Source organism: Eptesicus fuscus, chromosome 4 (genome assembly GCF_027574615.1).
Source record: "Eptesicus fuscus isolate TK198812 chromosome 4, DD_ASM_mEF_20220401, whole genome shotgun sequence".
Taxonomy (NCBI): Eukaryota; Metazoa; Chordata; class Mammalia; order Chiroptera; family Vespertilionidae; genus Eptesicus; species Eptesicus fuscus.
The window spans coordinates 67,893,726-67,965,814 of NC_072476.1; the positions used below are offsets into that span (position 1 = coordinate 67,893,726).

At 39.5% G+C, this 72,089-nt stretch overlaps 1 long non-coding RNA gene across 1 annotated transcript; it reads left to right on the forward strand.

Moving 5' to 3' along the window:
• The first annotated feature begins 13,974 nt into the window (after positions 1-13,974).
• Positions 13,975-40,084, forward strand: LOC114230172 (uncharacterized). The gene is made up of 3 exons (XR_008555683.1): positions 13,975-14,101; positions 17,066-17,167; positions 39,908-40,084. It is a non-coding gene; the product is annotated as an uncharacterized LOC114230172 (long non-coding RNA).
• Positions 40,085-72,089: the final 32,005 nt, after the last annotated feature.

A 72,089-nucleotide genomic window follows, 5' to 3' on the forward strand; every position in this document is an offset into this window, starting at 1 on the left:
AAAAATCCGCATTATTAACTGGTACACCTAGTAAATCACTGAGGCATTTTTACTTCTATTCTGTTAAAATCAGGGTCTGAGTTCTTCCCATTCCCATGAGAAGAAGCAGCCTTTCCCTGGAGAGTAACCACTTCCCACCCCCTCATAACCAGCATGCCAATTTCTGCTTCTAAGAGTTTGACTTTTAAATTCCACATATAAGTGAGATCATGAGTATTTGTCTTTCTGTGTCTGGTTTATTTCACCTAGCATAATGTCTTCCATGTTGTTGCAAATGACAGGATTTCTTTCTATTTTAAGGATGAATAATATTCATATATTCACCTTTTCATATACCTGTTGGCCATTTGTATATCTACTTTTGAGAAATGTCTATTAGGTCCTTTGTCCATTTTTTAATGGGGTTATTTGTTTTCTTGATCTTAAGGTTTGAGTCCCTTTTATATTTTGAACATTAACCCCTTATCAAATAGATGGTTTAAAAATATTTCCTCGCATTTCATAGGCTGCCTCTTCACCCCGTTGATTGTTTCCTTCGTTGGGCAGAAGCTTTTTAGTTTGAAGCAATCCTATTTGTCCATATTTCCCTTTGCTGCCCATGCTTTCATACACATTTAGTGCACAGAAAAACTGTCTCAGTGTACAATTTAAGGATTACAATTTTAGAATAAAATTAAGATCCACTCTTGGTGCGAAAATTTGACCACAATACTGAAGGGACAGTTTATATGTGAGGTTCCAAGTCCCATTAAGTATTTCTACTAAAAAAAAACAAAACAAAACACAGCATGTAGGAAGTGCTTAATGATCTTTTTCTTAGCTGAATTAAAACAAAGCCCTGGAATCAACTTGATCTCTGCCTGTTACTGCTGTTCAAGCACCCTCCAAGAATGGATTTGGTTCAAGTTGAACTTCCTCTTTTTCTTATAACACAGGTAGAGCAGACATCCACAATTTAATTAGCCACTTTTTATGGAAATTGATGTAAAGAAAACCATTCATCATAGCCACCTACTTGCAGCCTAACTTTTCTTTCCCTTTCATAGAAACCTCCCAAGAACCTTTTCCCCAGTGCCTAACACTCCTGAAGTACATTCATTGACAACCAGAAACAGAATTGGAGGGCAGACCTTAAAGGTCACATAGCTCAGCCACCCCCACTAACACTCTCACTTCCAAGCTTCTTCTGTGCTATGTCACCTCTCTTAGCTCCCAATGGAATGAGACATTTAAATTACAACAGCCCATTCAGAAACACATAGCAGCTGCCCATTTTGAGTTGGCTTCAGTATTTGTGTTTGAGAGAGGGTCCTGGCTGTCTGATTCACTCCAGGAAATTATTATAGATGATGCAGTTGGGTCATGTGACACAGTTAAAAAAATAAACAACCCTCTTGTTGACACATGACCTACAGCTAAGACAGAGGCTTTATAGTTCATGTGATGAAATATTTGGCTCTGAAGAAATGTCACTAGCTTTGTTTTTCTTAGCATGGAAAGCCAATCACATTTTCATATGAGGCTGAATCTCAACTGTGTCAACCTTGTGGTATCTCATAGACTGGACCCCTCAAAAGTTGTTTTCTGCTCAGCAAGAATAAGCTACAAAAGCTTTTTGAAATGAGAGACTTTAGGAGCCATTCTCTATCCTCTCTGTTCTCTCCCTGGTTGCTGGCTTGCTGACCTGGGGCTCTTTACCTGGTGGTCTGATGAGTCATGGCTTGGAGGGGGTGGGGAGAGGAGCGGGGGAGGAGAGAAAACAGCAAGGATATTTGGGTGGTTAGATATAGAGACAATTAGAAAAAAAAAAAGATATAGAGGCAATTAAAACCCTGCTGGGTGGGCTCTTTTCCTGTAAGGCCTGGAAGCTGATTTGGAAGATGATAGTGGGTTCTCTGTGAAGCTTACAAATATTCTAGGAAATAGAGGAGAAAGGGAAAGTGAAGACAGACTCATCAGGACAGTTCATAGATTGTTTTTTTGTTGTTTTTTTTTTAACAAAATTAATTGTTTATTTTTGGTAATACTTTTCACCTCCTTTGAATTCAACTCTTTTTTTTCTTTATTGATTAAGGTATTACATATATGTCCTTATCCCTGTCTCATGCGCTCACCCCCCTAGTGCCTGTGTCCATTGGTTAGACATATGCATGCATACCAGTCCTTTGGTTGATCTCTCCCCCTTCCCCTCACTCTCCCCTGCCTTCTTTCTGAGGTTTGAAGATCTGATCGATGCTTCTCTGTCTCTGGATCTGTTTTTGTTCATCAGTTTATGTTGTTCATTGTATTCCACAAATGAGTGAGATCCTGTGATATTTATCTTTCTCTGACTGACTTATTTCGCTTAGCATAATGCTCTCCAGGTCCATCCATGCTGTTGCAAATGGTAGGAGTTCCTTTTTACAGCAGCTCTTAAAGTCTTTGACAGATTTCCAAGAAGGTTACTTTTAAAAAATTTCAATTATGAAATTGAGTTTGAGGAACAATCTGGACACAAGCAAGCTTGATTCTAGTGGGAAGTGTGTCTGGTGGTGGGCACTAATACAACTCAGTCTCTTGTCTCTTAAGTCAATTGCACCTGTGACCTCATTCTTTGCTGATAACTGTTAGCAGTCATCAACCGTTAGCCAGGCCAAAGACTTCGCAGTCCTCTCCGACTCACCTTCCTCATCTACACATGGTGAGTTACTTCTCAAATAATTTTTGTCTCCTCCTTTTGCTACTGTCAACACACAAGCTGAGAGCTTCTTCTTCTCTCAATGGAGTCATGAAAACTCTCTATATTGCTGCCATTTTATCCTGTTCTCCCACAATGATCTTTCAAAATTCAAGTCTAAACACATATCTGCTTCAAAGCCTTCAATGGCTCGCTTCATCAGGATTAAGTTCAGATGTTTTACAAGCCAATAACCTATATTTGGAAGGCACATAAGCTTCAGAGTGTGGGTTCTGGAGTGGGAGTGGGAGTCTGGGTGGTTCTTTTACCAGTTGTATGATTTTAAGGAATCACTTAAGCTCTCTGAACTTCAGTCACTCCATTTGCAAAATAGCGATCACAACAGTATCTACTTCATGGAATTGTGTGTGAGGACTAAACTAGATAATACAAAAAATACTTGACATGGTGCCTGATAGCTACTGCTCAATGCTGGAAAGTTTTATCATTGTTGTTGTTCTTGTTTTTACTTTTATACCTCTAGCATTTGCCGTTTTCTCCCAAACCTCCATATTTTTGGCCATATGCACCTGTTTTCTGTCCCTGGACAATAGCTTGTGTTTTCTCCCAATTTTTCAGGCCCTGTTCAGGAGGATGAGGCAGAGTTGATAGAGAAATGCTTAAAGGAGTTATGGATCATTGGAAGGTGCTAGACTTTGAGTTGAACTAGGACAGTGATGGGCAACCTTTTGAGCTTGGTGTGTCAAACTTCGCCAAAAAACTGAGCATAACTCGGGTAGTGTGTCACTTTGAGGAAAAAACTAACTCCAAGACTCTAGTCGCAAATGTTTCATCCTCAGGAGCAGCAAATGTTTCATCCTCGGCATGCAGCCGCGTGTCATCAGAAATGGCTACACGTGTCAGTGCTGACATGCGTGTCATAGGTTCGCCATCACTGAACTAGGATGATGTAATCTAGGAATCCTGCACAAATATGCTGAAGTAAAATCATTGCTAGGGTCAAAGTGTAAGATGGATAGGCTCCTTTATCAAGAACTGGAAGGAGGCCAAGTTATAATAGAAGACAGGTCATACAAAACTGGTGAAAACTGGACTTTCAAGAAGAAAAGGTTAACAAAACTGAGCATGCAATAGAAAATTCTGCTCTTAGAACACATCTCGTTCTGCCAGAAGGGAACAGATACTTAAAAGTACTATACCAGGTTGGGCAACTCTCTTCTTTGCCTAGATTGCCCTTCTTTGTTGATTCCTTTCCATCTTTCAATAGCTACTTCAATTGTCCCCTTCTCTATTGGCATTTCCCATGTTACCTAACTCCTCCTGTGAGCTCTCTAACTGTTGCTTCTTTTAGAGCACATACCATGGTACACTGTAATCATCTTTGGATTAAGTAGGGACTTCCTCGGTCATTGTTAGATACATGGTAGGAGTCAAGTGGATATCTGTTCAGTGACAGCATGTGGAGCAAATATTTTCCTAAAATATGTTTTTGACCTGGCTGAATTTTAATTTCTGCTCTTTGGCTTTCTCTTAGGTACAAGGTACTTCAAAAGGAAGGAAAACATATAGGACCTTTGCTTGATAATCTAAACAAACAAACAAACAAACAGAAAGCATGTAAGGATACTAACACTTGAATCCAAGTATGGTGGAAAAAAGAAATCTGGCTAGAATAAATTGATCACATATAGGTGACATGCTACAAATAGGGAAGAAACGTATTAGGATGCCCCATATGAAGCAAATCCGGGTTCTTGGAAAAAATATAGGAAATGGAGAGCTAGTGATCCTGCTGTTCTGAATGCAAAATACTTCATTAATTTTGCTGGCAAATCCTTCCCACCTCCCCGCCTCCAATCTGGCTCTCTGGGTCTTCTGCTTGTCAATTGGGTGAACTTGAGGCATTTAGACTCTGAGTCTCAAATTTCTCATAAGTAAAGCAGAGTGGGGAAGGGGTGGGAATGCCACCTGTTCTGCCCACTTTATAGGTTTGTTTTGATTTTCAAAAAAGAGAGAGTATGTGATATCCTAGTTTTGGCATTTTCATGAGTAATTGAAGTTAGAGAAGAAATGCTGATATTACGGTTGTTTGTCATGTATTAACTAATGTTAACACGTTGATTAAACTCGAACTCATCATCATTGTGGTAGTCACTTTGTGTTTTCAAATTAAAAATTAAAAGTTACCTAAAATATTGAGTGAATGCTTATCAGAATTCTGAAGCTATTTTACTGCAGTAGTTCAACTCAGAAATGCAATTAATTGCACAGGGCTTTGTGGTTTGTGAGAATTTATACCACACACCAAGTATCAGAATTACAGAACATTTTAAAGTAAAATAAGTGGCTGAATTAAATGCATTTGTTTATGCTCTCACCTTTTGGTGCTTGATATTGTAAAACTGTAGTTTAATTAAGAACATGATATTAATATACTTTAAGTGACTTTATAGGAATTTTACTGCTATTATTACTATAACTGTAAATAGTAACAAACTAGGTTACAGAGCAATCCTTTAGGGCTAGCTTTCTTTACAACAGGTAGAGAAGAATAACTGGTAATTCAATGGACATAATTTGAAAATAATGTAATAATGGTAATTATTGCATATAACTGGATTTAAACAACTTTTGGTTGTGTTTGCTTAATTTAATATTAGTGATTGAGAAATATTTCCTGGTTATGTAATCAATATACAAATAACACTTATTAAGTTATTAAAGGTACTTAAGGTATTGAAATATCTTAAACTATTTTCTTATATTTTACTTATACTTTCATTAACCTGGTAGATAAAGTTTGTAAAATAAAGGTAAATTTTCCCTTTTAATAAATCATATTAATGAGGACTCCAATTAAAGTCATTTGTGGGGAAAGGTGTAACTAGCTAGTTCTATAAATAAATAAATATCTTGCATATTTTGAAATAGGATATGATGCCATCAAAAATCACAAGAACTGTCTGGAAATGTGAGGAATTTTAAACAAGCAATTACTTGTTTTACAAAGTTCACTCAGATGTGCATCAACCTTTCTTCATCCCTTTATGAATAACCACAGGCCACTATGCAATTTTCTGTGTATCTTTTCTAGCTAATATTAAATTGTAAATGCAGAAGGAAATAAAATTATGTTGTCAGCTTTAGGTACTTAATATTATAAACCTGGAGTTCTAATTGGAAATAGGGTATTAATATGCTCCTTAGAAATTGATCATATTCTTATTTTATGAAACAAGAAATAATAATAAAATTGCTAGCTATTTTAATCAGGAACCATTTGAATACTCATAAAATAAAGATTTTTAGATGTCAAAGCAATGAAGCCATATGAAATGAAATGGACCAGCTGACTATTTAAAGGAGTTTCCATGTTTCAAGTTCATAAATAACAAAGCGTAGAAGCGAGGATTAATTTTCTCTCAGATAGCATTTTATCTTGTTTTAATGTGATTAACTGTCTCCCCCCCAACCCCCTTCCCACACAACACACCCTCTGCCCTGGGTCTGATGTTAATCTCTGCTCCAATGACTTGGATCTTATCAAGCTTGAGAGCTACTTTGGAAATGAGAGTGCTCTCCAGAAGAACCCGAAAGGCCAGTATTCGTTTTTATAAGCTGCTCTGGGCTAATAAGAGAGCAGCTGAGTTTACACAGATTATCACTTATGACTGTCTCATCAACTTGACATTGTACAGGAAGAGAACGAAAAGATCCAGGAGGCTCAGACAAGGTCAGACAGGTAGAAACTGGGAGACCATTTAAGTGATTTGCCTTGAGATGCTTTAGGTTTTGTTTTATCTTCTGATGTCTCTAAGATTTCCCCTTTTTAGCCAAAAGGTTTACATTGTATAAAGAGTCATTGTTTTAAAAAATTCAATACATTATTCATTCAAAACACATGTATTGAGTGTCTGTTATAGGCCAATTATTGTGCTGAGTGGCTGGGGCTGGGGCTGGGGATGTAGCGGTGGATGAGGACAATGAAGTACTTATCCATCCAAAACCCACAGTGGAGGCAAGGTTGGCATTAGCTAGACAGTACAGAAGAGTAGTAATGGGCCTAAAAGTGTCTTACTTTTTAAAATATGCTCACTCACTGCAGCCTTCTGCTATGGTACTTAGAGGCTATGTTCATGTCCTCCTGTCACTTTATGTTTGAATACAATTAATATACACCCATTCCTTCATTTGTTATTCTTTCAACAAGTATCATTTGAATGACTTTATCATCTCTCTAACAACTGAGTGATAGAAAGATGAATTAGTCCTACTGTCAAGGGTCTTATGATCTGGTGTGGGGATAATATATGTATATACATCATGATGATGACGCCACTTCATAAGAGTTATGAAAGTTCAGATAAAGGATAGAACATTTCCCTTTGACAGGGTCAGGAAAGGCTCCATGGGTAAAGAGGCTGTAAACGGGGCCTTATAATTAGAGATCGTGTTAACATATGGCAAAAGGAAGAAGATGTTCCCAGGTAAAGGACAGAAGAACAAAGGCATAAAATTGGGAACTCAGAGAGAGTCAATGAAGCAAGAGTAAGCATTCGGTTTGGCTGACTTCTCATTTCAGTTTTGTTGAGTGGGTTGCGGGGGTGGGGTGAAGAGGTATAAAGAGAAAAGTAGAAGTTGTTGCCAAGGACCACCACAGAATACTCAACTATTTGGAAGCTTCTTTATGAGATACACTTTGAAATTTAGGGTGTTCTACAACCACCCACCCATGGTGCTGGTCCTCTCAGTTTTTATTCTCTTACAGTATCTAGTTATTCAGGAATGCACAACATTAAACATAATAGATGCCGGGGCCCAATAATCAACAATAGTTGGAAACACGTAACTTGAAAAGACATGTCCTCATTTTGAAATTGAATCCCAGACACAACCTCTGGAATTTCAGATTTGATTACGAACATTGAACCTGCATGAAGTTCACCCAAGTTCACTTCTAGGGAGCCTGAAGGGAGTTAGGTGTAAATCAGAACCAGCCGAGGGGGCAGCCTGCATACATACATTCATAGGTATGGAAAGACGTGCCCCAGTTCTCTGTAGCTTCAGATGGAAACCATATGAAATGCCGGAAACCTGGCCAGTTTAGTGCCTTGCACCAGGTCTCTCTCAGTGGTTTTATTTCCATTTGATCCTGGGCTTACAGCTGGGTGCCTATCCTACCCACAGAAAATAAGAAACTTGAAGAAATAAGTGGGCCCAAATGATTGGACTGTCCTCACTGCCCAAACCTATGTTCTGCAAAATTTATGACAGACGTGATTACCTCACATTTCCATTGAATTAGAGCATGAATGTGCAAGCTTGACTCACTGGGGCTTCCATTATTGGATTTTTTCAGTTGGCATCAAGTTCTGTTTCTAGAATTACGTAAAAAAAGAATGAGGCAGAGAAAATATTGCTTTATCTTACTTCAACAGCATCATTGCAGGTTATCAATGTTAGCATTTTGATTCACTGTCAAAGTGCATACATTTAATCACAACTTAGAAATGTTTTGCAAGTGCTATTTAACTTACAAAAGAACAAATGCCATGATTCCTTAAGCTTTTAGGGCACTTTTCCTGATTAAACAATCTTAAAATAAAAGTCAGCATGTCCTCTAGTGGGCCTTTTCTCCTTATAAAAGCCAAAATTGAAAACTTTAGAGACAAAGAAATGCTAAAGAGTTTTCTGTTCTCATGTGCTTGAATAACTGTGCGATGTTTTGGTGCTTTGTTTAGGAACATTAGACAGAAAATCATGTGTAGTGTGACTTAGTGTGTATCTATTACATCAATTGAAAACATATATGAGCTTCATGTCTTCACTTCCCTTCATAGAACCATAAAAAGTTACTTAGGTCCTAAAATGGTGCTAAAAATAATTTTAAAAACACTTCCTATGTCACATGAATAAAATGTCCAAATGAGAGCAATATGTTTCAATGTAGTAAAATAAGTTTGAAAGGCAGGCATCTAAACGAATCTATTTTTAAAGGTCTGCATCTCGTACTGAGTGCTAATGTGCATTTTATTGCTCATTTGCAAGGCCCAGTACAAAGAAGTACAACATCCCCCGCCTACCTGGCTGCAACAATCCAGTTCATTTCAGACATTTTGGCTCCAACAGGAAAGAGGAGAAAGTTTCCTCGCATGTGTTCTAATATACATTATTTTAATATCTAAGATGTCTCTCACCATAAAAAACAAGTTGATGTTCGGTTGTGTGTGTGTGTGTGTGTGTGTGTGTGTGTGTGTGTGTGTGTGGAGGGGGGTGGGGGGTGGTGGTTCCCAAGTGACTTGCCTTCTTAGTTTAAACTATTAGGTTAAAAAGAAAAGAAAAAAAGAAAAAGAAGGGAGAAAAAAGCCGACCTTTCCTTGAAAGAAAGGTGAAATCATTGATTTTTTCCTGCAATGTTCCACAGGAAAGCGCACCACCGAGTGATAGATATATGCACCCCGGGGCTAGCAGCTGGAGGGCAAAAAGCACTTTTTACCCGTGATTGACAAATAATACATAATGAGAAGAGAGGGGCAATTCAAGTTTTAAATTTCACTCTCATTGGCTTTTCAGGGCAGCTGGGCACTGCTGTTCTCACTTGGTAACTTTTGAGGCGCTGCCAGGAAAGGGGACCTGAGTGACAATTTTTCCATTCCTCCTACCAACCCCCCAAGCTTTAGTAAATCTGTGTGGCCTGCTCTTTCAAAGAGGATCCAGCTGCTAACAATTCTACCATTTTTCCTTAGAATGGAAATCCTGGGGGTCTGGAAATGTATTGCATGGTTATAATGGCCACAGTAGAGTAAGGCCGAGATTTCAAATTCCTAAAAGTGGCATTTGTAGGTGGCATTTGATGCTAGCTGATGAGTAAGCATCGGAGAGAGGGGAATAGAAAAAGAGCAAGAAGAGAGGTCAAATCAGAACTGTCATAAGTGAGATTTATGAAGTAGAGTTGTAGATAGTCCAGATTTTTACATTTTTACAAAATTAAGACATGTTTGTTATAAATAGTTTAGGAAATATGAGAGAAAAATCACCAGTGAAGTGAAAAACTAAAGATAACTGATGTTAACAGTTTTGGTCTCTTTTAGATTTCTCTCTTCATTTCTGTACGGTAGTTCCCCCCTCACTCCTCCTCTACAGTTTTTGCTTTCTGCAGTTTCAATTATCACAGTCAACCGAGACCGGGAAAGATTAAATGGAAAATTCCAGAAACTAAACAATTCATAAGTTTTAAATCGCACGCCATTCTGTGTAGGGTGATGAAATCTCAAGCCTTCCTGCTCTGCCTCGTCCAGGCCTAGGACGGAACCATCTCTTTGTCCAGTGTCCACACCGTGTGCAAATTCCCCGCCTTTAGTCACTGAATAACCATCTCGATTATTAGATCAGCTATCATGGTGTTTGTGACAGCCTCTTAACTGGCCTCAGCTTCTGCCTTGGTCTCCTTCACCTCCAAAATAATGGCTGGGCTGAGCCTTAATAAATATAAGTGAGCCCATTCACTCTTCTGCACTGAGGTCTCTAATGACTTCCATCTAAATTTAGAGTAAAATCCAGAGTTTAGTTACCCGGGGTCTCTAAATGGGAATGCTGTTTGCATTTTGGGCAAAGCCTTTTTTCATTGAACAAAATGCCCTGCAGGCTGCATGATTTTTGACATCTCTGCTCCCTCTAAGTGACAGCAGAGTTCCAGAGTCACAACCAAAAAACACCTCTTTCCCAGATTTCCATATGCACTCTGAGGGATACCTCCCTGCTCTCCACATCCAAGAACCATTTTGTCTTCGCTGTCAACATTCCTAACTCATTTCTGCCTATTTCCCCTCGGCTTATTCTGTCACAGCCTTGCTGCTCACTGGGGAGACTAAGAGTTTGCATTTGCTGTTATCTCTACCTGGGACCTTCTTCCCCCAAGTCACCTTAGTTCTTGTAGGTCTTTACACAAATGTCATCTTCTCAGTGAGCCAGACACTTCATATCCCTTCGCTCTGCTTTAGCATTTATCACCATTAAACATACTATCGCTTTCGTATTAATCTTGGTCATTGTGGTCTACGGTTTTACCAGAATGTAAACTACCTGAGGGCAGAGGCTTGGTGTATTTTGTTCATATCAATGCTCAATATCTAGAGCATTTCTAGCATGTAGTAGGCATGTTATAAGTAAGGATCATTAGAGATTTTAAAAATAGAATTATTTTTATATATTGTAGCTCAAGAGAATTTACTAAGTTAATGGTTCTTAATCTTTTTTATGTCAGAAAACTTTCTGAAAATCCAATGGAAACTGAATTCTCTCCCAAGGAAAGTGCGTATCTGTGACTACAAAGCGTATCAGGACATATATTGTATGTAGATATAGGTACAAAGAGATAAAAATATGGATGTAAGTATTGAAATAGAGAAAATATAGATATTGAGATACAGTAGGCCCCCTTGTCTACAGGGTATACGTGAAACTGTGGATAGCATGGAACTCAATATATGCTATGTTTTTGTTTTTTCCTGATACATACATACATTCAGACTTTTCCACTCAAAAGAAGCACTTTTATGGCTTCTTTTTGGCACGGCTTTTCTCCTGTGCATGTGAGGAATCCATCAAGTTCTTCACAGTATTCTTGAAAACATGGTGAGAAAACTAACAGTAGAGTTGGGTGGATCAGTGACAGATAAATGACCCTCTCAAAAAATATTGAGGGACCAGCTTTAATCTGAAAACCAGGAGGGAGGATATGAAGCAAGATCCTTTCTTATTCTGTTTGTTTTTTAGTCCCCTGGAGGAAAGATTAACTACATACACATCAAATTTACATGGACAAAAATCAAGAAGGGAGAGTTCTAGAATAAAATCCCCAAATACCTTGGCAGGTTGAAATAATGAGCCAATATAAACACTGAGATTTAACAGGGATAAATATGAAGCCCACTGTGGAAGCTCACGCTGGTGAAGATGAGCTGTAGCAGAACTTGGGGGTTCCAGTTGACTGCAATCACAATGGGAGTCAACAGAGATTTGTAGCTGCCAAAACAACTAATTAAAGTTACAGTAATGAAGTGAGTCAGTATAGCTCTGTTATACCTGTTGGACCAAACAATACCTGTAATACTATGTTTAGTTTGGGGTGCCAAGAATTTTGATGGGATATAATGTACCAGGCAATGACTTACCCAGGGGATGAGGATTCTACTAACCAGAAATCATAGGTATTTCAACTGAAGAAAATGGAAGACTTTGAGGTAACATGATCATAGTCTTTAAATATTAAAAAGGCTGTGACATGTGAGTTTTGTTACTACAGAGGGAAAATGAAGGACCAATGCAGTAAAGTTACAGTAAATCATCTTTTCCCTACACACAAGAAAGAATACTTCTTTGCAATTTAAATTGTGCAAGTTGAAATGGACTTGCCCTCACAGGAGAGCTGGAGATTTTAGAAATCAACTTGATAGGGATATCACAGAAATAAAGCAAGTGTTGGATTGCCCTTCTTTAGCTCCCTTGTAGCTATGGAATTCTGTCACCTGCATTGTATTCTGCTCCCCCACCCCTACCCCGCGCTTGTGAGGTACTAGGACACTAGTGGGTAACTTCACTGGCAATGTCTCAAGGTTTCAATGACAGCTTTCTCTCTGTGTAGAGAATTCCCCAGTATTTTCATTAAAATGCCTGAATGTGACACCGACTTAAATTCTGCTTGAGGTTTTCCTGCATTGAAGAGGGTGGGTATTTTTTAAAAAATGATTGAGCGAATTGCTTTCATCAGGCCATTGAAATAGGTGTGAAGCGCTGGTAAGAGGTCACAAGTCTTAGGGACTTTTTGATGAAGAAACAAGGATCTACATTTCTAGTAGGAATTATAAATGTAGACATTCAGCACAAACAGGTATCATATAATCAGCCTGGTGTAAGGCAGCTGTGAGTGGTGGGCTATGGCATACCAGACAGGCTGTACCTTACTGAAAACAGGCAGGTATTACCAACTCTAGTTCATTTCCCCATTTTCAAGAAAGGCTAGAAATTCAAATTTTTTACATGAGATCTTCTGATTTTAAATGCTGGCCAAAAAAAAAAATCAAATTAAAAAACAAAATCCCCAAATAAACAAACCCTGTGCTGTCTAACAAAATGCAACTGTCTTTCAGAGAGTGTTATAATGATGGTTTGTGATATCTGTTGTAAAATGAGTTTCTGGATTCTCTCCAAACTTCACTTCATCTTACAAAGCATCTCTGGTGTCCCAGAAAATCAATTCTTAAACTAAATTCAACAAATATTTTTGAGCCTCTAATAAGCAAAAAGTAGTTTGCTAGGTATTTGAAAAATATGAACATGAAAAACAATGATCTTTGTTCTCCAAGTTTGCAGTTTTATAGTCAAGTTAATACAAACACCAATACAACTATAATTAAAACTAACATGGAGTTTTATGAGTGGTACAAATAAAGTACTGGGAAAGGAAATATTAAAACACTGGGGGAGTCAGGGCAAGGTGCATTTGTGGAAGATTTTTATAAGTGATAGGTGAAGTTTGGAGACTTTCTATGGGGGGAGAAAGAACCTGAGAAAAGGTACAGTGAGAGTAAAGTGAGAGGTATTTGAGGAACCTGTGTTTAAATAATTTACCTGAAACAGAAGAGAGGTGTTGGGGATTTACATGAGAAAACTTCCTTGGAAGGTTAGAAATCAATGGTAGGCCAAAGAGTTTTGACTTAACTCAATAAGCTGCTTGAGAGAGGCAGCTGTGTAACCCTGAGCAAATCTTTAAAATTCATTACATGCCATTTCCATTACTTGTCATATGAGGCATAACCTACTTGGAAATGTGGTGTGAAACATAAATTATATCAGTAAATCAATTCTTGTGAACCTTGTAAGTTAGTTATTGTTAGTGATGGGCAAGCACTGAAGGATTTGGACCGGGGGAAGGATGTCATGGGAACTATGCTTTTGGGGAAATTAATCTGGCACTTGTGCTTTGAATGCATGCATGGTAAAAAGACAAGCAAAAAAGACCACTAGAAAGTTAATTCACTTGCAATATACGTATTTTTGAATGTGCAATAATACATGTATATTCTTCTAAATTGAAAAAGTAAAAGAGGTTTCATAAGGAGAAGTCCCCTCTCTTTGAATGTCCCCCAACCAGCCAGCTGTCTGTCCCTGACACAATCACAATAACCAGTTTTTATGATTTTAATTTCTCCCAGATATTATCTGCATATTTGTAAACATACATGTATGCACTATTTCAGTTTTGGAGCTACTTCTATTTCAGTTAGGAGGAGAGCTTCGGCTCAGACCCCATGTGAGCCTGAATTCCATTTCGAACTGACAAGGGCCAGGCGATGCCAGACTGCAGAACCTGTGGAATGCGGAGGAGCAGCCTGGGAGGTCACCTGGGGCCTGTGGGATTTCCAGGTCAGCAGAACCCGTCTTGCTTTCTCCCTGGGGTAGTCTGACCCAGGATTTGAAAAGTATTAACCTTTTAGCTATTAAGAACACTTCCAAGCTTTTGAGTTTAATCTAAATGTCTGAAAGTTGTTGGGTGGTCCTGGTGATTCATTTCAAGTCCCTTGGCGTTTGAAGATGCGGCTGAGGATGAGAAAGAGGAGATGAAAGAGTTTGAAGAGTTATTTTATACTGAGAAATTCTTTTGTAAAACTCTTCCATGCCTTTATTAATCGCGATAACTCAACTCCACTGGATTTACCCAAACGTTTTTTCCTCTTCCACCTTGTCCAAACTTTGGATCAGTGTGGGCAGTTTCTTTCAAGGGCCCTAAAGTACCATGGATACTCCAGTGACTGTGCCTTCACTCCTGTTGGCCCTCTTTTGTAATATACCCTTGTTTGTCCAACTTATTAAGAAAGACTGCTAAATCTGCAAAATGCTCACCAAGTCCATCTTATTTTATGAAGGCAGAAAATCTTCATAGCTAAGCAACCACATGGTATGATTTGATGATATGGGTTCAATTCCTAATCCTGCCTTTTTTGTTGTTACTCCTCACCCGAGGATATTTTTTCCATTGATTTTGAGGGAGAGTGGAAGAGAGAGGGAAATACAGAGAGAAACATCCATGTGAGAAAAAAATCATTGATTGGTTGCCTTCTGCACGAGCCCTGACCAGGGCCTGGGTTGGGGAGGAGCCTGCAACCAAGGTACGTGCCCTTGACCAGAATGGAACCTGGGACCCTTTGGTCTGCAGGCTGCAACTCTATGTACTGAGCCAAACTGGCTAGGGCACTTAATCCTACTTTTTATTAACTTTTCAACTTTGGCAAGTTAATCTCTTAACAACAATTTCTCTGTAAAATATTGATGATAATGAATGAAATTTGTAGAGTTGATGCTAGACTAAATTATATATTATTAAACACTAGTGGCCCGGTGCATGAAATTCGGTCTGCACCCTCTCTAATCTGGGACCCCTCAGGGGATAACCGGCAGTTGGACAACCCTCTCACAATCCAGAACTGCTGGCTCCTAACCGCTCGCCTGCCTGCCTGATTGCCCCTAACTTCTTCTGCCTGCCAGCCTGATTGTCCCTAACTGCTCCCCTGCTGGCTTGATTGCCCCTAACCACCTCTGCCTCGGCCCACATCCGGGATCCAGGATTCCCTCCTCCAACTGACCACAGGCACCCGGGATCTGGGCTTCCCTCCCTCTGGTCAGCTATAGGTGCCCAGGCCGGCTGCAGCCACAGGGGATGGTGGGCAGGTGGCTTTGCAATATACCCACCCTGGAACCGCGGGGTGGGCGGCTTCTCCATCTACCAGGCTGTAGCCAGCTGCAGGTGCTGGCGCCTGGACCGAAGGTGGGCGACTTCTCTGGCTGGCTGCGGCCTGGGATCATGGGGCAGGTGGCTTCTTTGACTCCTGGGCCGCACCCAGCCTCAGGCGCTGGGGCCTGGTTTCTCCGTCTCCCCCAGGACATGGGGCAGGCGGACGTGAGGCTTCTGCTGTTGGCTGCGGCCTGGGATCATGGGGCAGGCGGCTTCCTGGTCTCCCTGGCTGCAGCCAGCCTCAGGCTCTGGCACCTGACTTCTCCGACCCCCACAGGCCCGGAGCAGTGGGGGGCGGGGCTGCTGCCATGTTTTCAGGTTAATTTGCATACTAACTCTGATTGGCTGGTAGCATAGCAGACTGACGGTAATTGTAATGTTTCTCTTTTATTAGTGTAGATATCTGGTACAAGATATGTATTCAATAGATGATAGTATGATGGTAAGGCTTTTGTAATTCCTCTAAAGAATACGATTTTCCTTATTGGTCCTTTTTACATCAATATACCCTGATTCACAATTTAGTGGTTAAAATGCTATCTTTTATTGTTTCTTATATTTTGGATTGAGGCCCTGAAATAGATTGTAAATTCTTTGAAAGCAGAAACTATGGATTAGAATTCTTTCTGGACATATAGAACCTGTTCTATAAATACTTAGGTAATCACTCAACATAAATAATTAATCATTTTTCAAACTTAAATTAGTTATAGAGAAAAGCCCATTGCTTCCTTAGGATAGAGATTTGGAATTCTTTAAGAATAATTATAAGGCAGTGAATAAAAAGAATTCTAAAATATAAAAAAAGATTTCCTATTATGATGCAGTCATCAATGTCCAAAACACCATTTCCAGAAAGTCTGTATTTTCCTCTTGGCTTTGTTAGAGCTCTGAAAATCCTCAGCTTTACATTTTAAAAAGTTGTGTTAAATATGATCAGTCCCATATAAATCTTGTGTGTAAAATATCATTCCCAAGGAAGTTATTTATTGACAGGTTACTGGCTAAAAGTAACCTGTGGATCATGGGATCTAGCATTATCAGAATCTCAATACCACACCACTTCTGCGTGCCATTCTCAAAGCTGAATGTTTTTCATGAGAAAACTCCTTTTTCCTCCTTAATGTTAGTGTGCATGAAATTTTCTGGTTTACATTTTTAAGAGGGGATATGCACTATTATATGTGCATGAAATATAGTTGCAGAAGCTTATTTCTCTATACTTGGACTTATCCCAGCCATTAAACTGAAAGTTTAATCTTGTCCACGCCTCGTGACATGGTTGCTTGCCAGCAATATAAAAATGTCATAGCTCAAGCCAATTTATTTAATACTTAAAACATTTGTACTTTTTTCCAAGGGCATATCAGAAGGAATATTTGTGTTTCGGGATCATAATGAATCAGTTAATACCTCTTAGAAAAATGAATGGGTAGATATGGGAAGAGGTAGAGGATACTGATGGTTGCCCACACAGAAGCATCCATTCTTCACATTTTCCTTCTCTAAAGAATCCCAATTTTATGTTCACCATCACCTTTGTATTATGTAGCTAAGTAAACTAACCTTGGGTGGGTCATTATTCCACTACTCTACAGCCTCAAATACTGGTACACAAGAGGGCATCCAATCCAATTTCGAACAAAGGCATCTGAGGGGGAGTTTGCTGGGAAATTCAACAAGTTTCCTGTCTTCTAAGAGTGAGTTCTGAAAGCTCCATTTTTTCTTCTCCTGGGTGTAGTCATTCGTTGTTGCAGGGTTTGTATCTTCTGAAGCCATCCTGCTCCATCCTGTAGGTCACATTATACAGGGAGTAGGACAGAGCTGAGAGAGCTATAAAGGAACCTGACCAGAATGATTGGATAATGCCTTCGCTGGAGTTCACCTTACCTCTGCATTTCCAGCCAGGCAAGCCAAAAAATTTCCCAATGTTTAATCCATTTTGAGTTTCCTATTACTGTGAGTGAGAGCATGTTAAATGATACAAAAATATTCTGAATTTATACATGCAAATATGTTAATGAAGTTATCACTACTTAATTTTTGTATAAAGATTTTGGGGGTATGTTTGAATAAATAGATTGGAGTTATAATTGAATTTCTCACCTTAATATTTATTACTGCTGTATTTCAATCCTACATTTTCGGAGGGGGAAGTCAAAACAAAATTAAAGGAAGATGAGGGGAAAACAGGGCATTCATTGTTAACTATGATCAATTATTGGGATACATTTGAAGAAATGGATTCATCCCATAAATGAAAATAAATCTTCTGGCATCCAGGAATCAATATCAAATTAGGCCATCTGATTTTAGAAATACCTATAAACTTATGTTGATTAAGGTTTGAAAGCTGACATTAATTCCCATCCCTTTTGAATAATGACAAATATTTTCACAAAGCAATGCTTTCCTAGCCCATTAATAATTACAGTGATGCTCTAACCATTAGCTAGCCAAGAAAATTCATAATGGAATTCAGCAAAGCTTTTCAATAAATTTTCAATTTATTTATTATGAGATTAAAAACCTAAAGTTAAAAAATGGAGTCACTGCAGTTCAAAGAAAGGCTTCATGTACATCTGGATTCAAAGATTTTACATCTTCATTTTATAGATGAGAAAGCTGAGCCTTAGAGAAACTAGCTTGTGAAGCTCATTGAGCTAGTAAATGGAGGAATGGGGGACATAAAGCCTCTGGAACCCATGTCCTTCAGTATGATGCCATGTTGCCCAAGAGTAGTAAATCAGGCCAAATGGGGTGGAGACAGGAATCCAGAGCTCCTGAACTTCAGACTGGTCCATACTTGTCTCATTGGGTTTTGTAAAGTGAATGTGGCTTCAGAATTAGGGAACTTTTTCTTCTTTTTTTAAATATACATTTTTATTGATTTCAGAGAGGAAGGGAGAGGGAGAGAGAGATAGAAAAATCAATGATGAGAGAGAATCATTGATAGCTTACTTCCTGGATGCCTCATACTGAGGATTGAGCCTGAAACCTGGACATGTGCCCTGACTGGTAATCAAACCATGACCTCCTGGTTCATAGGACAATACTCAACCACTGAGCCATGCTGACTGGGCTAGAATTAGGGAACTTCTTCGAGTGAATCCCCTGAAAATGAGCAGCAGAGCAGAGATGCCTGGATTCTTAATCTAACTCTGCCATTTACTGACCTTGTATACCTTATTTACCTTCTCTCTACATATATCTTTAACACAGAAAGAATACAAGTTTCCCTGTCTATATCATAGGTTTTGATGGGTAAGCCAAATTGTTTATACAAAAGAAAGTATGCATTATCATGATTGTGTGATTTTCTTATTCTTTCTCCGGCTTTTCCACAACTGAAAATACTGTACTAAATTATAATATTGAGAGATATCTACTATTATAGTTGTTGTTAATCCTATATTAAGAGACAGGATTGACCATCATTAATTGTGGAGGGATTAAGAAAATGGAAAAATGTTCCAGCACTCAAGCTAATTTGGGGAAACTTGATAATAGGACTTTGGAACTGACCTTAACAGAATAGCCAAAGGGCGGTGCCACCATGAAAAACCCTATTTAAAAAAGGGAGACATTCCATTCCAATTTTCTCATTGGTAAGATGAAGAGCAGATTTTAAAAGATGCCTTCTCATTCCCCCTGAATAAAAGGAAAATAAATCTTATTTATGTAGCATATACATTAGATAATTATATTTTCTTTCTACACTTGAATGAACAAACACCATATTTTCATGACTGTAGAATTTCTTGAAATGGAAAGATTATGGAGAAACTTACATGTAAAACAACTAAAGAAATAGAAAATAGAATCATATTTATATAGTTAATTAGAAACATCTATACTAATAATAGACAAATATGTAAGTTGACTGTACCTCTGCAACACCCACAGCCAATCAGGAGTGAGTATGCAAATTAACCTGACAAAGATGGCAGGCCTGTGGGGAGCATGCACAGCATGCTGGTGCCAAGCAGCTGAGGTCCTGGGGATGCCACTGAAGTGTCCAGTCCTGTCAGCCCGGCCTGGGGGTGGCTGGAGTTCGCAGTCCTTTTGGCTTGTGCAGTCCCTAGACCAGAAGAGGAAACCAAGAGCATGGGGAGCACCAGGAATTCTGGGAATTGTAGTTCTGGTGGCAGCCCCTGGACCAGAAGCAGAAGCCCAGAACACGGGGAGCACCAGGAATGCTGGGAATCTTGTTCTGGTGGCAGACGTGTTTCGGGATCTCCTAGACCCGTGGTCGGCAAACTGAGGCTCATGAGCCACATGCGGCTCTTTGGCCCCTTGAGTGTGGCTCTTCCACAAAATACCATGGCCTGGGCGAGTCTATTTTGAAGAAGTGGCGTTAGAAGAAGTTTAAGTTTAAAAAATTTGGCTCTCAAAAGAAATTTCAATCGTTGTACTGTTGATATTTGGCTCTGTTGACTAATGAGTTTGCCAACCACTGTCCTAGGCACTAGAGCAAAGTGAGCCTGGAGCAAGTTACTGTTGCGGATGGGGGATGGAGGAAAGCAAAGGTGAGACATAAGTAAAGTCAGTGTCGAGGAAAAATTGAAGGGAAGATATCCTGTAACTTCTAGGAAATCTCTACCAATGGAGCAAAGAAAAAAAAAAGACCTCTATTATTCTGTGAGCGCCAAACCAAACTGGGTTGGGGTGTCAGACAATTCGCTCATATGATTGCAAAGACAGACAGAAACTCTCGGATTGGAGAGTGGCTCTTCTGAGGGCTCCCAGATTGGAGAGGGTGCAGGTTGGGCTGAGGGACCCCGCGCGCGCCCCCCCCCCCCCCCCCCCCCCCCCCCCCCGTGCACGAATCTTCCTGCACCAGGCCCCTAGTCAATTAATAAAGATATTCTGTCAAAATAATAAGTCTCAGCCCAGCTAGCGTGGCTCAGTGGTTGAGTATCGACCTATGAACAAGGAGATTAAGGTTCAATTCTCAGTCAGGGCACATGCCTACGTTGCAGGCTTGATCCTCAGTTGGGAGTTGCAGGAGGCAGCCAATCAATAATTCTCTCTCATCATTGATGTTTCTATCTCTCTCTCCCTCTCCCTTCCTCTCTGAAATCAATAAAAATATTTTTTTAAAGAAGTTTCAGATCTAATGGTTTTCTTAACACATAGATATTCTAAGTACAATGCTAATATGTTTGTTTTTTCATGCTATTTTTTCCCTTAGGTAGATTTTTCTAGGATTGAGTGCAATTAAACTCTAGGTGCCAAATATCAGTCAATTAGGGATATAGTTTGTTGGATTTTCATCATGTAAAAACATAGTATTAAATAATGGAAAACACTCTGATCTAAGATACAGAAGTTCTAGGTTCTAGTACTTATTGGCTGTATGAAAGTAATGATGTCACATACTCTGCTTGCAGATTTCAATATTATCATCTGTTAAATGGAAATAATATGTACTTGGTTTATTTTAAACTTTTTATAACTGTAAAATAAAATGGGCTTTATAGTACTTGGTAAACTTATAATTCTATTAATCACATGTCCAAGAGTTTCTGTGTATATCTTTATTCTGTTCATAATGCAAATTACATGTTGAAGTTTTTAAAATAACAAAATTTCTACCTCATCTTTTATGATGGGATATGTACTAATGATATCTGAATGGGATGTGTACTAATGCCCGTCACATGGCTTGAATCAAATGGTTATTTGCTCTTAATTTTTTCTCAGGAACCCATGTACCATAAATTATTTGGAAAACCAGTTTTAAAAGCAACCTATGAGCCTTTTATACTGTTTGCCTGTTGTTACTTATAGGAAACCCTTAGTGAATCCTTTGAATGTAAAATACAATAATGCTAACTATATATACAATTTATATTCTGATAGTTATGTATATTCAGGGATGGTCTGTGCACTTAAAAAGATCCATAGCTACTTTAAGTGTTAAAATATTTCTATTATGTCTTTAAAAACACAACAGAAATTAAATTAGTAGACTTTCCCTTTTACCATTCTGGCTGGCTAATCATGTGAACTGAAATATGGATAAGGAAGCGTATCTGGTTCTAATTTCCGAAGGCAACACCAGATGTTGTTTTCAAGGTTTGCCCTTTTTAAAATTTTAACTTTCATGAAGCCATCTCAGCCCAAGGGGGAAAAATGACTACAGACTAAAATTTTGTATTTTATATTTTTACTTATAAAATAGACTTATGGGAACATATGTGAATGATCCTTAATGACCAGATACCCTTTCGATATAAATATATTATATACAATGCTAATATATTGTCAAGTCCTTTTAACCTAGAATATGAAATGAGAAGTTTGCCCCAAGTAGAAATACCATATTCCTTATGAAGCCCCTCACCCACCGCTGGATAGAGAGAGGACCTTGGAAAGCATTCGTATCCCAGGAACCTTATGAGACCTTCAGTTTGGCAGCCCCTATTAGCTCTAAAAGCTTGCTCTAGGGACAAAAGTGAGTCATATGTCGCCACTGAGTATGGGGAAACTCCAGCCATTCATAAAATTAAAAAATATTTACCTTTAAGCAATCATTTCTAAATTGTTGCCCAAAGGTCTTTTTCAGGCTCTCTGTAGTTATAATTACTGACGATGCAGATAGGCTATTAGTCAAACAGAATTACCAAATGTTGAAACACCCATGGTTATATTTCCAAAGTGATGGGACAAACCCATGATTTAGTACTGTCACTCTTTCTTTAAAATAAGTTTTATGGGTATGGATATTTATTTATTTATGTTGATAAGATATTTAGTAAGCTCTATCTTATTTGAATGTAAAAAAGAGGTGGGAATTGTGAATAAGGTAGTATATAAACTAAAAAAGCACCTATTCATCTATTAATTCACCAAACATGTATTGAGGGCTTGAGGTATACCAGGTACTCAGAAATGGAAGATATATATATCAGAATCACTAAATAAAGAGAAGCAAGCATAAAACAATTACAATAGACTCTATCATAAGAACTCACAGTATTGAACTGACTTACATTTATTCTTTCTTCATTCAGCAGTGTTTATTGATCACCTATTACGTGCTGGGGTTCAGAGATAAACGATGGTGAAAAGTCAGCAAGACAGACACAGGCCTTTCCTCTTGGAGCTTATATTTCCAGTTGTCCATTGGGATCCTCGCCCAGATGTTCCACCCGTACTTAAAAACCTCATGTAAAATTAAGGCAATTATTCCTACCCTGAAGTATGTTCCACCCATACATAAAAAACTCATGTAAAATTAAGGTAATTATTCCTACCCTGAAGTATTTCTATACTGCTGTTAAAGGACTTCCATTCCTTCATTTCCTGAGACTTCAAACATCAAATCATCAACTCTTTTCCTTTGCCTTCCACAATGATTACATTCATTTTGCTTTACAAATACATTGCCATTTTCTCTTTTCTATCCTCACACTTCCCTTTTAGTACACCTTCTCATTACCTTTCATTTGGCATATTGCAAAGTCTCCTATCAGATTTCACTTGTCTTCTATTTTTTCCCCCTCATTTATATGGATAAGACTGTTAGATGATTCTTCCTAAAGAATACTAACCACAACACCACCTTGTTCAGGAGTCCTCAATGTCTCCCTAGTCCTTCTCTAGTGAAGAAAAATCTCTCCAGTATGTCATTTATGCCTACCACAATAGCCCTGACCCCACTAAGCAATGGGTATAAATTATATTTATACCCCAATTACAGTGGTGCTATGCTACCCCCTGCAGAGAATATTTCTTAAACTTCTGGTTCTGATATTATAATTTTGTTTTGGGTTTTTAAAATAAATAAGTGAGAGAGGGAGAGAGGGAGAGAGCGAGAGAGAGAGAGAGAGAGAGAGAGAGAGAGAGAGAAAGGAAGGATGGAAGGAAGGAAGGAAGGAAGGAAGGAAGGAAGGAAGGAAGGGGAAAGTTTTCAGCTTGTGTATTGGGGTTTTCTGAAGATTGTTGCATTCCATTACATTCCAATAACAATGGCACAGGCTTTCTTCTGCATCTCTGATTATGTAGTTTATTGGGGCTCTATGTTCCATCCTTGATTGTGAGAACCAAGATAATGGAACTGACGAGGGCCTCCTTAGGCAGTTGGAGAAAGGGAAGAAATGGTATAGAAAAATAAGACTTTTCCTGAGTCTGTTAAGTGGATGGTAAGACTGGCAACAGACATACGTTAATAATTTTGTTCTCAATCACACTCATTTGCCAGCTGTAGTCAACACTTGGCATCCTCCAACTTCTCCCTTTCTGGTTTCCACTTGTCAACACCTGCTGCATAAAAAGCTCATTGCAGGAGCCTGACCACTGTTCCATCATGAGAACATCAACACGTGTGCCAAGAGCTGGCTCCTCAGGCTGATGCCTGTACCTCACCCTCCAGACGAATGGGACCATAAGCTCTTCCTCAAACATACTCTGATTTCTTGTCTTTATGTCTTACCTCTTTCTGAAATGATATCTTCTGATTCCTCCCTGTTGCAGTTCTGTCATCCAAGTTCCACATCTTATGGCAGCTGTTCTCTGATGCTTTCCCCAATTTAATAGTAGGATGATCATTGTCTATGCCAAAAAAAGGGATTCTGATTACATTGAATAATACCTATGCATAATTCAAGACCAACTTACCCATATGAATGAAAAATGGTGACAAGTACTTCTATTTGTCAGCCAAAATGGGACTGCCATGTGGCAATAGCATAAAGAGAATTAATAATTTACTTCATCTTCATAATTTGAAAATACACAATTCTTTGCAAATTTTAAGCATTTTGAGAGATATACATTATTTTGAAACTTGGAAAAGCATAACCAACTCAGCTTTGATCAAACTGAAGAAAATTCAGAATTATGGGTATAAGAGGTAAACCTATATGATACAATAATATTGAACAAAAGAGGTTAATTTAATAATTTTCATCTAGGGCAAACAGCAATGAGTATTGTGCTCCAGGAGACAATTTTCTATAGGAGACTATTGTGCTTGAGAAATTTGCTGCACTGTGTTCGGAAAGGTTTGGAAAAACCTTATACAACCCATACTCCAATTGGGGTCTTTTTCCCCTCCTTGAAGTATGAGCAGAACTTGACTCAAAACTCCTATAATTTAAAGTTTACTTCCTCTTCCTTTTGTCCACTTCACCTCTCCATTAAAGCTATCCTGGCTGCTCTCCTTGTCACCTTTTTAAATGATTGAATAAACCAGTGAGTACATTTATTAATTAGTTTACAGAAACTGAAGTAGGCTTGGGTTCTGTAACTTTATTGAACATACTAGGAAAATGAGGTCTCATGTACGGTACTAGCTTTTTTAAAAAAATTTCTTTATTGATTAAGGTATCACATATTTGTCCTCATCCCCCCATTCCCATCCCACACCCCTCCCTACGCATGCCCCCACCCCCCTGTTGTCCTTAACCACTGGTTAGGCTCATATGCATGCACACAAGTCCTTTGGTTGATCTCTCCCCTATATCCCCACCCTACCCTACCCTCCCTCTGAGGCCCGACAGTCTGATCCATTCCTCCTTGTTTCTGGGTCTGTTCTTGTTCATCAGTCTATGTTGTTCATCATTTCCCCTAGATGAGTGAGATCATGTGCTACTAGAAAGACACTTATAAGAACCAAAAATATGACAAGCAATAATGGTTATGCTGAAAGGCAAATGAATCAGTCTGTAATGAGTTTCTTTCTGGGCCAACAGTTCTTTTGCGACCCAATTTCAATGTCAAACAGTTCCTTATGTACACATGTCAGCAATGATATTTCAGTTCTGGATGGTGGACAAATGGTGGTAATGCAGGTCCAACCCTCTCTGGCTTGGTCCTGGGCAACCTGCAGTGACGCACAGCTTCTGACTGCTAGTATGGCAAGGCGACGTCAGCGTCTTCCATCTCTGGACTGCTTCTTTTCTGTCTTCATGGCTGGAGTAGTCCTGTCGATTCCTCTCTGTTGCCAGAATCCACATGGTCTCAGAGTTATTTTCTGAAAATATACAAACATATTCTCAACCAAAAGTTAATAAAGGAATATTTCCTATAAATTTGACTTGGGATCCTTTTTCATTTTTTGCCCAAATGATTTTCCTCTGGCTTGTTTTGACACCATGTGTGTTTTTCATGGGTGTCTTGCTTTTAGCATTACAATTATTTTTCTAAAGTACAAATTTTCTAGATGTAATTTACTTACAGGATATTTTTCCTTACATGATATTCTTCTACTATCCCCCCTTTTTCTGATTTAAATATTAGGAGGCTTTTGAAAAATTTTTAATGTAGTCTTGATAGCTTTTAAATTTTATTTTTTGCACTATAATATGACTGCTTTAGGTTCATTACCTGTTATGCAATTTTATCATGAGATGAACTACCAATAAAAATTTTAGTTAATACTTAGGAACTGTTTTTTGTCCAGTACTATTAATTTTTCTAGAATATTCTCTTGCTTCAATTAGCCAATTTAAACTAGCCTGAAAACTTGACTACTATTTCACTGTCAAATTTATTACTCTAACAACAATCTTATTTTACCCTGTAACTATTAGTGGAAAAGATTATTTGCCTTCTTGAGTAGGCCCTGAGCATTCCAGGTGGTAGGCTGGATTTAGATATCAAAAACCCACTTCCCCTCACCATGGGTTCAAGACAACTCAAACAATTCTTGTTGCAGTGAGAGAGCAGCTGCTGTCGGCCAAGTCTCTGTCTGTTACCCGGGTCCCGATTTGAGCTGGGCATGGGACGTTAAGCAGCCATTGGGGCAGGAGACTTCCTTCAGAAGGGGTAAGGGTTCAGGCCCCTGCTACGTTAGGGGGGTGAGGGTCTGTGCCCCACCTCTGTTGACCCCCAAGTTCTCTCCTGATGGCCCCTCTGTGACTGTGCCTGTCTTAGGTTGTTCCTTCCCTGAGGAATCTTACCCGTCTCTGGCTAACCAGCCATCCTCCGGGGCCAAGCAGGGTGATGTGAGGTTCAGTTCTGTCTCCTTGGTACCCTATGTCCCCGTGGCCTCCATGCCCAGCACCTGCCTTGGGATCCCCTTGCCTGCTGGCGGGGCCCCAGCACTGATCACATATCTTGGGGAACCCGGGTTTCTTCTCCAGGGAGGGCCCAGCTTGCCCCACTGGGCGAGAGGCAGATCCATGGTACCAGTCATCACGAGGCTTCAATCTCAACATGAACAGAAAACTCAGGCAACAGCTGTGTGCAATTGGATTGTGAGAAGAGGGTCCCTCTTGGTCAAAATGGCAAGAGGGACCAATATAGAATGCTCAGGTGCCTTCTCAGGAGGCCCTCTACACAATGAAAGGGATTAAATCCTTACATGTACTTTTTAAATTGCTGCCAGACATTCAAAGAATTAGTTTGTAAGTTTGCTTGTGATAATTATGTATTATGCTGTTGTAATTCTAAAATATCAAGAGATGTGATACCTTTGTCTCCAAGCACCATAAAGATGATTTTTTTTTATTGATCCCCAAGGGTGTGAGGTACTATTATAGGTAATGGGGGTAATACAAATCTGGGAAGAATTTTAATGACATTGTAGAATAATATCATGTAAGGATATTCTTTGCTCTAGGCCATGGCAATTCCCTTTCAAACTGGCTGTCCATTTCTTTTTGTATTGACAAGGTCTTAGTTACATTTTCTGCACCTCTCCAGGGGGCAAGTAGTGATAGTAGTGACACCCTTTCTTTGGTGTCCACACAAGCCAGAAACCTCTCTTTAATTTTACACACAAAGGGTCAGTGTTTTGATTTTGTGTCATACAAAAGGGAAGCTGGGTGGAGACCTCTGTGTAATTATACTTTCTTGCCCCACCCATGATCCTCCTGGATATTATTGGTGACTACATTAGTCAGGGGATCAGCCCACGTAAGGGGTCTTACCCATGAAGGGTCAGGAGCATAAGTCCAAAATACTTCCCCATTTTTCCCAGGTAATCTTACCGTATATCTGATGATTGCTAACATGGCTAGAAAGGTGTTCTCAGGCATTCTTGGGTTTCTGGTTACCTCACAATTTCTTCCCTGAGGTTTGACGTTCTGATTGATGTTTCTCTGTCTCTGGATCTATTTTTTTTTTTCTATCATTTTGGTACTAGCTTTTGTTATTTCTTTTTTCCCTCTCCTCCCATCTTCCTTTACTTTTCACTCCTTTCTATACCTATCTCAGATAACCAGGACATTCTTCCACTTTGTCTTGCAGAAGGGTTGTAAGACAATCTTACTTGTACCTTTAACTCCAAGTATGTATGATTTAAAAAAAAAAAGAATTTTCACATCTTCCCTGATGAGAATTCTGGTCAACATACTTTTGTTGTGGTGCCTTTTGCTACTAAAGGCATTTAGAAATCAAGACTTACATTGGTGGGATTAACATACATTATATGTATTGATAAGAAGATATCATCATTTTAATTTTTAAAGCTTAGAGGAGGAGCAGATCATGTCTATTAGGCTTGATTATGTAGTACCTAATCCAGTACCATAAAATGAAGGTCTGGTTTTTTTTTTGCAATGAGAGACAATGCTCCTGATGGAGATTAGTGATAATTCAGATGTCAGACATTTATGGCAGTAACTTCTGTGAATGTGGTCTATATTCCAGAGATTGTCCATTGTAATGACTATGCAAGACTGTTAAGATACAGTTTAAAATATGAGGGCAATACACAGGGGTGGGCAAAAGTAGGTTTAGAGTTGTTCATATAGAAAATAAGATAATTAATTAATAAATAGTAATACAAGAGTAAAATCTCTGTTTCATGTACTCACAAGTATAAACCTACTTTTGCCCACCCCTATATGTTAACAGTTTTTACCTTCTTGGGTTGTTATTAAAATAATATTTACCACTAGTTTCCTTAATAAAACCATAGTGAAACATTTCTTTTTTTCCCCCATTTTTAAGCACTTCTTTAATGAGCACATTAATAAGCATGGATAGTAATTTGCTTAGGTTTATTTATTTATTTATTTATTATCTAAAGTTTTACATATATCTCCTTTTTCCCTGCTTGGACCTCCCCAGCCATTCCCACCCCAAGCAAGCCCCCACTGCCCCAGTGTCTGTGTCCATTGGTTATGCTAATATGCATGCATACAAGTCCTTTGGTTGCTCTCTAAACACCCCCTCCCCTGCCATTTGTCTCTGGATCTATTCTTGTTCATCAAATTATGTTGATCATTATGTCCCACATATGAGTGAGATCATGTGATATTTATCTTTCTCCGACTGGCTTATTTCACTTAGCATAATGCTCTCCAGTTCCATCCATGCTGCTGCACATAGTGAAACATTTCAATGGGCATGTTCTTGCTCTGAAAGGAAGGACAAAAGGTGTTAGGTATTTGATGTGCCAGAAAATTCCAAAGTTCCACCTGTACAGCCAACCCAGAAAATGGCTCTAAAATTGCATCCAATTACTGTATATAATGGGTAAAATTTTCTAACTAAATTTTGGAATTTGAAAAAAAAGTCCTCTTAAATCTTAATTTTGTGTCTAAAAAAGGAGAAGTTACATAGAAAAGAACTGAAAAAGAATGCATGTGCATCTCAAGAAATATAAACTCTTCTTCATTCAATAATTTATTTTTTAAAAAAGAACATACAAGGTTTATTAGAGGTACCAGAGAAAAAGGACATTTTAATCAGGATGACATAAAATAACCAAAAATAACGGCTGTTTTCTACTTTGAACAAAATACTTACTATTTCAATGGCTGTAGTAAATGCATGAATACAAAATAATGGTGTAAACAATAACAAACCTTTTGATTGCTTTTGGAGTGATTATTTTTGTAGAGGTTATTGATCCAAATGCTAGCTGCTGACTGATGTCTCCACACACCCTCCCTCCCATGCCAGTTTTGTAGCTGAGGCTTTCCGAGTGCCTGTGGGCATAGTCAGGTTGGTGGCATTTACCAAGAAATATTTCTTAGTTTACACATTTGTTTTGACTAGAAAAACTTTCAGCTTGGGACTCAGCCCTGAGCTCATGGGCCGACCACATCTGTTTACCCAGGTCTCATTCCTAGTGTTTGTACCTAACTTCTACATTAGGAGCAGGAAACAACGTTCACAGACACTCACAGATTCAGAGTGTGAAGATACATAATGAATTGTAATGAAATCAAAGTCAGGAGATCAAAAAAGGTTGTTTTCCATGTTCTCGTAGTTTTCTCCCGGGGTGCAGCTCACTTTCTGTTTTTTCAGCTTTGGTTGCTGCTTATCTTCCCCAAGGCATCTATAATTTCCCTTCAATAAAGTGAAATGACCACATTATTGTGATTTCTGAGACCTCTTGTCCTTCATGTAAGATGAGTTAACAGACAGAGGCACCTCGTACATTTCTCATTATTTGTATTGTGTGGATCCTTTGAGAACAGGAAACTAGTATTTACACCTACTTAACCAGATAACCTAGAAGATTATCAACCACTGGGTTTTTCCTTAGAAAGTAAAATTGTGAGTGAATTTTATTAATTAAGAAATTGTCAAATAAAGCAGTTAAGTATACTACAGGCACCCATCTATGTGCACATAGGCATGTATGTTTAAATGCAGATGGATCTGATTTTTGTAGTGCCCTGTGTCATTATTTGTCTTTGGGAGAAATGGAATTCACAAAGAGTTCCATTTACAAAGGAAGTTTAACTTTCTGGTAAACATTCCTTCACACTTATCTCCCTTCTTTCTAGTTTCACCCATTAACTTCAAAATTGAACATTTCTTTTCAGGCCAAGGTAAAGAAAATATTTAGGAGTGGCTGTGCTTTATGGCACATTTCAAGTGATTCTGTAAAGGACATGATAAAGATATTTGAAATGATGATCAAAGGTCATATTGGGGACTTTTGTTAGAGGACAGCCAGGCACCTGCTGGCCCATACAGGACGTTGTAAGGTGCACCGTGGAAGGAGCCAGGGGTGGAGGTCCAACAGACCAGTGTTGCAACCTGGCTTTGCCACCTTGGGCATGTCACTCCATCCTGAAATCTCCTCTATCTTAAAGAGTTGCTTTAAAGTTTAAAGGTAATATACCTTAAGTGCACAGCACAAGGTGACTGGCGCAGAGTAGATATGATTGTTTTTATAGGTTCAAAGACTGTATCTCCCAAGCCACTCTTAAGAGCCGATGATTAATACCGTGTTAGAGGCAAAGAACAGGAACTCCCCAAACAGAGTTGGGCTATAGCTCCCCGCCTGCATTTATTTATATTATTGTGTAGCTAGTGATCCTGTGGATATTAGAATTCTTTTCTTCATAGCATTCCTGTTTGTCAGGGGAAAAACTAGTATTTACAGCTACTGCCCTTTCCCCCCTGGGATATTAGAAAAGTTACAATTGTCAACATTTGCTAGCATTTTGAAGTTTCTGAAAAGAAAGATGCTAAACATTAATTATACATAGTTACTAAATAAGCTCCTTGATGGAAAAGTTTTTAAAAAAATGAATTAGAAGGGGGAGGAAATTAACAGCAGAAAGGAAACTTTATATTTTGGCAAGCTCTGAAACATGGAAACATTATTCTTTCATGGTTTTCCATGAATTTGAATCTCCTGACAGTTTCTCAATTATAGCTTGTAACTGCGGGCTTCAAAGCAATTCTGCAGTTCACTTCACCTCAGCCAGTCAGTCAATAATGTTTATTGAATTCCCATGGAGTGAAGGGCCCATTTTCATTTTCCTCAGCACGGGTGCCTTGATCCAGAGAGTCTGTCATGCAGCCAGCCAGACCTGCTAATGGTCTCTCACTTTGAATCCGCCCCAACAGTGTTTTCCCAGAGACCCTCTGAAGCTGGCGCTGACCTCCTCCCATCTGCACACACTACATCGTGTCTCTTCCTGCCTGGACCAGATGAAAACCCTTTAGGCCGGAAGCTTTCCCAGATTAATAACAGACCCTTAATCTCGTCCCACCTCCTACCCAATGCCGTTCAACTTCGTTTTATAAATATGTGTATTGTTTGGGCTGAACTGAACCAAACTATAGTCTCTACAAGTTTAAGGCTTAGGCTCAATTATAGGATCACAGGGTATCCAAGTTCAAAGGGGTTTTTCAAGGTTTAGCCTAATTATCTCATTTTTTCAGATGAAAATAAATCGAAACTAAGATCCAGTAAAAGAAAATTACTTATCGCAGGATAGTGAAATGGCAGTCGGCTTTGGAGTCCGAAAAATAAAACCCAAGGATGTTTCCTGGCTCCACAAATCGTTTGCTGCTGGTAGTTGAGCAGGTCATTGAACCCTCTGTGTCTTATTTTACTTTAATCTCTAAATGGGGGGTTAGTAATTATCGTAGCATCGTTGGCATTTCAGAAATGAATGTCAAATGCCTGGCAAATTTGGGATGTTTAATGGGTGATAACTATTCTTCTCCAAGGTCACAGCTGATAAATGGCAGACGGAAACTTGAACCCAGAACTTCTGAGCCCAAGTTCAGTGCTTACTCTTTCCTGACCTAATGCTTATTTCCAAAGGAGTACCACTCCCTTGATGAGGGCATTCAATAAACATCTCTCAGGGATGCTAATTTCCCAGACATATTAGAATTCTTTTGAGACAGGCAGGTAGGAGGGATTTTGTTATTTTTTTTCTTGCCTTGGGGAAAGATTTCATCAGTAAAGTAGCAATAAAAACGTTCCCTCTATTAGTGGAAATGATTAACACTCCTTTAGTTAGGCAATATTTTCCCACCCGGCCTCACACAAACCAAGCCACACAGATGGGGCGATCAGAAACCCTAAGAAAACAGCAACAAATTGGCTTGGTGAGTGGATGTGGTTGGAAATCTTTCATCTGGTTTGTCTCAACAGGCTGTGGAAGTTATATGGGTTTTGAATGAAGTTGAAAATCCAAGCAAAATGTATGAATATCAAGCCACAGGTATCAAAGTTCGGAGAATCTGATGAAAAACGAACCAATGTAAACCCAAACCTGAGCACATTCCACACCTCCTCTCCTGAGAGCCAATTTGGGGCAGGAAGAAGCACTTAACTTGTTGCAGGAGCGGAACATGCAGCCTTTCTAATTAGTTATCACCTCGCTGTTTATTTTTCATTGAATCCCTGGGCTGGAGTGATTAACATACCTGTGGCTCAGAAATTCAGGCCGGAAGGCGTGACCCTGGACCGAAAGCCGATGCTGAATGTGTCCGCACTGGCTGTCCCTCCAGAAGACAGCTCTGCCATGCACAAAAGAGTTTTCTGCAGCCTAAGTGCTTCCACAGCCCGCCAACTTGCCCTGCCAAATGTGCCCTTCCTTCCTGGACTGCTTGGCAATGGCAGTTCCAGATGGAAAGCTGAGGGAGGGTGGACGAATCGGTCCAGAAGTGATGCACATTGTCCACGGCCTTGGTCTTAGTCAAAAGACATTGCCCCTCCACCACGGCCTGCTTTAGCTTGTTGCCGAAGGAAGACTTTTCCCATCCACACGCACATCTGAGACACAGTGTTGAGTTATCTTGTTTCGGTCAGGCCAGTGGGCGAAGCTGCTGGTGGGTGAGGTTGTGCAGAATAAAGAAGCATCTCTTGTAAATTCCAGAATGGCATATCAAAACTTTTCTTCTTACCTTGCGGCAGTTCTTCAGCCATCTTCAAAGGGTCTAACCCCTATGGAATCTTTTAGACTGCGTAAACAGACACGTGTTTTTTTGATTTGGTGATTTGGCAAAGCAGCCACGGGCCTCTTAAAAATCTTGGGAACTGTGTTTGGAAGCTGCTTTGTCCGGCTCTTTTCCTAAAGCTTCTATGTGGCTATTAAACTTCAGCCTCCCACAGCCCTTAAACAGATCTAAAGTTGCTTTCCAAATCTAGAGAAGGAAGATCCAAACTGAAAATTTTACTTGTCACATTTAATTGTAATTAATGTTTATTTTTTCATAGTACCATATGTGATCACTTCAATTACAAATACTTGTGAACAGGCCATCCCATGGATGACGTACAGCTCAGTGTTTAGTTCAGAAGTGCAAATATTCTGAGAAGGAAAAAAAGTAGTTAGGCCATTTATTAGTTTCTAAAAAAAAAAATCATGCTGAATGAGTTAATGGGTATCTTGAATCATTTTATAAAAAGGAATGGATAATAGCAGGTTTAAACTTATAATGTGAATTGAGAGCACAGAGTGGGGGCAGGTGCTACTGGTGATTCTTGAGAGGCAGGGTCGTGGGGAAATACTCCCCGCAGCACAGGGACTCCTAACTCTCTCTTCCTCACCACCCATAAGAGAGGGCGAATACAGGGAGGAATTCTCTTTAGACAACGAAAATACAAGGACTTCTATTTCTAGAGTTAAACAGGCAACAAGTAAGGTAAAGGGCTTGCCAACGCAATGAAAACATGCAGATAATTAAAGGCTCTTGGTAACAGAGCAGTGTCTTTCATGCTGAGCGTGGTAGCACCGAGGGACTCACCAAACTGCAAACTCTGGCTGGAGTTGACATCAGAATCCTTTTGAACATAAAAGCAGGTGCAACACAAGTTGAAAACAGTTTTTACGTAGACAAATACAAAAACTGAAATGAACAGAGTTAGATAAATAACAATCACCGAGGCACTGCGGTGGTTCGCTGGAAAACCGAGGACTGTGGGAGGACCAGAATGGTCCCAACTGCCCGTTACATTACTTAGCCACGGAGTTCTGGGCTCCAAGCAGAGGATATGTTCATGGTTTCCTAGGTGATTTTAAGTAGCACTTACACTGTGCTTTTAACTTACATTAATGTTACTATAAGTTCATTTTTAGATAGTAGATTGAGAACATGCTTTAGGTTTTCACTCTGTATTATTCGGGGACTATAAAAAAACAAGCCCAAGCCATTCTAGGTATTTAAACGAAAGGAATTTAATACAGGAGACTGGTTTCCACATGATGGAAATGTGGAAAAGGGAAACAGGAAGCAGTGAGAGAAATAAAAGATATACAAAAACAGGAAGCGACTATCTCTAAGCTTTGGTAACAAGCTCAGAAGGTAGGGCCACTCAGCTGTGGGTCGAGCCTTGGCCTGGGATTCTAAAAGAGCCATTGCCAGAGATGCCAAGAAAAACAGAGAGAAGGGGGAGACACACCATGGCTTGCCCCTCCTCCAATTTTCCAATCTTTTGCCGGTGTTTCTCATTAGGAACAGACCCAGAAGACAAAGGGGCCTAGACACTGGAGGTCCCTGCAATATGAAGCCGAGAGGTAAAAAAAGAGCAACTGACGCTCAACCCACCTTCACTGGACCTCCAAAGCTACACATACAGCATGCATAAATATATAACTGCTCTTGAAAATAAGAACTCACAAGACCAGAATCTCTGATGAATCCATGATTATTGGAAAATAGATGCAATCCAATTGAACAGAGAACTTGTGGGTCAGGATGCGTGCAGGGGAGAACTAATGGTGAGCCGCAGACACAGTGGAGAAAGTACTTGGGGCCTGGGCATGGGATAGGGTCATTATTTGAAGTTCAGTAGTAAGGAATAAAAATGCATGTTGCATTCTGTCCTTACCTTGGATCACAAAACCTAAGCAGCAAGTCTGCGTCCGATTGCAAACAATGAAAGTGGGCACCCTAATTAAAAGGGATCACCCAAAATCATGAAAACAGCCACTTCCCGGTGACATCTCTTGCCATGCACTCTTTTTTGCTAAAAACAGTGTGGTGTGCAAGCTGCAGCAGCAATTCCCACTCTCTTCCAAAGTAACTATACAAATAGAGGCCCCACGACAATCTAATAAGGACTTTCAGTAATAAATATGAATGCACAATCTAAAAGACCATACACTTAAGGAAAGCCAACATCATAAAGGGAAGCAGTATACTCAATACCAAACGAAACTGAGTTAGAGAAGCCAAGGAAGAATTCTAAAATATATAAAATTAATATTATGAATCAGGAAGGCTATTATGTCCACAAAATTAGTATAGGTAGTTTTGATACAACCAGAGAGATAAATCCAATGTATCATTACTTATAATGAATATTAAGGAGGGAGAATGGAAAAGAGGTTCACTTTGGCTAGAATGTAAATTTAGTTCACAATTTTCAGTAACTACTCTTTTATTAAAACCAAAAAAGTTAAGTTTAAATCTTGGCCTTTCTTTCATGAGACAAACTAAAAGCATTTCTATAGTTAGCTACAGGGAACAGGTTGAGTAGCCCAACAGGAAATATAACTCCCACAATTTTGGTCCAAGCAATCTATACTAATAAAAGGGTAATATGCTAATTAGAACAGGTCAACTAGACATCTTCTGGACGTCCAACTTCCTTAAGGACAAAGCCACAGTGGCAGGGGGCTGAGGCAGAGGCAGTTAGGGGTAATCAGGCCAGCAGGGAAGCAGTTAGGGGGCGGCCAGGCCGGCAGGGAGGCAGTTAGGGGGTGATCAGGCTGGCAAGCAGAGGTAGTTAGGGGTGATCAGGCAGGCAGGCAGGCAAGCAGGCAGGCAGGCAAGCCGTTAGGAACCAGCAGTCCCGGATTGCAAGAGGGATGTTCAACTGCTGGTTTAGGCACCATCCCTGCTAAACTGGCAGTCAGACATCCCCTGAGGGGTCCCGGATTGGAGAGGGTGCAGGCCGGACTGAGGGACGCCCCTTCCACCCGTGTACACAAATTTCATGCACCAGGCCTCTAGTCTATATATATAAAAGCCTTAGCGACCATTAGGAACGGATGACCAGACGACCAGCTGGTATCTATGACGTACACTGATGCAGGACCTCCCTCCTGGTGGTCAGTGCACTCCCACAGCCAACCTCCCATGGTCCCTCCCCTCTGCCAGCCCCGATCATCCTTGATCAGGACTAGGCGAGACAGCCCCCATCGGCCCCAATCACCAGCCAGACTGAGGGACCCCACCCATGCACCAGGCCTCTAGTGATAATATGAAAACTTTGAAATTAGATTCTCCTACCTCAATACACAGTAACAATTGAATGTCATCCTTGTGAAGAGTCTTTTTTTTTCTTTAGCATGTTTTGCTTTCAATGCTTTGCTTCTTGATGACTTTTCCAAGAAATGTATGTGTGTGTGTGTGTGTGTGTGTGTGTGTGTGTGTGTGTGCGCTGTATCAGAGTTAGACATATGGATGAAGGAAAGGCCCCATTCTGGAATCAATTTTATACAAAGCTCCCCAAGGTAGTATGGGAGCTCAGAGCTCTCAGCAGGATGAATTTCTAGTTATCAGAAAAGGCTTAGAAGTAGTATGTAAGAGCCACAGAGATGTCTTAGTAGCATTGCTAGGATCATTAATATGAGTTTCAACTTCTCTGTAGCCTACAGGTTATTCTCTGTCTTTTACTCACTCTCAACATGGCAGGCACCATTGTAACTCTAATTACAAGAGTAGAACTTATTGTACTTTATCAATTTAAAAATGCATGTTTTTATCATCACTGAAATCACAATGCCTCTTACAATTGATGGCTTTTCAGCTTAATTAGTAACCATTTTAAGGGTACATAATGGTGTATCTTAGAGTAAGACTTAGAGCATCTTGGACAATAAAATTTGGCTTTTTTTATATGCTTATTTTCATTAGTATAGGAAATGTGACTTATCTTGGTAACTAATCCAGCCTTCATCCATTGTTCAGGGAATGAATGTGTATGTTCGTCTGATGGAATATTTTTTATTATAGTAAAACATTGCTAAATACATATTTTATAGAATACTATAGAGCTGTGCTTCCTAACTAAACTTGACCAACTAGCAGAATCTATACAGACATTTGAGCCCTACTATTCGGGTCTGGCTCTGGATATAGCTGAGAATCTGTAATTTTATAGAGACTCAGGCTGATTCTGATGATCAGAGAGGCTTGAAGAGCCATGTTACAGAGAACAAAAAAGAAATGTCTATCTGCTTTATAGGAAGCACCTAACAGTATAAAAAAATACTTAAATATTACTATCTTAAAGTAGGGAAAGAAAAGCCTACCAAAATTCCCATTCTTTCATGTTTAAAATTTCTGTTGTTTTATAAAAACAATGTACATGTTACTTTAATAAATTAAGAAATCAATGACCTGAAATGTATTAAAAATTAATTTTCAGTGACTTTTAAAGTTCAAATAGAATTTTAACCACAAAATTATATTAATTTCCATTGAGACTTGAAAATCAATACAGTGCAAGTCAGTGCTTTTTTTATGTTACTTGTTTTATGGCACACTGATTACACCAGACATAGTGGAATTATATTGGTCCTCTGAAATGCTGGTTTTATTTATTTAATTTTGATAGGCTTCAGTGCACGTGAGAAGGCATGATTTAATGGAAAAAGCCAGGAATCACAGGAAACCTGCCTTTAGCTTTGAGATATTAAGCAGGTCACTTAATTTCTTTTTACTCTAATTTTCCATCTCTAAAATAATTATTATTAGAGATGATTCCTAAGGCTCCTTCCACCACTAACATTATATGGTTTTTTAGGATCTAAATGGAGGCAAAGCCATATTATATTTACAATTTATTTGCAGGAACATTTATATTATATTTTCAGCTTATTGGTAGTAACTAATTAATTTACAATGGAAATTAAAAGGTGACTTTGCTACTGATGACCTTGAATTATGATAATTCAGTACACTAATAAATGGGTCTTAGGAAAGAATTTTAAGTGAATTAAACTCTGAGAAAGAAAAGATTAGGGTATTAGAGAAAATGAGAAATGAATTTAAATGAGCTTTTAAAACTGATGGTATTCAAAAGACAAAATTAAATGTGGAAGGTATCCTTAAAAGAAGATATTTGGGAGAAACTTCTTGGTCAAGTAAAGTAAAACTAAAAATAAAATTTAGAAATAGAAGTGAGAATGGTTCTCTCAGTTTAAGCAATACTGGTTCTAAGTAACAAAACAAAACAAAAAAAAAACCCTAGTCAAACAATAAAAGACATTTATTAGCATATGTAACTATAAGTTCTGTAGTACCAAGTGGGCTTCATTCATGGTTTGACCAAAACCTGGCTGAATTTTTAGGCAGTTCACTTAGATTGGCTTCCAATGACAGCAAAATAGCTATAGCAATTCCAGGCTTCATTTACACACATCACACTAGCTGGAGCCAGAGAGAGACCTTCTTTTTGTCTATCATGACATAAACACCTGAGTTTCACTCAGGACCAACCTGAACCAATCATGCAAGTCAAATGAATGGCATGTCCTGATTGACTTTAAGCTAAATGACTGTTCCTTCCTCAACCATCAGGATGAGATTAACGGATGGATTGACACCAGTCAGAGTCCACACCTAGAACAGGAAGTGGGATCCACTCCATTCCAACCACATGCTTGCTGCACAGTGGGAGAAGACCTTCCCAGAGGAAGTCCTACTTGCTCTAAGGAAGGGAACAGACAGGATACTTTGTAGGCCACCAACAAATATCTATTTCCACTTGAACATGTATTTCTGCCCCAACCATGGAGAAAAATAAGAACTTTTCTATGAAGTTACAAATATTAGCCAAAGTAGTAAAGGAAAAAATATTAATAAACTTGATCTCACATGTAACAATAGCAAAAATAAAATAGAATTTGAGTCACAACAAACAGGTTCAAATCTCAGTTCATGATAGCTATATGAACCTGTCCTTCATTTATATTATGCCCACAATAATAATGTTTATGTCACAGAGATTTTATTTTGTGAGAATCACATGAGATTATGTATGTAAAATGTTTCTCAGAGTTAGCTGTAGATGTTTCTTAGATGTTAGCTGTAGCAATGTACTGATGAAACTGATGAAAACAAAAGTCATTCTTAAAAACAATAAAATGAAAAATATAAAAAGTCATTCTAAAAAAGCTCCAAATTAGGGTAAAAAAGACAAGTGATTCTCAGTGGTAGTTATGTCAGTGAAAAATACAAAAACTTAATGACACAAAAAACTACCCTTAAACAATTACTGTGTTTAATTCCAGAGAACTGAGTTCCTTTCAAAATGACTTGGCATTTCACAGCTGGAGCATGCTGCTTTGTTTGGCATGTTGGACAGTTCAGAAAAGATATTGGTTAAGTGCACACAGGTCAGTAAAGAACAACTTAGAAGGAACTTCTAAGTATTGTGTATCAACTTTGAAGTATTGAGTGGTGAGGAAGGATAAAAATAAAAGCAAAACATTTAATTGTCAGGAAAAGCTTCCTAACTATAATGGGCCTTCCCAAAGTTTATAGTCATTATTAATTTTCTAAGTAAACAATTTTGTAATTTCAGAGTTTTCTTCTTTTGGCAACACAGATTATTTGAGAAAATCAGAATTTTCTATAGGCCAGAAAATCAAGTTATTTGTTTTAGTGGCAATCTCCAGAGTTTAATGAAATAAATATAAATTATATGAAATATCAGTATTGAAAATAGAGATATAAGTAAATGTCTATCAATTGTCAACTCTTAATTATTCACCATAATTTGAAGTTTTTAAAGACAATATTTCACTTTAAAATCCCTACAGATTCACCCTACCCAGTTTGGCTCAGTGGATAGAGCACCAGCCTGCAGACTGAAGGGTCCCTGGTTCGACTCCGGTCAAGGACACATGCCTGGGTTGCAGGCTCAATCCCCAGTGGAGGGAGTGCAGGAGGCAGCCAATCAATGATTCTCTCTCATCATTAATATTTCTATCTCTCTCTTCCTCTCTGAAATCAATAAAAAATATATTTTAAAAATTCTTTCAGATTCATTATATTCTTGGCTTTCATTATTGGTACATTGAGATATGTGTTATTTCATGTGTGGTAGATTGGATAGTGGCATCTTTGCTTAAGATCTCACCCCTGTACAGAACCTTCTACAAAGGAAGTGCAGGGCCTATATTTCCTGAATGGGAATATATGATGAAATCTAATGGAATGTCATGGGGTTAAAAAATAGTATTCGTCTAACATCTGTAACAGAATTCCTCAGTAAGAAAACTGTATTTGTTTGGAAAATATATCTTGATAATTTTACTTGGAAGTAAAACATTCATTCCAAGGGCTATGAGGAAGAATTACTCCAGAGAGGTCAGGCAAAGGAAGAGAGAGACTGAGTGAGGTAGGTCTAACACAATGGCAGAGTGGGGAGTGACCTCTTCCCATGACCTTGTGAAACTTAAGGAAAGTTTTAGAATGCATGAAATTTTTGGTTCAAATCGATCTTTTGTGGAAATCAGCTAAGAAGCTGAATTTTGGATCTTGGTCAGCAGGGGCTAAAACCAGGCATCATTTACAGATTCAGGGAAAATATCGGAGTACAAGTTATTAGGAATCAGTTGAAAGCATGGGGAGGGCTCTGGACCCTCCTGAGTCGTGAATATGTGGAGTTTATGCCAAGTATGCCTACATCTTGTGATGGGAGCATCTAGGTGAGAGCAGGGAGACATTTTAATTGGTTGGTGGATGTAAGTAGAGGTAGAAAGACATTCATTCGGCTGACAAGTGGGTTACAATAAATACAACCAAATTAGTATTATTCCTCATTTCTACTTGTTGGCAAATCTATCCTTCAGTGTTCAGCTTAGATCTTTTAAGCTAAGCATTTTTCATTTATGTTTGAAAAATGGTGATGCATATGCCCTGACTCTTTCATGCTTTCTTGGGGATTATTAACAGTAGCTAACATTTATGAGCAGTTACTATATGTCAAGTGTGTTAACACTTTATAAGGAGTAGCTTTTTAAATCAACCTGTGAGGTAGGTACTGCTTTTATTGTCATTTTACAGATGAAGAATTGAGACTTATAAAGCTTAATTAGAATAACCAGACAGAAGATCAATAAGGAAACAGATGAGTTGAACAACAGTGTAGGCCAATTAAACCTAACAAACATGTACAGAACACTCCATCCAACAACAGAATACACATTCTTCCCAAGTACACATGTAAAACTATCCAGGATAGACCACAGGTTAGGCCACAAAGCAAGTCTCAAAAAATCAAGAAGATTGAAATCACACTAAGTATCTTTTCCGATCACAATGGAAAGAAACTAGAAAGCAGAATGGTGGTTTCCAGAGGCTAGGAGGAGAAAAAGAGGAATTGCTGTTTAGTGGGTAGAGAGTTTCAGATTTGCAAGATGAAAACGTTCCGGAGATCTGTTTCACCACAATGTGTATATACTTCACACTTGAACTGGATCTGGAATGTGACTTCCAACCCAGAGCTCACAGGCTCCTAGAATGTCTTCTTTTTTCTAAGATGGCATGAATCCACATGTAATTTGGACATTAAATAAATCTAAATAATTTCTGATGCCTGAATAAATAATGTGAGTGGTCACATAAATCTTAGTCATCAAATACCAAGCAGTCAACATACTAGGATGACAGGAAATTCCATTGTAGTCATCACTGCTCTGCCAGAATGTGGTCTTCAAGCAACTTCTCCTTTAATTGCTGTGAAAATTCCTGAGACAGAGTGATTTGAATATTTTTGCCTCTGTCTTCCCAGTAACTATTCCTTATTTTGGTAATAGCACCTTGGTTTCCATGGGAGATATACCTCTTCCCCATTATTAGTTTGTTTGGCTTATATGAAAGAAAACTTTGCTAGCAAGGACACGTGACCCAATCCTGATCAATAAGAGCATTTCATCCCTTTGATCACAGTGATTGGCTAAGAGATGGGTGGAGGACCCAAACCAGGCCAGTAAGACCCAATCCAGGAACAATGAAACTATGGGATAGTTGATGGATGCGGAGTGTTGGGAGCTGCGGAGAGGTCCTGCAGGAGAATGGAACCAGCCCAAAGAAAAGCAGAACAGAGATGAACAGAGACAGATAACAGGCTTCACAGCCAAGCTGACTCTTGTAAATTAAAGCATTTTACTAAAGAATTTACCTTCTTATACTAAATTCTCTCTCTATACTTCAGTTCCTCAAAAGAGAGGTCAGGTTCCTATCAGAAAATCAACCAACTTCTACTGAGCCCATTCAATGTTCAGCATTTCAAATGAGAGCATAAAAGTCGACACATTAACTAGTCTGGACAGTTGAAAAAAAAAAAAAAAAATCCAACCATCACCTTCTGAGGAGGATACATATGATTCAGAATGAGATAATTTTAGGATTAAGTTTGTCCATTTCCCTTCACACCTCTCCGAAAAGGAGAAAAATAATCCACAACTGATGTCCCACATACTTACAATAAGGACAAATCCACAGACAATAAAAACTACCTTAGTGCGCAGTTTTTCTGTCTTGATCTGTTTGCACTAAGCCTGCGGGGAAACATTTCTCTACCATTTTTACCTCCACCTGCATGTAACTACTTTGGAAGAAAAACTCATTTATCTGGGCCAGAAGGAAAATGTTGGCAAAATTGCGACAACATATTGAAAATAAGATCTTTTAAGCGGCAAACAACTTATAGAAGAAACATTTTTACATAATTTAGTTTTGTTTTTTTTTTTTCTTTACAAGTTTTCTATAGTTTTTGCATTAATTATGAGAAAAACACAACGGCATTTTTAAAAACTAAAAATTTCCAGTTCTCCCAATACCCAATGATAGCCCATGTTATGTTGCCATATGTCTTTCCAAACGTTTTGAATGCACACACACACACACACACACACACACAAATGTAAGATTGCAGCAATTACTTTCAAGAAAACTAACAATATAAAAAAATCACTTTGCTGTGATATTCTATATCATTTCACCCTTATCCAGAGAGGGTGGTAAACTCCCTGAACAATTGACATTTTAATTTGTAACCATGCTCAGGAAGATACATAGTAAAATCCACTCTGAATTGTGTTTCTCGGCTTTAGGCTATAGGTCCTATAGTATAGGAGGTAACAACTAGAAACTCATACATACCACATCTACCATTGGCTGGGACAAAGCACCAGAACTGCCCATGTGTCTATGTGCTATACTCTGTAGCAGAACAACATCAACAAAATGTGTCCAGCATAGCACACTGTTTTATTTTTCCTATTTGTCTCCGGTCTTTCTTATTGGGCATCTTGGAACACAGCACTAACACAGGTATAAAATGGTTCCTTGTAGAAACTCAACTCTTGGCCTCCACGACTACCTTGTTTTGGTCTTCTTCTCTGACTATTCTCTTGTCTCTTATGCTGGGTTTTCTTCCGCTATGCCTCTTGTTAATGGCATTCTTTCCTACCTACCTTTCTGTCTGTAGCTCTTCTCTCTTTTTAGGTTTCTTCCTCTTCTGTATTTTTACAATCATCTATTCCTAAGGATTTACATACTACGTTAAAACAATTATTTCTAGCTATGTATCTCAAATGTCTATCCCTCTCTTGAGCTTCAAAACTGTACTTCCAATAGCCTACTGGGGATTTTTATTTATTGTCCACTCTAACTTGAATTCCTCTTGGAAGGTAGAGTATGAGACAAAGTGTTTTATTTTGGGATGCAGTCCAGGGAACAGGAGTTGGAGATCAGGGAGAGTGAAAAATAGAAGGAGGAAATGATATTTTAAGAGTATGTTATTGCATTGTTCTTCTCAGGAGTCTTCAACCAAGGTAAAAGGCTACACTATTGTGAAGACACAAAAGATAATATATTTGAAAGTGTTTTGAAAGTTCAAAAAACACTATAAAACATAATTATTAATTATTACTCATAGAATTAATTACATATTATTATGACATCCAGTTTCTCAAATATAACTTTATTTTTAAACTTAGGAACCTAAAACCTATTTTAAATTAAGCTCCCAAGATAATGATTACTTCTTTTCTACCTATTATGGCTGGAAATACTTTTGAGACAGCTCATTAAAAATAGTCTATATTTTTATAATGAATTTCTTTCAGCAGAATAATTTCTCTCTTAAAATTTTGTCTTATAGTCTTTGGTTGCATTTAGAATAACTCAGCAAATTAAAAACAAAACTCTCAGATTTGTAATACATACATCTACACTAAGTCACCATTAGATGATGAGACATTTCAGCAATAGCAATGACACACGTTTACACTAACTTTGAATAGCATGGCAGAAAGGACAGGCAGATGATTGGATAGAACTGCACATGGTATTAGTTGAAAACATAAGAGTATATAGGATTTCCTAAGTTCTAATGTAAAGGATCCGGGCTTGCATATGTGAATGTATCCTTTTATAGACTATAATTATTGAGTTCCTGGGAATGTTGACCACGAGAGTTTTTACTTGTTTTTCTTCATAGCAAGTGGTATGATTTCTTATTAAGGTCTTTATTATTTTTTTTAATCCTTACATTGCCCTAGCTGGTTTGGCTCAGTGGATAGAGCATCGGACTGCAGACAAAGAGTCCCATGTTCAAGTCTGGTCAAGGATTCTGGTCAAGGGCATGTACCTTGGTTGTAGGCTCCTTCCTGGCCTGGCCTGGGCCCTGGTCGGGGCACATGTAGGAGGCAACTAATCAGTGTGTTTCTCTCACATTGATATTTCTCTCTGTCTTTCCCTCTCTCTTCTATTCTCTCTAAAATTCAATGGAAAAAATATCCTCACAAGAGGATTAAAAAAATAAAATAAAATCCTTACACTATTGAAGATCTTTCTTCTTCCCTAACAAAATAGCACTAAACAAAATATTTTAAACAAGGAAACTACAGTTACTTTGTAATGTTGAAAATAATTACCTACCTTTGCAAAAGAAAGTATATTTTCAAATGTCTTTGTGGGCTAATTTTATGTTATACATGTCAACAGAAAGAAAGCAAGTTGTGGGTTCCTTCCATTTCTTTAAAGACCCACAGTTTGTCACTCTTTTTTTGACATGTAGTCATTATGTTGTTTATGAGTCAACTGTAGCTCCATAGGAGGTGTCTAAGAAGATTTCATAGGAAGGTATAAAAGCTTCTTCTATAGAAAATTACCTCAAATGCTTGCAAATTGCTAACCCCTAGAGACATTTTATTCTGTAAATAGCTTCAAGAGTGCTCTTCTTATGTTAATTACAACTGAAACTGGACTAACGCATATCTGGAAAATAGTATAAAATTACTCTAAAATTTTCATTCTTACACGGGTCTATATATTTGTTCAATTTACAACACTTACAATATATAGGCTAATAAGATTACCTTCCAATTCCCAGTCAAGCCTAGTGAATCTGCATGATGTTACAGACATTGTGCCAGCTGAGAATTTAGGCAGATAACTATCAGAGAAACATTTAATATCTTTTCTCTGATTTGTGCATGACTTTGCAAGACCCATTTATTAAGTTTATGTATAGCTTTATTATTCTGGAACAAAGGAAAAGTCCAAAGCTAAAATATTTTTTACTTTCAAAGTTTGTCAATAGAGTCTTTGACTTATTGTCAATTTAATGAAACTGATACCTTTTCCAACCACTTACTCTAAGAAATGATTACAAACACCATTGATCACACCGGAAAGAAACTGATCACAAAAGTGTTTACAAAGGAGATGTCTACCCAAATTGACAGACAGCTCGGTCTTCATCTTAGAACCAGTGTGTGTGGATTCACTGCAGTTAAAAATACATAAAATACATTCTTTTGCTCCCTCTTGCCCTTACTTTAGCCTACAAGAAGACAACTATATAACTCTAATGACAGAGCTCATTCTGTTCTAGGTGACAGCTGACGAGTTGGGGTGACAGGCTCTCCCACCCGAATTAAGCGTTTTGCTGTGTTATTAATCTTTTGTTCTAAGACAACTTAGGTGGGGTTTTATTTTGTCCTTGCAGATGTTGAAAGTGCTTTCGTGAAGGTCAGCTGCAAATACAGATGTGTTGCTGCTTGACAGGCCTGTCAATCTTTTCCTATTTAAAGTGCTTTTTGGCACTTAGGGTTTTGAGACTCAAGAAATCATGCCTTTTCACCTTAAATTATAAAACCCTCTCACAGCTGTTACTGGCCTTTCAGGGGAGGCCTAATATCACGACGCCTGAATTCCCTGCCTACTGCTTGGAGCATCGAGTGTCTCTAACAAAAATTACTAAAATCCATGGCACCACAGAGTATTTCCATTCAGGAAGTAGCCTCAGAAAGAACGACTATCCATAGAGAACACTGAAGTAAACTTAGCATTTCTCAAGTGAGGCTGTGCTTATCTATTCCCCAAACAGCTTCGTTGGCTTTCGAGTAGTTGTCTAGCGCAATAAATCTCTGCAAGCTGCGCTGTGGGAGGACTGTCACGGTGGAAGTAAATGAGCATGGCTTACATTTGTGATTCAGACCGTGTTTTTTAAACGGAAGGAAAGCTGGGATGATTTCTACTGTGCATAAGAACTGCAGTAATGTTACAGGTAGCGACAAGGCAATTATTTACATATGCCTTTCCTCTTTATTTCCTTTTTTCTTATCTTGCTGATATTTATTTTGACTACTCTGAAAAGTGCTTGACTTCATTCGGGATGAGAAAAAGGCTGAGTGAGCAGTGCCACCCAAGTAGTTTCTAATAACAAAACTGTTGAGTGTTTCTTCTTTCTTTGAGAATTTCCCATTTGCACGTTATGAATACTATGCAGCATTTTCATAATTTGAGCTATGCATGGCTAGCTTCCAAGGATACTTGTTAGGCATTCACAAGATCAATTGCATTTATAAATGTTTTATTGTATTTTCCGAATAGCCTAGTGTTTGGAATTACATTTGACAACCTGGCTGGGAGTTAACGTCAGGCTCACCTGGATCAAGAGATTTTGTCAAGAGAGGAAAAGTGAAATCGCCCACAATGATTTTCTCCAGACCTTTATAAACTCCAAATCTAATTCTTATCAAATGGGCTGTGTCTAAGGTTGCTTTTGTGTTAAGGTGTCTATTTACATCAACAGAAAGAAAGAATTTAGAATTTTTTGTTGTTGTTTGTTTAAATCAGTGGTTTTCAGAAAAGGGGTCACAGAACCAGCCTTAACTGGGAAGTTGTTACAAATGAAGATGATCAGACCCCATGCAGTCCCCCTGAATCAGGAACTCTGGGGTAGGGGCCCAGCAATCTGTGGTTGATAAGCCCTCTCGCTGATGTTCACCACATGTCTGGTCTAAATAAATTTTATTTATTTATTTATTTATTTATTTATTATTTATTTATTTATATATATTTTATTGATTTTTTACAGAGAGGAAGAGAGAGGGATAGAGAGTTAGAAACATCAATGAGAGAGAAACATCGATCAGCTGCCTCTTGCACACCCCCTACTGGGGATGTGCCTGCAACCAAGGCACATGCCCTTGACCGGAATCGAACCCGGGACCCTTGAGTCCGCAGGCTGACGCTCTATCCACTGAGCCAAACCGGTCTCGGCTAAATAAATTTTAAAAGTCCATTACACTTGTTTTAAATTTATGAGTAATTTTAAGCTATAATATTATTAAGTCTGAGTAAAATCTATGTAATTAGAGTTTTTAATAGTTATCATAGAGACAAAGTCAAATTTAGAAAGTAAAATTTAAAAGTTTGATGCTGATTTAAACAGAAAACTTTATTAACAGTGTTATACCATGAAATATTTTTATTTCCTTTTTTTCCCAATTATTCAAGGGAAAAAATTCACTCTAAAAGGCTGAAAATAAGGTAAGTCATGTATATACTAAATATTCAGATTCCTATTTTACTTTCTATATAACTTCCTAGTCTCCATGCTTGTCATTGTCAACACCCTGCCAAGTTATGCAATTTACAGGTGAAAGGAAAATTCACTTACACAGACAGACATGTGCTAGAAATCAATATTTCTATAAAAGTCACTCACTTTCTAGAAAATTCCTAGAATCTTCTCTGTGAATCTGCAAAGACAGGCACTATTCTTGAACTAATACTCACAAGTGGCAAGAGGCAGATTGGTGTTTTATCCATAAAAGACAACCTTGGGATTATTGTTCACAGAGAATAGTTTGGTTTAGGAGTCTGAGAGGAAGAAAGGGGGAACCACTCAGACAAAGAAAGAAAAAATAATAAATGTATGTGTCATACGCTTTAGGGAAAAGTAGAGGATTTCTATGGGATCAAGAAAAAGTCCTTATGAATTGACCGTTTTCTGAGGGAGACAATGCACTCCACTCCTCCAGTTAGGAGGTGGCCAGGAAATCATTTCTCTCAGGCCCTGGGCCACCGTATACACTCTTGCTAGTTTGGCAGAAAGAACCATAAACCAGAAAAATCAGTCTATTCTCTGCTCTCTACCACTAGCTTAGAAACACTGGGAAAATAATCCAATAACCCGCCTGTGCTCCTATTCTTGACTTTCAATTTGTTCTCTTTTCTGTCAAGTGAAGGATTGTACCAGAGAGACCTGTTGGTAGCATGCAGTGCAACCATTCTCTGATTTTTCCGTTGCCTGGCTGTTAGAGTGAAAACTATAAATTACTTTCCAGCTTAAATATAACTTTTTGTTGTTTGGGGGAAAAGATGATGGTTATTTTGGCTATTTATCAGAAAACATGTTTTCTGAGTTCTGCTTCCAGCATCAATGATGGATTTATATTGAGCCACCCACTCTTTCACTCTACCCTCCTTGTAAGCAACAGCCCGTATTGACTTTCTGGGGTTAAATGTTGAACTTTCAGTTATGAATCAGAGGAAAGCTCTCACTCAAACTTCACATTTATGACTTTGACCTCATTAGCACTAAACTTTAACCTCTAGCCAGCTGAGCTAACCAGCCACAAATACTTTACCAGGCTAGGATAAAAGACAGTTCCTTGCTTATTCAGTCCAGTTGCATTTATCCAATGCATGAATTTGGATGTCACTTAAACTCTGTTTCCTCGAGTGAAAAATGGCCATCACAATCTTACCTCACAGGATACCTGTGAGTTGCTATATTTAAATCATGTAGATTAGATGTCAGTTCTTAGCAAATGCTCAGTAATAGTTGAAATGGGGATAGAGATTGAATTGAACAAATAGAGATTATTATTAAGTATAGGAAACTTAAAGCAATAGCACAGATCATATCTATATATATAAAAGGCTAATATGCAAAGTATCCCCTTGGGAGTTTGACTGGGAGAATGGGAGTTCGATCTCTCGCTATGACGAGCACTGACCACCAGGGGGCAGCACGGAACATGGTGGTGGTGGGGTGCTGAGGGAGCAAGAGAAGGAGGAGGTGGGGAGGCAGGGAGGTGGGAAACCTGATCGGCCCTAATCGCTGGCCAGGCCTAGGGACCCGACCTGTGCATGAATTTCATGCACCAGGCCTCTAGTTAAAATATAAATGTAATAAAGGTATTTCTCATGTTTGCAAATGAAAGAAATGAACCTAAAGGCAAATTGATGTTGTCACTTACTCTCTTTGACCCATTAGTAAGCAAATGCAAACCAGTCAGAATGCAAATACTATAATATGAGAGTAATGTGGCCAGGATTCCCAAAATCATTATTTCTATCCCCCTATGGGATATCCCAAGTATTAAAAAATCTCAATCTGTGAATGTAGATATTAGCTTCTGAGAAGTGATCTATATAACATAAAATAAAAATAAAGAATTTTAAAAACATATTTTAATTTTAGGGAGGGCTTCTTAGCTATCTCAGTTTCTCCATGTCCTTCTTCAGAATATCCATCATAACAGTGATCTATAAAGAGGAAATGAATTCAAGAGTGTGCTTTGTCTACACATAGAAGGAAAATCTGGATATAATGTTCTCCAGGGATATTTGAAGTCTACATTTGCAGAATAACTCCTTTGAGTCCATGTTATTTGTTAATCTATATTAATAAAAGGGTAATATGCTAATTAGACTGGACGTCTTCTGGACGTCCTTCCTGACAAAGCTCGGGGCGTGGCCAGCCTGCAAACTACCCCAGGCCCCTCGCCCAGGCCCCTTGCCCAGGCCGGCACAGGCCCCCAGGGGGAATCCCAACCCCGATGGGGGTGTGGCTGGCCTGAAAACCCTATGTGGCCCCTCGTCCAGGCTGATCCCACCCCCCAGTGGGGACCCCTACCCCGACTAGGGGCGTGGCTAGATTGCAAACTGCCCACGCCCCTTGCTTAGGCCCTTCACCCAGGCCAGCTCCAACCCCAGTGGGGACCCCCACCCTGATTGGGGGCGTGGCCAGCCTGCAAACCCCGCGGCCCCTGCCCCGGTGACTCAGACCCTCAGCTGGTTCCCCCACCCCGATCCAGGACCCCCTTCAGGGCAGGCCAACTGGCCCCCACCTGTGCACCCAGCCTCTATCCTACCTAATAATAGAGAAACATGTAAATTGACCGTTTCTCTGCTATGCCCACAGCCAATCAGAGTGAGTATGCAAATTAACTAAACAAAGATGGCGGTTGATTTGCATACATACCTGGGTCCCAGGAACCTTCTCGGCACCCAGGTCACTCCCAGCTGGCCATCGGAGGGGCAGAGGCTTTAGGCTTGGGAAGGGGCCGAGCCTACAATCGGAGGTGCCGGGTGTCCCCCTTCCCAAGCCTAAAGCCTGGGGCAGAGGCTTTAGGCTTGGGCAGGGGCTGAGCCTGGGATCGGAGGGAAGGGGAAAAAATCAATGGAAACATATCCTCAGGTGAGGATAAAAAGAAAAATAAAGAAAGAAATGTCATATCCTATGAAAGACACATCTTGAAAATGCCTAAAGAAAGTTGGCATGTTTTTCATGGTGAAGGGACTGGAGTCCATGTTGATGAAAATACCTTGGTGGCTGCAGCAGCGGGGTGATGGGGCTGGCGCCTTCCCCTGATCAGCCCTGTTGCCTCCTGCAAAGGGAGGCCAGACTGCGGCTTAGGTCTGCTCCCAATGGGGAGCGGGCCTAAGCCATCAGTTGGACATCCCCTGAGGGCTCCCAGTACGTGAGAGGGGGCAGGCTGGACTGAGGGACCCCTCCCCAGTGCACGAATTTCATGCACAGGGCCCCTAGTCCTATATAATAAAAGGGTAATATCCAAATTTACCCTAATGGTAGAACAACCAGAACGACTGCTGGAGCAGTCACTATGAGGAGCACTGACCACCTCTTGGTCCCTTTCTCCAGCCAGCAGGCTCCAGTCACCTGATGGCCACCCACTGCGGGGCTGGGGCCAGCGAGCAGGTGGGAACAGCTGACCTCTTGGTCCCTTCCCCCGGCCATCAGGCACCGATCACCTGATGGCGAACGGGGAAATGGGGGTGGGTGGCGGTGGGGAGCAGGGCTGGCTGCAGGCAGCTGGGAAAGATGGCCCTGATTGCAGGCCAGGCCTAGGGACCGTACTCGAGCACGAATTTCGTGCAGCAGGCCTCTAGTGTATAATAAGCATCATCTCTCCACCTTTGCACAAAACAATGGAAACTTCTGCTGATAGGATCTATGGCTACAAGTTATCTTCATTCTTCCATTTTCTTACTGGGCATCAACTACCATCAAACAGCTCTACTTTACCAACTACAGTTGATGCTTTCTTTTAAAAATCTACTAGAGGCCTGGTGCACAAAATTTGTGCATGGGGGGGGTCCCCTCAGCCCAGCCTGCACTCTCTCTGATCTGGGACCCCTCAGGGGATGTCTGACTGCCGGTTTAACAAGGATGGGGCTAAACCGGCAATCAGACATCCCTCTCACAATCTGGGACCACTGGCTCCTAACTGCTCACCTGCCTCCCTGCCTGATCGCCCCTAACTGCCCCCCCTGCTGGCCTGGTCTCCCCCAATTGCCCCCCTCTGCTGACCTGGTCTCCCCTAACTGCCCCCCTTCCACCCCCCCCCCCCCAGCTGGCTTGGTTGCCCCATGCAGCCTGCTGTTCAGTTGTTTGGTTGTCTCTCACTAACCCCCCTGCCAGCCTTGTCTCCCCATGCAGCCTGTGTTCAGTCGTCCGTCCGGTTGTTTCGTTGTGACAGCCCCTGGCTTTTTATATATTAAGATAGGTCCTAGGAAGCAAACACGTGTGAAGTTTCTGGGTTCCTCAGCTAGGTACAGGACTTTCAGAATCTAAGACAGTGCATGATTCCACACCACAACTTCTGGTCATAATAACACATGAAGGTGACAGGGCGAGAAATTTTAGCCTCAACACACTAGAGCATCAACATTTTTTTTTTTTTTTTTTTAGTACTCTGTCTTGTTTGGAAATAATTACTCATCAGGCTCAGCATGCTAGCTTACCGTAAAATCACCTACATTGGTTAAAGAAAAACTGATTGTTGTAATTAATGAGAGCACTGTTGAATTGTATATTTTGAGATATTTTTGGCTGCTTAAGGCCCTGGGATTTAGAAGCTGCTAGTTGGAGGACTTATGGCTTCTCCTTCTCTTCTTACAATATAACCACTTGCATTTGGATTCCAGACACTGCTGTAGAAGCCTGCTGGATGAAAAAAAAAGAAAGGAAATTTACTCTTTCTCCTACTTTGAGGGCCAACGATGTAAACCATGTCTAATAGCCAGGCCCTTCTGCTTAGGGTCTGCTTTGCTGGAATGAGCAAGAGGTCTATGATGTTAAGTTTATTCAAAGAATAAGAGGGTCTGTGCCCCTGGGTCTGGGAGAGGCCACGCGCCCCTGGGTCCGGGTGAGGCCATGTGTCCCTGGATCCGGGTGAGGCCTCGTGCACCTAGGCCCGGGTGAGGCCACGTGCCCCTGGGTCTGGGAGAGGCCACGCGCCGCCGGGTCCGGGTGAGGCCATGTGTCCTGGATCCGGGTGAGGCTGGGTCCCAGGTCCTGGTGAGGCCACGCGCCCCTGGGTCTGGGAGAGGCCACGCGCCCCTGGGTCCGGGTGAGGCCATGTGTCCCTGGATCCGGGTGAGGCCTCGCGCACCTAGGTCCTGGTGAGGCCACGCGCCCCTGGGTCTGGGAGAGGCCACGCGACCCTGGGTCCGGGTGAGGCCATGTGTCCCTGGATCCGGGTGAGGCCTCGCGCACCTAGGTCCTGGTGAGGCCACGCGCCCCTGGGTCTGGGAGAGGCCACGCGACCCTGGGTCCGGGTGAGGCCATGCGCCCCTGGGTCCAGGTGAGGCCTTGCGCCCCTGGACCCGGGTGAGGCTGGGTCCCTGGGCTCGGGTGAGGCCACGTGCCCCTGGGTCCGTGTGAGACCACGCGCCACTGGACCCGGATGAGGCTGGGTCCCTGGGCCCGGGTGAGGCCATGTGCCCCTGGGTCCGGGTGAGGCCTTGCGCCCCTGGGTACGGGTGAAGCCGGATCCTGGGTCCGGGTGAGGCCGTGTGCCCCTGGATCCATCCGGGTGAGGCTGGGTCCCGGGTCTGGGTGAGGCCACATTCCCCTTAGTCCGGGTGAAGCCATGCCCCTGGGTCCGGCCGAGACCAAACCAGAGGGAGTCGGACCTCCGTTACCACCATTTGTCCACCATCCAGAGCTGAGGGGTCAGTGCTGACATGTACACATAAGGAACTGGTGGACATTGAAATTGGGTCTCAAAGGAACTGTTGGTCCAGAAAGAAACTCACTACAGACTGATTCATTTGCCTGTCAGCATAACTATTATTGCTCGTCTCACATTCAGTTCTTATAAGTATATATCTAGTGACATATGATCTCGCTCATCTAGGGGAAATGATGAACAACATAGACTGAGGAACAAGAACAGAACCAGAAACAAGGAGGCATCGATCGGACTATCGGGCCTCAGAGGGAGGATAGGGGAGGTTGGGAGGAGGGGGGAGAGATCAACCAAAGGACTTGTGTGCGTGCATATGAGCCTATCCAACGGTTAAGTTCAACAGGGGGGTGGGGGCATCCGTGGGGAGGGGTGTGGGATGGGAATGGGGGGATGAGGACAAATATGTGACACCTTAATCAATAAAGAAATTAAAAAAAAAAAAAAAGAGGGTCTGGTCTGGTGCTAAGATGGAGGTGAAGGGTAGTAAAAGAACTTAGCTGGCAGAGCGGGAGTGCAAGCCTACTACTGATGCTGGAACCCATTCGGATCATGTCACACTTTGATGTTGTGAGCATACCTTGGGAAAAATATTGCATGAATGTGTTTTAAAAGAGCTACATTCTTAAAGGGCCATAACATTTGGGATCCAGGTGCTTTTGGTCGTGGGTGGGAACTGTTTAAGGCAAAGAAAGATGGAAAGGACATTACAGTCCAAGAGAAGAGCATTTGTAAATGTAATTTGAGACCATGACTGAAAATTGCACCTTATGGCAGAAGTGTGGCCATTACGATGTGAGTGTGTAGGGCAGGAAGGGAGTGTAGACTGGGAATCGGGCCAGAGAGATAAACAGCAGCCATACTATGAAATGTCTCATAAGTCAAGCTAAGGAGTTTTTATGCCATTGCAATGGCAATGAGGAACCATTTAAATATCTTAAGCATGCAACTGCTATAATCCAATTAGTGTTTTCAAAAGATCTCTCTGGCCGAAGTGCAGAGAGGCCAAAACTGGAGATGAGGAGACTAGGTGGGGTCTATTTCAGTGATCCAGGTGAGGACTGGCAACTGAAAGAATAAACACCTCTTTAATAAATAGAATCTAAGTCTTGGCTGATGGTGGAGGTGGCTGGGGCAGAGTGAGTGATGGAGAGGATGAAGGGACTTAAGGAAGTAAGCAGGAGCGAGAACATGGAAAACTTCTAAAGCTCGAAAAAGGGGTTTGGGTTTTGTTCTGAGTGTGATGTAGAGGGTATGGAGCTGAAGAAAGACACGAGTTGTTTACATTTTGAAAAGATCATTCTGACTGCTTTTGTTTGGAAAATAGATTGTAAAGGAACAATGGTGGAAGCTAAGAGATGAAGGAGGAGCTACAGTTCAAGTGTCAGTGGTCTATAGAGTTGCTGCTCAGTAAATTCATCATGATTTGACAGGTCTATAAAACTGATAACAGAACACCTTCCTGGTAGCAGAATCATAGAGTAACACAAAGAATGTTCCATCATGATAAGAACAAAAATGGTAGAAAATATATAATTTACCGGAAATTTATGGTAGAATGAAGTCTTTGACATTTCATCAGGCATTTGTATCTCTTATAATCTTTTATTTAACAGACAACTATAAAGCCATTAAATTCTCCTATAGGACAAACCCTCAAAGAACAATTCATCCTATAAATTCAGGCATTCGCCATTTTCCATACATGAGGTTGCAGAAAACATCTCATTCTTTTGAATTGTGACAAATGCACGGTGGAATGAAAAGTACATCAGATTTTATAATAAATTGATATTACAAACATCCGGAATCCTCTGAGATGTTCTGATTTCTCAGACAAACCTGCCTGCACTAGGGTCCTATTAGGTAGATTGACACAATGTGACAGGGTAAGTAAATCCTCTTCTTTCAAGTTTCAACTACTGAAGGGATTGAGTCATTTGGTTTTGAAAGGAAATTTATCGTCCTGAGCTTCTTATACCATGAAAGACATAGGCCTTCCATGGAAGCCAAGGTTTTCAAGTCTACAGCATCTGGAACTCATTCCCGAACAACTGCCCAGCTTCCCTGTGTAAACATTGCCTTTCTTCCCTTCATCTTTCTTTCTGATGTTAAATGCAAAATGTTGGTGAGAAAACTAATGTTGATAATCAAGAAATATTTACTTGAGAAATTTACATCACAGGCTTCTCCCATCCTCATAAAGCCTAAAAGATGAAAATAAGCTCTAAACAAAATGCCTGTTTTTTTACTAATCTTAGAGGATTTTCTTTCCTTTTTTTCAAAGCAGGCAAATGTAGATAAAGATGTTTAGAGCACAGTTAGATGTACAGGTTCGTCTTTAAAATCAGAGGAAAGTACAGACATGTTTTTATTACTTGAGGTCTGAGCACTAAGAAACTTTATTCAATTCGCAGTAAAATGTCATAGGTTTTTGAGGCAAAGCACATGTACAAAGAAAAATAAGGTTTTCAACTGCTCACTTGACAAAGAGCAATTATTTTTTGAAATTATGGTTGTCATAAGCAGTTTCATTTCAGACATAATCTCCTGGTAAGACAATCTGTTATACATTTTAAACTGTTTTCATGCACACAAACCTGAAGGCATTCCTATTTTCAATAAGTAGGAAAATACATGTGTCCAAAGATCATTTAGCACATAACATCAACTGAGAAGCAATGGTTTTACTGAAAAAATGAGTAAGTCTTGTCAGGATAGTGATGTCTGTATTGAAAATATCTATATTCTCTTTCTTTTCTCTCTAATCAGTCTGAATAGAGGTTTATCATTTTCTTGACCTCTAAAAAACACCTAGATTTTGGTTTTTATTAATTTCTACCCTGATATTTATTATTTTCTTTTTTTCTGCTTAATTTTAGTTTTATTTGCTTTTCTTTTTCCAAGGTGGACCTTTCTTCTTCTCTAATATAAGCATATATTTCCTCTAGCAGCATCTGACATGTTTTTATATATTGTCTTCATTTTAATTACTTCAAAATTCTTTTTATTTTAAACCTCCATTTTTTATTTCTTCTTTGACCTATAGATCTTTTAGAAGTGCATTGTTTAGTTCCGAAAAAGATGGGGATGTTACATATAGTATGTCTTTGTTATTGATTTCTAGGTTAACTCCATTTTGGTTAAAGAACATACCTTATATAACTGGAAATTTTTTATTAACCCTCACCTGAGGGTATTTTTTCATGGATTCTTAGAGAGAGTGGAAGGGAGAGGGAGAGACAGAGAGAAACGTGAGTGTGAGAGAGACACACAGATTGGTTGCCTCCCACATGCATGCAGACAAATTTATTTGAAGCAAATAAATATGTATTTTTCTTGCCATTTTTCTTCAATCACTTTGTATGATGGTAATGTACTGAGATAATAAGTAATTTGAAGTAGATGTCAAACATTATTTTTATTGAAATGGAAAATTATTTGAAGGCAGAAATCAAACCTTATTTTTTTCTTCTTTTACTGATTGTGAAAGAGAAGGTAATTTAACTTATTCCTCCCCACCTTCCCCACCAGCCAATAAACATTGGTTGAATAAGTGTTATGTGCCAGAGAATTTTTTCTATGCATAGGGTAGAACCATGAATAAATATTCTTTTATTGCTTTCAAGGAACTTGTACTTGTAATGGGAGAATAAAGACATAAAATAGATACTGTATGCTTTTTTTAAAATGTTGTAATAGAAATGTATATAAGTTACTGTGAGAGCAAAAAAAGGGGAAGAATCTATGATTCATGAAAGGCTCCACAAAGGAGATGACCAAGCTGAATCTTCAAGAAGAACTATAACTTTATGAAAGGAGTATTCTAGGCAGAAGAAATAATCAAAATCACGTGAAAGCTGAGATGCATAATACTTCTTGGCACTCTATGAGAATTGCCAGCAATTTGATATGGTTAAAGCTTGGGGCAGAGAAAAAAAGGAGTCGAAGGGAGCAGAGAGGAGAGTAAAATAGGGAGGGAAAACTGATAGAAATGAGATTAGAAAAACAGGCAGGGGGAGGGAATGAAGGCCTTGTACCATTTTGTTCTAAGAGGTTTAGCTTAGCAGGGTTTCTCAGTGGAGGGTACTTTGACGTTTTGGGCAGGACAAGTCTTTCTTGTTCTGGACGTTCCAAGCATTGCAGGATAGTTAGCTTCTCTGCCCTCCACTCATGTCAGTAGTGCTCACTAGTCACTGGGACAACCAAAAAGGTCCTCTACCCGATATTTCCAAACAGTCCCTAAGAGTGGTACCATCTCTGCTTGAGAAGCACTGAAGGATGAAAAGCTGATAAATGGGGTTAAGCAGAGCAATTTTATAATTGGATCTCAGTACACTTTTTCTTTATTCCTGTTCTTTTATTTTTGAATACTGACTGTGAAGTTAATAGTCTATGTAAATATGGGAGTTTTCATTCTGTTGTTTAAAGAAGAATGTAAAAACATTTACTGTATTTCCAATGCTGGGGTAACATTTATGTATAGAAAGAATATGTATCACTAGAGTGACAGTTCAAAAGCTTTAAAAATATATTATACATCTGACACATGCTAATTGAGGACAAATTAGAAAACAAGCCAATCTGGAGAAAATAGAAATCAACCACATTTGCTCAATTAGGAATGACCAGTTAACATTGTGCTGTATGTCCTTTCTGTTTAAAACCAATTGTTACATGTAACCACTTTTCCAGGATAATAAGCACTCACACCATGTTTATGTGAATATTATATTTCTGGTTATAATTTATAATTTGTTCTATATTTTATTCAACCATTATAACACTTGAACATTATACCGATTTTCTCCTTTAAACAATTTTATGTGAAATCTCGATATACATCTGTCTGGTTGCTTTCTTAAATTCCCAGAAATAAGTTGAAAGGTCTCTGCATTTTAAGGCTTGTAAATATGTATTTCCAAGTTTTCTTCTGGAAAAAAATTTCTTATCAGCAATATCAAAAGGTGTCAGTTTGTTCACAGTTTGTTTAGCAAATGTTGCTTTCATTTAAAAAATATCTTAAAACTGCTTAGCAATTGGATTAGAAAAACACTAACCAGACACTGAAATGCTATTATTTTGTACACTTATTTGACTATTTGTAGAGTTGGATATTTTTCCTATTTAATATTTATTAATCACTTGTTTCTGTTTCTATGAATTGTTTGTTTATATCTTTTAAGAATTTTTCATCTTTTTATTTAGTCTTTTCTATATATAAACATTGTCATTTGTCTTTCAATATTGTTTATGGTGCTTGTTTAGTCATTCTAAAGATTTTGATAAATGATGAACACAAACTATCACTCTTTTCTTTTTCCTTGTTTTCCTTTAGAAAAGACTTATCTACTCCAAGGTTATCTAAATATTTATTATATTCTAATAATTTTATGATTTCATATTTTACATTTAAACTTTAATCCCTATGCAATTTATTTTGTTATAAGTTATGAAGTAGGTATCTAACTTTGTAGTTTCCTAAATGGTTGGCCATTTTTATCAATTACTGAATATTTTTTCTTACTAATTTCAAATACCTTAGTCACATATTAAGTTATTATATAAATACTTAAATCTGTTTGGGGATATTTTAATTTGATAAGTTTTTTTAAATTTTAAGCTCACAAATTTGGTGTGTAGGAAAATTAGAGTTGCATATATTTATTTTATAGCTGGCCACCTTATTAAGCTCTTTTATTACATTTTAAGTTTTAAAATTGAGGCCTTTGTAATTATTAGGTAAAAATTACATTATCTGGAATTTTGTTACCTTCTTCCTATCATTGATAACTATTTTTTAACCTAGTGATATTGGCTACAACATCTAAAGCAATATTAAATAATAGCAGTTAATATCCTAACCTTATCTTATACTTTAATGGCAAATCTCTGGTATTTTTCAAATAATGGTGACTATTTGTTTGAGACTCTATTTATTATGTTAAGAAAATATATTTGTCTTCTTGTTTTAACAAAAATTTTGCTTTAATCAGCAATATTCATCAAATATATTTTCAGTTTCTATCAAGGTAAGATCTCATGTGGTCTATTAATCAATTTGAAAATAAGGAACCACCTTTATATTTATAGACACTTTCTTAGACCAATTCCTATTATAGACATAGTGCATACATTGGGTCTTCTTCTTCTTCTTTTTAAAAAAAATATATTTTATTGATTTTTTACAGAGAGGAAGGGAGAGGGATAGAGTTAGAAACATCAATGAGAGAGAAACATCAATCAGCTGCCTCCTGCACACCCCCTACTGGGGATGTGCCAGCAACCAAGGTACCTGCCCTTGACCGAAATCAAACCTGGGACCTTTCAGTCCGCAGGCCAACGCTCTATCCACTGAGCCAAACCGGTCTTCTGATTTACTAATATTTATTTAAGATTTTTGCACCTATAAGTAACTAAGCTAAAAGTCTAGTGTTCTTTCTGTGTTTTGTCAGTTTTGATATTAGGCACTGCTAGTTAAGAGTTACGGAACAGCTCTTGGGTTACCGTAAGTTATAGGTAGCTTTTCAATTGCTTAGCCCTCTTGCATATTTTCATTAATTTAAGCATATTTACTATCAGACCCTCAAAGAAAGGAAAGAAGCCAATTTATTTGTTTGTTTTAGACTAAAAGAAAAAATGAGGAAGTGGAAACAACTCATCCCCCTATGCTCTCACTTGTGCTCTGGAGAGAGTAGAATCACAATTTTCTCCAGAATGGGTGTGTCTTGTGACAGGGGTGATAAGGACCTCTTTTGGACCCTGGCTTGAAATGTAGCTTTGATTACAATATGTTAAGCAAAAAAATACACTCACAGTCTGATAATTAGACATGCAATATAACTTTAGCTGCTTGTTTTCAAAGGATAAAAATAAGAGCATATGATTAAAAATGTTAATGGCACGTTTATGCTTAAATTACTTTAAAATATCTAAGCTCTAAGTTTAGATAATTACAAGAATTTTAACTATCACAATTCTAGACTCTTGATATAATGGATTGAAACAGTTTAAGTGTCACTGGAATTTTCCATTGCAGGAAGAATTGAATAAAATTTACTTCTAAAGCTATCTGGGCCACAAAGACTTTTCTTTGGTATTGTTGAATTGCAGGCACTGCACTACATCTTGCAGTGGGATATCATGTGTGCTTATCTTTCCTAGAAATTCCTCAAAGTGTTTGGCTTATTGATAGTTCCTTTTCCTCTTTTCTGTCGTTAAGACATATGTGGTTTTCGTCCTCTCAATTTTTATTTAAAAAATATTTTAACAGGACTTTGAGGGAAAGTAAACTCAAATCAACATGTAGAACCAGATGTCTCTGTGAGTTGGTCAGAGGACTAGGAAAACATCCAGGGTGGTACTGCTCACTGTCTAACACAGGAGAAGCTGTCAGCAGTGAGAGAGAGAAAGAATGCAGCAAAAACAGAGAGGAAAGTCAGGGAATTTCCTGATGACACTTGAATCTCTGGTCCCAGTCTTTTCTGAGGCAAGGATGCATCCCTGCCAATAGGTTCTACAGATCATCTCTTAATCCTTACAATACATTTGTTGTTTTTTTTACTTAAGCCAACACGTCAATTTCTTCTACTTAAAATCAATGAATGTAAACACATGTGCCACACCCAGAGGGAGATGCGGAAATGTTTGGAGCAAAGGGTCTTCTCTGTAGGGGGTTGAGGCCCTTCAGCCAAAGGTACTTGGGAGTTAATATTAATGTGACTCACCTGTGCTCCTAGGCTGGAGGGGTCTAGGGCTATCTAGGTTACACGTTTCAAATAATATAAAAACCAGAAACAGCTCCTATTGCAAAATCCACATTGTCCATAATGTAAAAACAAAAAAATTGCCCAGTTGCTTTCAACTGTTCTTGAGACAAAAAATAAATTTTCCCCTGGAGTCCTCATGGAGGAGACTGTGCAGTGCACTGGAAAGAAATACAGTGCCAAGCAATCATAGTTTTTAGTATATTTGTCCTCACATGCAAGTCCCTAGCTGGGACCTTAGCTTTCAATGAGCTCTTAGTAAGATCAAAGTAAATAAACAAAGATTTCCCTCCACTGGGTCCAGGCATTACCTCAGAATAAAAAAATAACCCCCCAAAATAATAAAAAAAAATAAAAACTGTAGAAATCAAACTTCTCAGGGAATTTACAGGGTTTTCTGTTTATTAGAATTCATTTGTCAAGTTGGCCACCAAAACAACAACAACAAAAAACCCCTCCGGATTAGAATCATCCCTCCCGGTAATATGTGCATAGAGATGGAATGATGGATCAGGATGCTCAGGATAAAAACTCATTGGAGGACTAGAGGTGGGTAAATTTACTTTGTACATTTGCCATCACTGTTTATTCTGCAGGTCTCAGCATGATTCTTTCCTCAGTACTCTGAATTAGCGTAGACTGTGAGTGCAAATAAAATCATATAGACCAATGGGCTAAATGTTGATGTGTGTAATTACCCAGCTCTGAGAGCTCTCAGTAGAAACTGATTTGATTTTTGACTTTTAAAAAGTTGTTCTACCAGAGGATTATTATGGTCATTGAAATTAGAAATGAAATTATGGTTGAACCCTAAATAACACGATGTGAACGCTAACACTGCTATTTAGCTGTTAGGCTGAACAATTAAGAGCAGTGGAAGGGACAGGGTGTCCTTGTGAGAGCCCTAAATTTAATCCTGGGAATGTCAATTTGTTAACCTCTCAGTCCTTTTTTAAGGGAAGTGCAGGGTCTTAAAGAACTTACCCAAGGCCTATACTCAAGTAGAAAATTATGAGCTTCCCTTTCTAAGGAAGATATGTGTTATCTCCTCCTTTGAGGGTGGTGCAGTCTTCACATTCATGGTCTCAAAATCTAGGTATAAAATGAGAGATTCTCTGCGATGGATCAGTTGTAAGAGCTGCTTACTTTGGGAACTATCTTTCCCTTTACAAGTATTTGCATAGCTCACTATTTTTTTGAAAAAAAAAAAAAAAAAAAGAAAAGAAAAAGGAGATATGTAAGGGTGCTGCTATGAAGATGTGATATATGTGATAGAAAATCAGGGCTGAAGTTCCATGTCATACAGCATGATCTGACAGTTAATTTGCTCTTATCTTCTAAGACACAAGTAGACATTTGAATAATGGATATCAATAGTGAAGAGTTATATTTTCATTAGATAATGAATAGTATTATTGTGGTAATTAAAATCAGGAGCCACAAACAATCAAATCAGAACTTTGAGGGTCCCAAAAAGTAAAGCAGCCTTTGAGGCCCTGCTACCCCAGGTGTGACCGGCCAGAGAGGGACCACAGGAGGTTGGCTCCAGGGCGTGTCCAGCCCATCTCGCCCAGTCCAGCCCTGCGGCCACCTTCTTAGTAATTTCCTTTCAATGTGCACGAATCCATGCACCTGGGCACTAGTATATGTAATAAAAGTAAAAGGCTGTGAACAGAGAGTAAAGGAAGGGTCTTAAGAAGTCTTCCCTATTTATGAATTGCATTTAAAACATATCTTTGTAAATTAATTAAAGAGTATTTCAGGCCCATTATTCACTTTGCCATGTGTGTAGATCACAGTCTCTGGCACTTAGTAAGAAATTACTAAATATATTTTTAAATGAAGTTAACATACATATTTGCTAGAACCTTAGTCACTGAGGAGGTTTAGAATTTTTGGTTGTTTTTTTGTGGTAGGCAGAATGATATCCTGAGTCCCCCTTCCCAACCAAATACCTGAAATCTGTGAATATATTATCTTACATGGTAACAACAAACAAACAACTTTGCACTTGGGATTAAATTAAGGATCTGAGTTTGAGTCGAGGAGATGATGCTGGTTTATCGAGGTGGGCCAAATGTAATCATAAGGGCCCTTGTAAGGGGGAGGCAGAAGGGCCAGACTCAGAGAGGAGATGTGACAACAGATGCAGAGGTCAGAGTGGAAAGATATGTGATAATGCTATGCTGCTGCCTTCGAAGATGGTCGACGAGGCCATGAGCCAAGGAAAGCCAGTAGCCTCTAGAAGCTAGAAACAGCAAGGAGATGAGTCCTCTCTGTAAGCCTCCGGGAGGTATGCAACTTGCCAGCTTATTTTAGACTTCAGACTTCAGAATTCTAAGGTCATAAACGTGTGTGTGGTTTTTTTTTAAGCTTGTAGCAATTTCTTACCTTAGTAATAGAAAACTAATGCATCATTCTACTACTGACCTGCATTAAACACTTCATTAAATTCTTCATTTTTATAGGGAAGAAAGTCGATGCTATCCCACTAGTCCTTAGATTCCTTTCAGACAAAGCCCTCTGGGATTGTACGTTTTGTGTAATGAAGCAGAGCTCATATTTGTCACTCTCCTGACTCCACCCCTCAGGAGGAAGGGACAGCATGTTCACGTTGATACCCTCAGGGACTTTTTACCACGTGTTAGTTTGGCTCTAACGTATGTTGCTATCTCTGCTCCGCTCAGTACATAAAAGTGGTGTAGCATCATGACCACAGGGAACGAGGAACTCTGCCATCCCCCATAAGTCCAAAAGAGGGTGCCCAGTCCTGGCCAAGGCAGCGAGGATGGCTCTTGGTGGGAACTCTGGATGTTCACTGATTCCCTGGTGCTCCAGAAGCTTTTGTTGTGCATTCAGTGGCCTTGTGAAATGGGCTATTGTTTCAGAGGCTGCACACCAGAATAGAAGGTTGCAGATGGAGACAGTAAGAATACAGAGCCCGCATTTGGTAGATCCCAAGAGCTCGTTTTTCATTGGCAGGTATTACTAGGTCTGGAATGAACCGTCCACAGGTGCCCAATCCCCTTTATTATTTTGGTCTTTTTCTTTTGTGCTTCTAACTTTCTTATATTTTTTTGTTACCCAACCACTTTTAAAAGGGGGTCAAGCAGCGGTTTGTCACTGTATAAAATGCTTAACTCTTAGAATGAGTAAACATGCTCTCTGGCCTTATTTGCACCATGAACTAAGATGAAGAAATGATATGCTGTGTAGACAAGTTGTAACTACTGAGGAATTGAGCAAATAAGGCTGAATATTCTTCAGTTATGTATAATATGGGGAATATAAATCTATAAATTGCCATAAATACCGTTATCCCATGATTGAATTTTTAAGCCTATTATCAGGATCCCATAAAAAATTTTATAGAATGAGAAATATCATTAAGAGAACTTACCTTCCTAGGCTCAAGAATAACTTTATGGTTAAATTGACAGACCTAAGAAGTCAAATAAAAAATGCATTTTCTGGTCCTGGCCAGGTGGCTCAGTTGGTTGAAGCATTGTCCTATACACCAAAGGGTTGTGAGTTTGATTCCCAGTGAGGACATATACCTAGGTTGGGGGTTTGATCCACGAGTGGTGTGTATGAAAGTCAATCGAGCGATGTTTCTGTCTCACATGGATTTTTTTTCTCTCTCTCCCCCTTCCTCTTTCTCTAAAACCAATATATTTTTTTTTAAAAAAAATGTCCCTCAGTTGAGGATTAAAAACAAAAATATACAATTTATGTACTTTTCCATGAAAGCCTCTGGGGATTATTCCATTGTTTGTAGTAATACATCCATGGTTGTACTCAACGTCTAAGGGTTGTTCTATCTGATTGGTCAGGACATTTGACTCTAGATACCTGTATGACTGCCCCGTGGAGCAGGGACCAGATGTATCTATCTTTGCTGGCATTTTCATGCGGTCTAACAGTACAAGCTGAATGTTTCCATGTTTTCATTAGAGTATTGAATGAATTAAGCTCGTCCTCTGTGGTCATGATTTCAAATTAATATTGGGGTGGTAAAAATAAAAAAATATATTGTGCAATGTAACCTGATAGCAGCTGATACATGAGAAATTTCACATTATAATCGGGATAGATGAATTTACTAACTTACTAGGTTTGAGACAACCATGGTTTTCTATTTCTTCTCATCTGTTGGACAAACTACTTATTTCTAAGGAACAGTATTAGTTGCTTTGGTGCCTGGGCTCAGAGGCCTCATTTGTGGCTAGTTAACATTTCGCTGAAAGCTTTGTTGAAGAAAATAGACCATTCTCTAATCTGTGTGGAAACTGTGGGGGTGGGAAGAAGGATCCCTTTCTTACTGGGGGAAAAAAAACACACCCTAATTTTGCTTTGGTTTCAATACGGTATTCATTTCTTATTTGACTCATGAACAATTCAATGTGCACAGCTTACTCAGTTTGGCATAATGTTTGGTTTTAGGGTATTGTGAATAAGAAATAACTAACAATTATCGGAATACATATTTTTTAAATTATTAAATAACACATATTTAAAGAAAATATCTTCTTTGTGTTCAGTTTCTATTTACTAAGGAGAATAACAATGGTTAAAAGGACCCTCATTCAGTCCTAAACAAGAGTCAACAATGTTTTCTGAGGGTAATCAATCATGTGGAGACTCAACTTGGGGAGTCGAGGAGCTACCATTCAATGTGTCGATAGAAATAACTTCTTCCTCACCATTTTATCATCTCGACTACCACCTCCTTTTGGGTTTACAGAGCATGCTTTGTGTGTGACTTGAGTTCAGGTAATGGATGACTTTCACTAATTAACAAGCACTGTTCCTTACAGAAAAATCTCAGCAAAGTGCTCACTGAGCCCTGCCCTTGCAAAGCTTGCAGGAAAGGCAGAGCTGTATGGCACAAAGAGCATCAAATTAAGAATCAAAGGGGCAAGGTGCTCAGCCAGAGTGGCTCAGAGGTTGAGCGTCAACCTATGAACCAGGAAGTTACGGTTGGAGTCCCAGTCAGGGCATAAACCTTGGTTGCGGGCTCGATCCCCAAACAAGTAGGGGGCGTGCAGGAGGTAGCCGATCAATGATTCTCTCTCATCATTGATGTTTCTATCTTTCTCTCCCTCTTCCTTCCTCTCTGAAATCAATATATATACTTCAAAAAAGGGCAAGATGCTCATCCTAGCTCTTTTCCTGGTCCTGTGATCTTACGTGCATCTTTTCCAGTAGAATAGTGGTAACACATGTGGTCTGCTAACAGGGTGGTGTTACACAAATTAAACCAAGAATGTGGACGTGCTGTGTAGGCCACAATGTACTGGCAAAGAGAAGGTGTTCTGGTATTTGATCTCACAGAGGCCCTGCCCTGATTGATCCTACTCTACACTGTCTACATCGGCACCTGGTATCTCAGCTCATCCGCGCAGCAGAGACCCCTCCATGACAGCCGGAAGATAGAGCCATCCTCAGAACTGGTGTTTTCCATTCAGACGGTTCATCCGTCCCACCTCCTCCAGCTCCCATCTGCTGTGTGCAGACACCACCACCCTTGGGACGTGACCCAGTTGCCTCCCCACACACAGAGCGTTCCTCCCAGAGCGCACACACACACCCAGGACACAGGAGTGTAGCATCCCCCGCCTCCCTCTTTCAGGAGAACAGTCCAACAGGCCTCATTGTCCTTAGGCTACACCCACGCTTTGCTCTTTCCTGCTGCTCCCTTGTCCCTGTTGCCTCTCAATGTTCCCATGTCCTGGAGGCGGCAGTGTAATTTCCCTTTCATTATCCGTGTTCTCAGGATGTAATTTACTCACTGTGACTCATTATGGATTCAAGTACTTCTAACAACTTGTTTACCAATTAGGAATTGGTGTTGATAATGGTGAAAAAGGACAGAGCCAAATTTTTCACACTGCTCAGTCCCCAGACAGGTCCTACTGGTGAAAAGGAATTGCAGAGAAAGGGAAGGAGGACTCAGAGAGATGAAAGAAAATGGAATCAAGGGAAAGAAAGCACAACCTTTCAGGAAGGGTTGAAACAACTGGAATTATTTTGGCCTAAAGGCGAAGTTTGCTTGCCAGCTGTTCCCCGTCTTCACAAAAGAAGGAAACAGAGACATGTTTTAAAATGTAGCAAGAGGGATTAAGGTTAGATATAAAGAAGAATTTCTTAATAATGTGGTTAAACATTGCAAGGGTTTACAAAGGAAATCTGTCATTCCTTCTTATAGCAGTCTCTCCATATTAGGATGGAGTCCTCTTGGGTAGGATTGTGTAAGTAAAATATTTCACAATTTTTCTCAAACGTTGATACATTCATTTTGGCAAGTAGGCAAATAAATTGAAGCTGCCATGAATGTTTCTCACTCACGACCACCTCTATCTCTTTAAGCAACTTTTGGGTTTTCAATTGTGGTAAAATACACATAACATAAAATTAAACAATTTAGTCATTTTGAAGTGTGCGGTTCAGTGGTATTAAGTACACATTCACATTGTTGTGCAACCATCACCACTATCTATCTCCAAAACATTTTCAATCATCCTCAACTGAAACTATGTACACATGAAACAATAATTCCCTATTACTCTCTCTCTCCAGCTCCTGGTAACTGTCATTTTACTTTCTGTTTCTATGAATTTGAGTTTTTTTCTACATTGATGGTTACCCTACAGAGTGAACTTCACTTCCCCAACATGAAATCTTGTAGTATATGTCCCAGCCCCTTTTGCCAGTAAGGTGAAGAAGACACAGGACCTCTGTTCTGTCCATCAGGCATGGCCACATGAGTCCTGGATCCACAAATATGTAATGTGAGAAGCAGGTAGGCTAGTGGCATCCATGAGGATGAGACAGGATGGAAAGGGTTGGTGATGGCACCAGTAGCTTTCCAATTGGGTTGGGGTGGCATGGTCGGTGAGGTGGAGGCAGCTTTCAATGTAGCAGAGGAAACTTGTTTATGGCATTAGGGGGAAGTGTCTTTTTCCAGGATAGTCATTTGCTATGACCAGGAGCTGGGATTAATTCCTAAAAGCTTTACTCAGACTCTGTGTCTTCCAGTCTTCCTGTGATCCTAGAATCCACTCAATATGCTCTAATGTACCCCTTCCCTCTTACACCAGCTACAAAGGATTCTGTTGTCTACTTTTAAGAACCCTGACCGACACAGGGGCAATTATCTTCCTATACTGAGTCCTTCCGGAGGTGATATTTTCCTTCCCATAGATGAAGAAGGAAGTCAGTTGGACCGAGAAGGGCCAGACAGCTGATAAAACCAGGATGTTTTTCCCGCAGCCTCTCTGTGATGCTTTGATATGCCTGTGTGTGTGTGTGTGTGTGTGTGTGTGTGTGTGTGTGTGTGTGTGTGTGTTAGAAGGTTGGGGTGAGGAGACACAGGATTTTGAAATGGGCACAACAGAGTTGGATGAGGGAAACTCCAGCTTCCTCACAGTGACTCTTTGAGTTGCTCTGCCTCACAGACACTTTCCTGTGGGCATCTATGTGCGCAAAGCAAGTCTTCCCTCATCTGAGAAGCATTTCCCCCTCCACTGAGCCTAACGGGTGAGCTCGTGTTGTGTGGGAAGGAGTGTGCTTTGCAGGAGTGAGGAGGAGGGTTCTCTGCTCAGTGCTGCTGAGGATCATTGTTAACTTTAGGGAAGGGGAGCCAGTGCTCACCTATCCCCTCTGCCTCCTCCATAGCAGCTGCCAGGCCGCGTGGGCTCGCAGAGCAGTTCGCTTGTTTCCTCCCCTTGCACAGATCCATGAGTGGCTGCGGCTCCTCAAGGGCCAGGTCCTGCACCGAACGGTAGTCCTCTCTGGCCCACCCTGGGAAGGCGCGTAATAAACGTCCAGTTCCTAGCTAACCTATGTAAACATGAGCTTCTGTGTGTATCTGGTTACAACCTCTTATAAATTTCAGTTTGTCTTTCATAGTTATGCCATGTGTTTATTCTATTTTAGCTGTTATGTTTTTAAAACCTAAAATCTCTTCCTTGCAGCTGCATTTCCCCCCCATTGCATTCTCTTCTTACTATGAATGCAATGGTCAGGATGTCAATTAGATTTGGCAGATTGATTAAGAGAGCAAACTCTGGGGCCAGGCCGCCCTGGGAGAATCACTTAACAGCCTTATGTCCTTGGTTAACTCACGGCACCTCTCTGTGCCTCAGTTTCCTTACCTGAAAAATGAAGGTGGTGATGATAGATACTGGGTAAGGTGGTTGTGAGAAACATATATCTATTTCCCCTTAGAACAATGCCTGTCACCAAGTAAGTGCTATATAAATGCTATTCTTAAGTTCTCTTCTGTTTTTTTGTTTTTTTGTTTATTTGTTTCCTCCAGAATTGGTTTTTGTGTTTTATTATTTTGGTCTTTTTCTTTTGTGCTTCTAACTTTCTTATATTTTTTTGTTACCCAACCACTTTTAAAAATAAAGAATGAGGCTCTTTATTCTAGCTGATTGGGGTAAGATTCCTCTGCTGTGGTATGAACAGGTCTTTTCCCAAAAAGTACCCGCCTTGGCACTGAAACGCGGCTGGCAGTTTTATGTATGTGTCCTAGGACATGGCCGCTAGCCTGATTCATTTCAGGCTCAGTGACAGACAGCAGCCGACAGGTTGCAGTTTCTCTAAACGCTAGAACATAGAGGTTTTAGACTTCTAATCCCCCATAGAAGCCTTCGCAGTTCAACCAATTATCAATCAAAACGACCTCAGGCTGCTTGGCTCTGTGCTTTCTGGTGTGAGGAAGGAGGGTTGAGAGGTACCTTGGGGAGCTATTTGGTTCAAGTGCCTCCAGATAATCTTCTGGTTTGCTGTATTTCTCATTTCCACACTCCGCCTTATGTGCCAGCTTTCACCCGGTGCCTCCAATGGGAAGACTAACTCCACCTCCATTTCCACCACCGTCTGCAGTTGGTGGATTTGGACCTGCATGTTCTCTGTTGTATTTCACATGTCAGTAGCCTTTATCCCCTTTTTGCCTTTCAAAATTTGTTGGAAACTCTTCTGATGTTTCCACCTCCATCCCCCATTGTATTCTTTGATAATAAATTAATATTTTGCTATATGATAGCCTAAAATCACAGGGATTTCCATGGTGTCCTGAGATCAATAGGGGTTTGTAGCTCATTCGGCCCTCTTGATCTGGAACTAACACCACAAGTATTGTTGGGATCACTGGAGATTATTAGTTAATTATTCATCCCCTCTTTGTTCAAAACAAATGAAAACATAGATAATAGTCTTCTACCTAAAAAAGAAGGCTATACATATTAGAGGGTATTAATGCTTTGTCTTTTCCAAAAAAAGAAGCCAAGATTAAGAGTTGTTAGACTCTTCCTAATTTCATCAGTCAATTAAGTTGCTCCTTTGTGGGGGGAAAGAGAAGTGAAATGCAGAAAAAAATAGTTTTGCTTGGCCCCAAACCATCACCTGTGAGGTGAGAAATATTGGTAGTTCCCATTTCATGAGCTGAAGTGGGAACATAGGGAGTGGACAGTAGGGATGTCCTTTTCTAATTATTGTATAGATGAAGTACCTGAAATTTGGGGAGGCTAACATGTTATAAAATATATAAATGATAAAGCTTGATTCTAGTATTGCAAACTCCAGCCCTTTGATCCTTATTCTGTGCTACATTCCTTCTCTATAATGTTACTATGACCTCAAACATCAAAACACTAAATCTTCAAAGATTATTCAGCAAACTTAAAAATATTTAGAGTTATACTCTCTCACATAGTTACCATATTGTAATTTCTCACATAAAAAATGGGAACTGATGCAATTTAGAAATTTCAAAAATATACTGGAAACAAGGACTGTCAAGTTCTCATTGATCAACGACATTTTATTAATCAGAATTATTTATTTATTTTACTTCTCAAACTTTTTGATACATTTTTTTCTACCATAGAAGATATTTTTATTTTCTGAATCTCTCATTGCAGTCTTTGGGTTTGTTAGGAAACAGCTGACTCCATTCCTATAAGCGCCCAGCACTAAATCTCAAGTGTCTGTATTTCTTAGCCTCCCGGAAAGCACAAAACTGAAAGGGCTCCCTCAGGAGGCATAGTGCTGTGTCGTCCTGACCCTGCAGACGCTGGGATTTGGCGAAAGTCCACTCTGTGAGTGGATGGCGCCTGATACAGCTCCTCTCACGAAATAGCCGGTGATGACATTTGGCCATTTTCGTTAAGCATCTGATTTTTCCTTCTGCTCAGCTTGAGATCGGTTTCTGAGTTACAATCCCTGGCAGGACAGCTGAAACAGGAAAATATTAACGGGCTGGCACACGGAAACCCCTTTCCTTCACCCTGAGATTCCATTAACGTATCTCTGGCCCTTTACTGGCAGTTTTTATAACAGGAATTGCCGTGTTATTTGGGGGGAAAGGACAACTAACTGAAACAAAGCTTTCTGTTGTCTTCTCCCTTGTAGCATAAAAATGATAGTCAAAGAGAAGGTATTATTTCATTCAGCCAAACAACACCACATGTGACCTGATCAACTGATAGTTTAGAAACAGCATTTCTTACTTCATCCCAGTATTCCTGGGGCACCCACGATGCGTTATTCGGTGTGCTCAGAAGTGGCACATAAAGATGACCAGAGCGAGGAACCTGCTTTAAAGAAGCTCAGGGGAATGGGGCAGAAGAATGAACTGTTAC